Source organism: Myxocyprinus asiaticus, chromosome 25 (genome assembly GCF_019703515.2).
Source record: "Myxocyprinus asiaticus isolate MX2 ecotype Aquarium Trade chromosome 25, UBuf_Myxa_2, whole genome shotgun sequence".
In the NCBI taxonomy this organism is placed as follows: domain Eukaryota; kingdom Metazoa; phylum Chordata; class Actinopteri; order Cypriniformes; family Catostomidae; genus Myxocyprinus; species Myxocyprinus asiaticus.
In genome coordinates, this window is record NC_059368.1 from 32,302,767 (window position 1) to 32,367,759 (window position 64,993).

General features: G+C 37.2%; 3 protein-coding genes and 1 pseudogene across 8 annotated transcripts in view; 1 reads left to right on the forward strand and 3 right to left on the reverse strand.

The window, feature by feature from the left end:
• The window catches only part of LOC127416096 (ras-specific guanine nucleotide-releasing factor RalGPS2-like), a 194,290-nt gene extending 187,804 nt beyond the window's left edge, over positions 1-6,486 (reverse strand). For all 5 annotated transcript variants that reach the window (XM_051655238.1, XM_051655239.1, XM_051655234.1 and 2 more), the window contains exon 1: positions 6,307-6,486. The gene's annotated coding sequence lies outside the window, so the exon portion shown is untranslated. The remainder of the gene's footprint in view (positions 1-6,306) is intronic.
• Positions 6,487-9,795: 3,309 nt separating this feature from the next.
• On the reverse strand, positions 9,796-12,364 carry LOC127415999 (cytochrome c oxidase assembly factor 7-like; annotated as a pseudogene).
• Positions 12,365-15,304: 2,940 nt separating this feature from the next.
• On the forward strand, positions 15,305-38,648 carry LOC127416092 (protein zyg-11 homolog). 2 transcript variants are annotated; one of them, XM_051655229.1, is made up of 17 exons: positions 15,305-15,592; positions 20,192-20,357; positions 23,304-23,818; positions 24,029-24,274; positions 24,585-24,725; positions 24,826-25,002; positions 26,242-26,306; positions 29,538-29,637; positions 30,831-30,881; positions 31,278-31,439; positions 32,457-32,504; positions 33,637-33,669; positions 33,940-34,137; positions 34,235-34,287; positions 35,208-35,305; positions 35,401-35,580; positions 36,957-38,648. In XM_051655229.1, exons 1-17 carry the CDS (start codon positions 15,569-15,571, stop codon positions 36,971-36,973), a joined length of 2,274 nt encoding a protein of 757 aa, XP_051511189.1. In that variant the 5' UTR covers positions 15,305-15,568; the 3' UTR covers positions 36,974-38,648. The 2 variants fall into 2 exon arrangements, with proteins under 2 accessions (XP_051511189.1, XP_051511190.1); XM_051655230.1 differs by lacking the exon at positions 33,637-33,669.
• A 2,211-nt stretch (positions 38,649-40,859) lies between these two features.
• On the reverse strand, positions 40,860-60,599 carry LOC127416106 (enoyl-CoA hydratase domain-containing protein 2, mitochondrial-like). The gene is made up of 9 exons (XM_051655255.1): positions 60,001-60,599; positions 56,013-56,080; positions 53,411-53,498; positions 52,231-52,317; positions 50,541-50,633; positions 50,287-50,343; positions 47,477-47,664; positions 41,442-41,540; positions 40,860-41,253 (listed from the first exon to the last, which is right to left on the reverse strand). Exons 1-9 carry the CDS (start codon positions 60,188-60,190, stop codon positions 41,176-41,178), a joined length of 948 nt encoding a protein of 315 aa, XP_051511215.1. The 5' UTR covers positions 60,191-60,599; the 3' UTR covers positions 40,860-41,175.
• Between the last annotated feature and the right edge of the window lie 4,394 nt (positions 60,600-64,993).

Genomic DNA, 64,993 nt, shown 5'->3' on the forward strand with positions numbered 1-64,993 from the left:
ATACCAACTACTACCAGCATGTTCAGAATAAACACATTCCCTGAGTTTCCTTCCTTCCTACCTAGACCATTTGGGAAACACCTATAATGTCCAAAAATGCAGTCTAGGTAAACAGCTTTCTAGAATTTGAACTCACACATGGCACAAATTACTTATCAATGCAGTCGAAAGGTTAAAGTAACCACTGATCTGATTAAAGGAATAGTTCACCCAAAAAAGAAATTTCTCTCATTCACTCACCCTCATGCCATCCCAGATGTGTAGGACTTTCTTTCTTCTGCTGAACACAAACAAAGATTTGTAGAAGAATATCTCAGCTCTGTTGGTCCATACAATGCAAGTGAATGGTGACCAAAACTTTTGAGCTCCAAAAAGCACATAAAGGCAGCATAAAAGTAATCAAAATGACTTGAGTGGTTTAATCCATATTCTGAAGCAATCCAATCGGTTTTGGGTGAGAACAGCACAAAATGTAACTCCTTTTGCCCTATAAATCTTGACATCAGCAGTCTACTTGGCAAACATGATTTCATGCTCGATTACACTTCCTAGTGCCATCTAGTGCTCTGCGAATGCATCAAGCACCAAGAAGTGTAATCGAGACTGAAAACATGATCGTGCCTAGAGACTGAAATGGCAAGATGTACAGTGAAAAATGAGTTGAGAACGGTTGAGTACGGGTAGCTAACCATGCTGAGAATTCTTGGCCGAGAACGGTTTATAATCTTACCATACCGAACCGTGCTCGTGTGGACATGCTACCGTAACCGTTCCGTACCGTGCTCGTGTGGACATGCTACCGTAACCGTTCCGTACCGTGCTCATGTTAACATGCTACTGTAACTGTTCCGTACCGTGCTCAGAACCGTTCGGCTTGATGGTGGAAAAGCAGCTCATAGCCAGATTAAACCACTGGAGTTGTAAGGATTACATTTAAGTTGCATTTATGTGCTTTTAGGATCTTCAAAGTAGTGCCTGATCGATATATCGGCCGATATTAGCCTTTCTAGGGATGAGCACGAGTACACGGGTACTCGGACATGGCAGCAATGATAGATCATGAAAACGATGATCAATAGAGATAACATATGATGTGACTTTTCTCTTAATCCAAAATCCAGTGACAATTACCTGACAACTAAACACACAATCAAAGAGGGAGCTTATTTTTAATTTTGAGATTGATTATGTTGTGGTTTTGAGGGGTACATTGATTGTCAGAAACGTCTCATAGCAACAAAACTGATACAACACTGCAATGCTATCGTTACGATAATCAAAAGAGAGTGTAATTAACCGTGTTTTGAACACCTGTCTCTGCAAAATGTTTGCTAAACACGTTTTATTATCATTTCATGTAAGAATTTTGACTCGTTAATGGATATTATTTAAAGTAAATGTTTGTCACTGACTGTAAACCTCCCTGCCCTGCGTGAAGTATCACACACCTGCATCTCGACGAAATGGGAGTTGAAGATTTATGCACGAGTTTTCAAGTTAGATGTCCAATATAAAAAGTGTCATTCCGTTGCACTTTCCCCAGTTGAAAGGTGGAAATTCAGACTCTCCGTGTTGAATGGAACGCTTCATGAATCACAGCAACAATATTACAGAGCATCGTGGCTTTGTTCACAAGAGTGAACATTTGGGGACACACACACAAGGCGCATGTGGCAGTGGATTCAACGCGCTGAAGCAACACATATACAGCAGGCGAGTGTTTCAAACAGCTAGACAGAGCGCAGCTAAATTGAACACAATGCAGCATCTTCAAACTGAACTTCAATTTAACACGCATATTAAAAACGCAATGGTTATGACGACTCCTGTTATTTGAAAATAGACGGTTCAGACTGTCACTAAAAAAACTGGTGCATGCTTACTAAGATTACTTCGGTAACCTGAAGGAAGAACAGACAGACGTGCGTTGGGCACATTCTTTCAGAGTTGGACAGTAAATCTTCACATAATTATAAAATATGATGCATTATATATTGAATCTTTTTGTACATTTTGTAACATATTACTTTATAACAGCCTATAATAATGAATAGATGATGCACTGGAACAACAAGACACAATGCAGCAGCCATAGATGTTTGTCATACAGTTATGAACATGTAATCGCCCCACGAGTACTCGACAAGTACTCGAGTAATTAGTCTGAGTACTCGAGTAGACAAAATGACCAAAATGCCCATCCCTAAGCCTTTCACCGATATACTGATCGGTATCAGCGTATATGTTTACCGATATGCGCAGATATGAAAACTTTTTTTTCAGAACATATAATGCAGAAAACAATGCTTTAGAATTGGTGTCATAACATAGATTATCCAGCAGAGCGCTCAGACTCCATTGTTTACAGAGCTGATGGTGGTTCTGCAGACAGGGCGGTGTTAAGCGGTGTGGAGTTAAGGGGTGCCTTCTCGGGAAGTTGCTAACTAGTTTGTGAAATACATACTGGAAAGTTAATAAACAATGACCCCATCATTTTCCCTTTTCAATATAACTAATATAACATTAACCATGTCCCTGACAACCATGTCACTCATGTCTGTTTGCTGTTAGCCAGCTATAGTTTGTCAGTGCAGTCAGTAATGTAACAGATTGAAAGGTAAACAACAGAGCATCTTTTTGCAGCTCAGCAGACAACGGTGCGGTGGTGGATTGTGTCTGTTGAGTGCTGATTTCACGCTATGTTATTACCTAGTTGGTGAGACGCAATGCTGGTCCGTCTTTTACTCTCAACGAGCTTATAGCTAACTAGTTAACCACGTAGCTACTTTCACTGCTTGTCAGCTGAGTGGAAGCTAATGTGTAAACATGTAGTCACCAAACTGTTTTGTTCAGGATTTGCAGTTTGGTACCCCCTTCAACGAACAATTCCAGTCGTTGAAATTATAAAATGTAATACTTAAAAGTCTGGTTTTTCACCGTTGAATGTTTCCTCTGAACTTGTATAGCAGAATACAGCGTAACACCGCTGTCGCTGTTTACCTCTTGTCTTGGCAGGTGTAAATGCTTCTTGTTTTACAACCTGCCAATAACTGACTTGCAGTATTAATAAAGTCACCATTTGACTGATACTAAACAGTACTACTGATGTTTATTTAGATATTTATTTTATTTTTATTTAAATGGTCAGCAACTGACTGATACTAAACATAGAGTACTGATGTTTATTTAGCTATTTATTTTATTTTTATTTATTCTTTATTTTAATAGTCAGCATTTGACTGATACTAAACAATACTGATGTTTATTTAGCTATTTATTTTATTTTTATTTATTCTTTATTTAAATGGTCAGCAATTGACTGATACTAAACAGTACTGATGTTTATTTAACTATTTATTTTATTTTTATTTATTCTTTATTTAAATGGTCAGCAATTGACTGATACTAAACAGTACTGATGTTTATTTAGCTATTTATTTTATTTTTATTTATTCTTTATTTAAATGGTCAGCAATTGACTGATACTAAACAGTACTGATGTTTATTTAGCTATTTATTTTATTTTTATTTATTCTTTATTTAAATGGTCAGCAATTGACTGATACTAAACAGTACTGATGTTTATTTAGCTATTTATTTTATTTTTATCTATTCTTTATTTAAATGGTCAGCATTTGACTGATACTAAACAGTACTGATGTTTATTTAGCTATTTATTTTATTTATTCTTTATTTAAATGGTCAGCAATTGACTGATACTAAACAGTACTGATGTTTATTTAACTATTTATTTTATTTTTATTTATTCTTTATTTAAATGGTCAGCAATTGACTGATACTAAACAGTACTGATGTTTATTTAGCTATTTATTTTATTTTTATTTATTCTTTATTTAAATGGTCAGCATTTGACTGATACTAAACAGTACTGATGTTTATTTAGCTATTTATTTTATTTATTCTTTATTTAAATGGTCAGCAATTGACTGATACTAAACAGTACTGATGTTTATTTAACTATTTATTTTATTTTTATTTATTCTTTATTTAAATGGTCAGCAATTGACTGATACTAAACAGTACTGATGTTTATTTAGCTATTTATTTTATTTTTATTTATTCTTTATTTAAATGGTCAGCATTTGACTGATACTAAACAGTACTGATGTTTATTTAGCTATTTATTTTATTTATTCTTTATTTAAATGGTCAGCAATTGACTGATACTAAACAGTACTGATGTTTATTTAGCTATTTATTTTATTTTTATTTATTCTTTATTTAAATGGTCAGCAATTGACTGATACTAAACAGTACTGATGTTTATTTAGCTATTTATTTTATTTTTATTTATTCTTTATTTAAATGGTCAGCAATTGACTGATACTAAACAGTACTGATGTTTATTTAACTATTTATTTTATTTTTATTTATTCTTTATTTAAATGGTCAGCAATTGACTGATACTAAACAGTACTGATGTTTATTTAGCTATTTATTTTATTTTTATTTATTCTTTATTTAAATGGTCAGCATTTGACTGATACCAAACAGTACTGATGTTTATTTAGCTATTTATTTTATTTATTCTTTATTTAAATGGTCAGCAATTGACTGATACGAAACAGTACTGATGTTTATTTAGCTATTTATTTTATTTTTATTTATTCTTTATTTTAATGGTCAGCATTTGACTGATACTAAACAGTACTAATGTTTATTTAACTATTTATTTTATTTTTATTTATTCTTTATTTAAATGGTCAGCATTTGACTGATACTAAACAGTACTGATGTTTATTTAGCTATTTATTTTATTTTTATTTATTCTTTATTTTAATGGTCAGCATTTGACTGATACTAAACAGTACTGATGTTTATTTAACTATTTATTTTATTTTTATTTATTCTTTATTTAAATGGTCAGCAATTGACTGATACTAAACAGTACTGATGTTTATTTAGCTATTTATTTTATTTTTATTTATTCTTTATTTAAATGGTCAGCATTTGACTGATACTAAACAGTACTGATGTTTATTTAGCTATTTATTTTATTTGTATTTATTCTTTATTTTAATGGTCAGCATTTGACTGATACTAAACAGTACTGATGTTTATTTAACTATTTATTTTATTTTGATTTATTATTTATTTTAATGGTCAGCATTTGACTGATACTAAACAGTACTGATGTTTATTTAACTATTTATTTTATTTTTATTTATTCTTTATTTTAATGGTCAGCATTTGACTGATATTAAACAACGTACTTTTGTTTATTTAGCTATAATTTAAATTTATTCTTTATTTAAATGGTCAGCAACTGACTGATATTGAACATACAGTACTGATGTTTATTTAGCTATTTATTGTATTTTTATTTATTCTTTAATTTCTCAGTGTTCGTTTCTAGAATTTGTTGACAATGTATAATAATAGTGTCAAATATTCTTTGTTAAAAATATGTTTAAGAAAACAGCCTTCTGAGTACCTTTGCATAGTCATATCGATGCAAAATCGGTGAACAATCCACATAGAAAAGGTCCGTTTTCATTCCAGCTCAAAAATTAAATATATCGGCCACTATAATTTTCCCTCTCTAAAATCGGTATCGGTCTCAAAAATCCCATATAGGTCAGGCTCTACTTCAAATTTTCAGTCACAATTCACTTGCATTGTGTGGACATACAGAGCTGAGATATTCTTCTAAAAATCTTAATTTGTGTTCAGCAGAAGAAGAAAAGTCATTCTCATCTGTGATGGCATGAGGGTGAGTAAATGATGAGAAAAGTTACCACACTTTCGCAGTAGTAAATGTAGCAAGAAACTATGGTATTATTGTAATAAATATGTTCACTTTGGTAAATTGTGTTAGAAATGTGTTTTTTCAGAAGCAAGAGAGTGAAATTAACCCTCAGTTTGGAGTGTGTGCGTGTTGTGTGTCACACCCCGATTCAGGGTGGGGTGGGGGGCATGTGAACCCCCCTCCTGACAAACAACCGTTATCCTGCAGTGATGCACCTCCATCAACCGTTACTGAGAATAAACTTAATCCTGCAGATTACAGACACACAGACACACACACATGTACACAAACCGGTCGCAACAGTTCTGATTGCCTATTATCAGCAGAACCGAGCACTGATCATGCAAAAGTCCTCCAACTACACCGCCTGTGCTAAACACACACACATGCACGTCGATTCCCTCCGACACACTCCGCCGGTGAGAGCGGCTCTGGTCGCTGTTAATTTGTTCATATATGCGTACTGCTCTAGCCTGTTAGCTAACATGCCGCTCATAACAGCAGATCTGCGCATCACAAACACCGTTAAAACTCACCGGTTCACGGCCAGCGCTGAGCTCCTGTGTAGAGATGCGGTGAGTGCTACTCCGTTCTGCACGCGACGGTCCAGTAAACCGATATAAAATAAAATAAAATAAAACAAAACAATAACAACAGCCGCGCGCATTTAATGGATCGTTCCAGCAGAAGCGATGAGTGTGTCCGTTGAACCGAGAGAGGGCGGGGCTACGGGCACAGTCTGCTGCTGCTGCTGCAGTGTTATTGGAGGAGAGCTGAGAGTAGGCGGGGCAAGGGACTCAATCAGCTGCTGCAGCAGTGTTATTGGAGGTGTGGACATCCTGAGCATCGTGACCTCTTCACAGTAGGATCATGCAGGTCAGGCATTTGGTGTCATGGACATGTTTCTTCTTATAACAAACGAAAGCATCTAAAAAAATCTAATTTATGGAGTTTTATTGTGATAAAACTATGGAATAAGAATGGAGTAATAAAGACATGACCTGAGTAGACAGCACTGATCTATAATACAGAGTATAATATCTAATACAGCTATAACATTTTCAGATATTAGACTTATAAATTGAACACTATGATGTGCCATTGAAGGCAGTAATGTTTCATAAAGTCTATTGAAGGGAACGTTCTCCGAATGGTGGCCAAAACTTTGAAGCACCAAAAAGCACATAAAGGCAGCATAAAAGTCATCCATATTTTTTTATTTATTTATTTTTTATTTTTTTGGCTTTAATTTCATATGGCTCCAGTTGTTAAATCCATCTCTTCAGAAGCAATTTGATAGGTGTGGGTGAGAAACAGATCGATATTTAAGTCCTTTTTTTACTATAAATCTCCACTTTCACATTCTTCATCTTGTGTTTTTGGTGATTTGCATTCTTTGTGCATACCGCCACCTACTGGTCAGGGAGGAGAATTTATAGTAAAAAAGGACTTAAATTTGTATCTGTTTCTCACCCACACCTATCATATCGCTTCTGAAGATTAAACAACAGAAATTTTATGGATTACATTAATGCTGCCTTTATGTGCTTTTTGGAGCTTCAAAACTGTGGTCACCAATCGCTTGCATTGTATGAACCTAACGAACTTCTGAAAATCTTTGTGTTCAGCAGAAGAAAGAAAGTCATACACATCTGGCATGGCATGAAAGTGAGTAAATGATGAGACAGTTTTAATTTTGGGTTGAACTATCCCTTTGAAGATACTGAGTCACGAAGACCAGCAGTTCTTAACTTGTGATTAGCACTTGCAGGACCCACAGTTCTTTTCTGAAAGGGTCACAGACAGCATGGAAAAAACAATGCTAAATGCAAATAATAAAACACAAAAACCTAATTATTATGCATGGTACGGATATCAAAATAAGTAGGTTTATCAAGATTAAAAAGGGAGGAGAAAACACCTCTGACGGTTGTGCATAGGCAGATGGCAACATGGACAGATAATGTAGATTGCAGAGTAAAAGAAAATACAATTATGCTACTGTGTTGGGTCGGCAAGAAGCAGAATCGGTTCTCAATCACTAACATAGACAGCCTGTTGCAACAAACCCCCAAGTCCTGTCTACATGTTCTAATTTAGGTTTGATTATGCTTCCCTCTAGTGGCCATTATCATGTACTGCACATGGTGAATTCAATTCTAATAGATCTTATTCACGCTAGCGGCATCTTTGATTTTTAATGGGAATGACAACGAGTCTGTGAGGGATAGACTTACCGTCTCTTCAGTGGGCTGTACTGCAGTTTAAAATGTTTCTGGGTCGTCACGCGGACAAAACATTGATAAAATATCTGTCCAGGAATATTCAGTGTACAAAGACCTCCAGACAACATGAGTTGTGGAAAATCAGATGTGATCTAGGAGCTTTATACAACTTTATACCGTTCGTTCCATTGAAGAGATCATTAGTTCAGACCAAAATAGTATTGTAGAGTTATATCATTAATCTCCAGTAATAACTCTCACACTCTAGTTTATCTGCCACTCCCCTGGAGGTAGTGGCAACAATATCCGTAGTATTTAAGCTTATGTCAGTTGCCACCTTATTGAAAATCACCTTTTGTACACACACACACACACACACACACACACACACACACACACACACACACACACACAACATACACTGACGGCCAAAAGTTTGGAATAATATACAGATTTTGCTCTCTTGGAAAGAAATTGGTACTTTTATTCACCAAAGTGACATTCAAGTGATCACAATGTATAATCAGGACATTAATAACGTGAAAAATTACTTAAACTACTTCAAAGAGTTCTCATCAAACAATCCTCTACGTGCAGCAATGACAGCTTTGCAGATCCTTGTTATTCTAGCTGCCAGTTTGTCCAGATACTCGGGTGACATTTCACCCCACGCTTCCTGTAGCACTTGCCATAGATGTGGCTGTCTTGTTGGGCACTTCTCACGCACCTTACAGTCTAGCTGATCCCATGAAAGCTCAATGGGGTTAAGATCCATAACAATCTTTTCCAGTTATCTGTTGTCCAATGTCTGTGTTTATTTGCCCACTCTAACCTTTTCTTTTTGTTTTTCTGTTTCAAAAGTGGCTTTTTCTTTGCAATTCTTCCCATCAGGCCTGCACCCCTGAGTCTTCTCTTTGCTGTTGTACATGAAACTGGTGTTGAGCGGGTAGAATTCAATGAAGCTGTCAGCTGAGGACATGTGAGGTGTCTATTTCTCAAACTAGAGACTCTGATGTACTTATCCTCTTGTTTAGTTGTACATCTGGCCTTCCACATCTCTTTCTGTCCTTGTTAGAGCCAGTTGTCCTTTGTCTTTGAAGACGGTAGTGTACACCTTTGTATGAAATCTTCAGTTTTTTGGCAATTTCAAGCATTGTATAGCCTTCATTCCTCAAAACAATAATTGACTGAAGAGTTTCTAGAGAAAGCTGTTTCTTTTTTGCCATTTTTGACCTAATATTGACCTTAAGACATGCCAGTCTATTGTATAGTGTGACAACTCAAAAACAAACACAAAGACAATGTTAAGCTTCATTTAACAAACCAAATAGCTTTCAGCAGTGTTTGATATGATGGCAAGTGATTTTCTAGTATCAAATTAGCAATTTAGCATGATTACTCAAGGATAAGGTGTTGGAGTGATGGCTGCTGGAAATGGGGCCTGTCTAGATTTTATCAAAAATGACTTTTTTCAAATAGTGATGGTGCTGTTTTTTACATCAGTAATGTCCTGACTATACTTTGTGATCAGATGAATGCCACTTTGGTGAATTAAAGTAACAATTTACTTCCAAAACAGCTAAATCTGTACATTATTCCAAACTTTTGGTCGCCAGTGTAGGTCTGAACACTGTCAATTTATGTATTGTTTTGTTTCAGACAAGAATCACAGTTATAACAGAACAGTATCTAAGAAAACATTTATTAACATTAATGATTTTGCATGAAGCCATTGAGTGAGAGCAAGCCCATATAAATCAGTTTAAAAAACAAACTGTCCGTGTAATGGCACATATTCTCAGTCATCAGGCACCAGTACACTGGTCAAATGCATCAGCATCTACATTTACATTAGACAACATTACATATAGTTATCTCACTCCCCAAATTTCAGCTGCCTTTCCTTCTGCTGTCCATGGAGCTCCCGAGCCCTATTTTTCAGCTCTTCTGCTTTCTGATCATCCTTATCCGTCTCATCGCCCAGTTTGTACATTCGGCTGGCATTGGAGCAGGCTCATACGTGTCCCAGCTCACAGGCTTGCAAGGCATATTTTAGAACCAACGGCATGTTTTTGTCCACCCCTTGAGATCCCTGGATGAAAAGGGTGCTCAGGTGGAAACAGCTGGAGGAGAAGCCTCCCTCACATGCCTTCTCATAATAATGATGAGCCAATGATGGGTCTGTGCCCCCCTCTATGGCTCTCCCATCATGGGCGAGCAGAGCTACATTGTGGCAGGTGTCCACAGACTTCTTCCCTTTGGCATTACAAGCCTTCATAAAACATGAGTACGCTGTATTTAGACACTCTGTCACGCCACCTGATGTGAAAAGATGATGTCAGTTGTTAACAGATCAGCTTATCAATATCAAAGCAGTGCACGGTCACTTCATATTACTCTTTTCAAATTGCTACAAAACAGGCTTTTAAGGTAAATCTTATGTAACCTGACAAAAACATGTCTGGGTCATAGGTCAGTACTTATGAAAAAAAAAAAATAAGAAATTATGTTTAGCATAAAAAAATAAAAATAAAAATGTACTCTATGTTTAAATTCATTTCAATTAAGCAAATTCTCATTAATGCAATGCAATGCAAAAAAAATAAATAAAAAAAAAAAAAATAAATCTCATTCTCATTATTGTAATGTGACAAAAATAATTCGATATTATTAGATAGTATTAAGCATTTAAACATAACGGTATGATTGGCTGTACAGCCTCATTTGTGCTGATAAAAAATAAATTGATAGTTTAATTAGTTTTAACTTTTTGTTAAACTTTTAGCTAAAGGAAATATAATACTAAATAAAGCTTTTAACTAAATAAAACATAATTAAGGGGTATTTGTGTTTAATAGTCATGGGGAAAAAATTAATTATGCAAAATACTTCAAGGTCCAAAAAATATGTTAATTTTTAATAAAATTATGATTATACCACACAATTTAAAATTATAATATTGAATTAAAATACATACATACACACACACACAAATATATACATCGATCAGCCACAACATTAAAACCACCTGCCTAATATTGTGTAGGTACCCTCGTGCCGCCAAAACAGCACCAACACACATTTTCACCCACAACAGTCTCTAGAATTTACTCCGAATGGTGCCAAAAACAAAAAACATCAGTGAGAGACAGTTCTGTGGATGGAAATGCCTTGTTGATGTGAGAGGTCAACAGAGAATGACCAGACTGGTTTGAACTGACGAAGTCTACGGTAACTCAGATAACCGCTCTGTACAATTGAGGAGAGAAGAATATCATCTCAGAATGCTATTCTGAGATGTGGGTTGGTGCTGTTTTGGCGGCACGAGGGGACCTAAACAATATTAGGCAGGTGGTTTTAATGTTGTGGCTGATCGGTGTATATATGTATATATGTGTGTGTGTGTGTGTGTGAGTGTGTGTGTGACAGAAATATTTTACTATAGAATATAATATAACATAATATACTGTAATATAATATAATGTTAATATTATATACTGTAATATTATATATTAAATATAATAATATAATAGCTATACAGGTTGGCTGGGTTCCAAAAAAACTAAAGTGTAAATGTAAAAGGGACCAAGACTAACATTGACTAAAAAGAGAGACGCATTTTTAGTTTTTGTACATATTTTGCTGTATAAAGTGCAACATTTTACATTTAAGTTTTTTTTAAAGCCTTAAAGTAAATTATACATCCCTATTTTATTATATAATTATGAATAAATGACTTCTTAAGGTGTATGAAGCACATATACACCTTAAGAGATATGACAGTTTGTATGACAAATAATCATCATAATCGCAATTATTTGTTTGACAATTAATCGTCGGTCAAATTTCATAATGCTGTCTAAATATACGGTATGTTTTGTAATTGTGTGGTCTCTACTGTGACACTCATAACACTTTCAATAATCAATCATTTCGGTAATAATGACTAATTTCATTAAGTCAAGGACTGGCTTTACCTTTGCCAGTGACATGATAAGCCCCAAGCTTATAGCAGCTCTGTCCATGTCCATTCACCTCGCAGTTCTGCAGGAGCAGCTGAGCAGTGGACTCATAGTTCTTCTTCACACCATCCAAGTAATCTGCCAACCTCTGACACCCTAGTACATACATCAACCGGTTCATAAGGAAACAGGATAAGACACAAAAAGTCGCAATGAATGCAGTAGTGAGAATTTAAGTCAGAAAATAGATCCGAAATTTCAGTTCAGCACCTCCACGATGGGACAGCGCTCAAACAACCTACCTGCAGGATCTTTACCCGGTAACACTGATAACTGTATTCCACTCCTAAGTTATCCAAAAAGTGCTTGACCTCCTTTTCGTCCTCAAAGCTGATTAAGCCAGCCATTTGTTAAGACACTTACATACGCAGCGTTTGGGTCTCACGTCTAGCAACTTTGGACCTTGATCGGTGACTAGATGTGCAAGAACGTGTTGAAGAATTACCTTAAAAAAACGAAGAATCAACGCATCCGTTGGTTTCAGAAACGAATAAAGTCCAAAACATAGAGATCTGTTTAGTTCAAGTTAGACATGCGTTAATTTGAAACAACAAAAAGGACTGGTGTTCTACACGCGCAAATGCCGGACAAAGGGATAGTTCACCCAAACATTAAAATTATCACATCATTTACTCACCCTCATGCCATTCTAGATGTGAATTACTTTCTTTCTTTTGCAGAATACAAAAGAATATTTTTAGAAGAATATTTCTGCTCTGTAGGTCCATAAAATGCAACCGAATGGTGGCCAGAAATTTGAAGCTCCAAAAAGCACATAAAGGCAGCATAAAAGTAATCAATAAGGCTCCAGTGGTTAAATCTATCTCTTCAGAAGCGACATGATAGATGTGGGTGAGAAACAGATCAATATTCAAGTCCCTTTTTACACTAAATCTCCACTTTCACTTTCAGACATGAAAACGAAACTAAACAGGCATCAAATGTGACTTTCAGATGTGAAAGTGGAGATTTAGAGTATAAAAAGGACTTAAATATTGATCTGTTTCTCATGTTGTTGTTGTTGATACTAAGGGGGGCGCCACTTCAGATCTCCCCTAGGGCACCAAGTAAGCCAGAACCACCACTGGACAGATGTGCTAATAATTAGCCAAATATTGCATTCACAAAATAAGAATAGCATTAAAACATTATATGCTGTATTTTATAATACTGACCTAAAAACTTAAATAGAACCTCTTTCAAAATTACAAAAATGTAACCCTAAACAAAGCTCCTTAAGGAAATATTCTGGGTTCAAAACAAGTTAAGCTCAATCGACAGCATCTGTGGCATAATGTTGATTACCACAAAAATGTATTTCGACTCGTACGTCTTTTTCTATAGAAAAAAAAAGAAAAAAAAAGAAAAAAGAAGAAGAAGCAAAAATCTGGGTTACATTGAAGCACTTACATTGGAAGTCAATAGGGCCAATTTTTGGAGTGTTTAAACACAGAAATGTGAAGCTTATAATAATTTAAAAAATAACTAAATTAAATGGTCTGTTAAAACTTGTGTATTGTTTGAGCTATACAATTTTTAAATTGCTGTTTTTGTGGGATTACAGGGTTTACAGCGTTACGTCATCATGGCAATGAAGTTGTAATATTAAATATAATATAATATATTTATTAATTTATTATTTATGATTTATATAATATTATATAAATACACTATATTGCCAAAAGTATTCGCTCATCCATCCAAATAATTGAATTCAGGTGTTCCAATCACTTCCATGGCCACAGGCGTATAAAATGAAGCACCTAGGCATGCAGACTGCTTCTACAAACATTTGTGAAAGAATGGGCCGCTCTCAGGAGCTCAGTGAATTCCAGCGTGGTACTGTGATAGGATGCCACGATGTGCAACAAGTCCAGTCGTGAAATTTCCTCGCTACTAAATATTCCACAGTCAACTGTCAGTGGTATTATAACAAAGTGGAAGCGATTGGGAATGACAGCAACTCAGCCATGAAGTGGTAGGCCACGTAAAATGACAGAGCGGGGTCAGCGGATGCTGAGGCGCATAGTGTGCAGAGGTCGCCAACTTTCTGCAGAGTCAATCTCTACAGACCTCCAAAGTTCATGTGGCCTTCAGATTAGCTCAAGAACAGTGCGTAGAGAGCTTCATGGGATGGGTTTCCATGGCCAAGCAGCTGCATCCAAGCCATACATCACCAAGTGCAATGCAAAGCGTTGGATGCAGTGGTGTAAAGCACGCCGCCACTGGACTCTAGAGCAGTGGAGACGCGTTCTCTGGAGTGACGAATCACGCTTCTCCATCTGGCAATCTGATGGACGAGTCTGGGTTTGGTGGTTGCCAGGAGAACGGTACTTGTCTGACTGCATTGTGCCAACTGTGAAGTTTGGTGGAGGGGGGATTATGGTGTGGGGTTGTTTTTCAGGAGCTGGGCTTGGCCTCTTAGTTCCAGTGAAAGGAACTCTGAATGCTTCAGCATACCAAGAGATTTTGGACAATTCCATGCTCCCAACTTTGTGGGAACAGTTTGGGAATGGCCCCTTCCTGTTCCAACATGACTGCGCACCAGTGCACAAAGCAAGGTCCATAAAGACATGGATGAGCGAGTTTGGTGTGGAAGAACTTGACTGGCCTGCACAGAGTCCTGACCTCAACCCGATAGAGCACCTTTGGGATGAATTAGAGCGAAGACTGTGAGCCAGGCCTTCTCGTCCAACATCAGTGTCTGACCTCACAAATGCGCTACTGGAAGAATGGTCAAAAATTCCCATAAACACACTCCTAAACCTTGTGGAAAGCCTTCCCAGAAGAGTTGAAGCTGTTATAGCTGCAAAGGGTGGGCCAACGTCATATTAAACCCTATGGATTAAGAATGGGATGTCACTTAAGTTCATATGCGTCTAAAGGCAGATGAGCGAATACTTTTGGCAATATAGTGTATATTAAATATAACATCACACAGAAAAGGTTGGTAAGCGATCTAATCACACTAAAATCATGTTAACACGCATATTGTTTACGTCTTGTGGCTAAACTTTTGAAACAGTGGGCATTTGAGCATTTACGGATTGGCCCCCAGTGACTCACTGTAAATAAACTATTTCTGATTTGTATATTTTATGTAGAATTGTTATTTTTACATATATACTCAAATACATACTGCTGACTGTACATGTTATGATATTTTTGTACTAATGCAAATACAGGTAAAGTTGACTTCAAAAACCTATCTTCAATAGGCCACACCCCCAGCCCCGCCCCTTCTGATGGAAGATATCCGTTTCCTGTGTGACGACCTTGTTTACTTGTCAAATGCGCTTTGACAAGACGTAATGCGCGCGGACCGTGTCAGTCCCGCAGATCCGCCGAACGACAATGAGGAAAAGAACACAGTGGATTTCCTGCGTAATACCAACAAGTAGCATCTGCAAATATTTCAAGGCAGATTATTGCAGGCTAACAGGCTAATAAGAAGATAAGAGCATTTCAGTCGGATTGTGCGTTTGATCTACATGTCAACTCACCTGCGATCATCAACATAATACGAGTGTTTCTTGCATTTCCAGCCCTTTATGATCCACCTTATTGAGACTATGGTAAGATTTACACTTAGAGATAGCACTCTATGTAGAAAACATGAACCAGGTGATTCATTTGAATCAAATCTGATCTGTCTTGTGTTTGATCCTTCTTTGATGCTAAAGTTTTGTAGTAACTTGATCATTTTGGTGGGCAACTGCTCTCCACGTGTTGATTGATTGATTCATTGATTGATTCTGCAAATGGGGTGGTGGTTTGGTGGTTAAAGTTCTGGACTGAGAACCATAATGTTGTAGGTTCACATCCTGCATGGAGTGCTCCATGATCTTTTACCACTGTCCTTGATTAACACACTAATATACAGTATACATGTATAATAAAAGAATATCTAAATCACTAATCAGTTGATAAATGGATTGATTAGTTGATAGGAAAATAATTTTATAAGAATTGTCCGTGTTGGATGCAGACAGCGTGATCCTTGATGTTAAAGTAGATCACGCTGTTTGGTCTTCACTTATTGTCTTCAAGTAAGGATTGATTGTGTCAGAGATAGTTGTACAGTTGGGTTGTGTGGCTTAGTAGTCGAAGATCTGGGCTAGTCAAAAAGTTCTAGGTTGAGGTAGACGACATATCAGCTTAATTGGTACCGATAGTTGCTTTTTGGAACTATCGGTTATCTGAAAGAAAAATATATGCCGATAGATGTTGATTTTTTTTTATTCCTTATCAATAAACCTCAGTCTGGTGAAATATATACATGCAAAACCTTTCATCTGGTAAATCTATAGGCTATAAAAAGCTTACTCACATTGTAACAGAGCCAAATCGTCGTAATTTCAATTTTGGGGTTGTTTAAAGTAAAAAGTCCTGCGTTATGCACCAAATCTTCATTTATCTGCTTATTATTGGGATTTTGGTTGCACAATAAACTGCTTTTGGGATTTTATTCATTTTGCAGCCTCAATGTCTGTGCTCTTATAGTAAGGGAATAAAATATATATTTTGTGTTATATAGATTGATTTAAAAAAAAAAAACAACAACTATCAGCCAATTAATCGGTTATCGGCCTTTTCCACCACATTAGTTATCGGTATTGGCAAAGTCCACTATCGGTCGACCTCTAGTTTTAGGTACCAAAAGGTTGTACGTTCAAACCCTTCAAGGACTGATCCATGATCACATTGGGCCCTTGAGCAAGACGTAAGAAGTTTACTGTAATTTGCTTAAAGGTGCACAGTAATTTCTGTGTTTGTCATCTGGGACTTACACGGACACTTATGGTCGAGGAAGCAGCATCATTCAAATGCAATAGTTTTCAGTTGGCAATGCCATTGTAGAAATTCACTGTTCACAGTAGGGGTGGGAATCACAAGGTAACTGGCGATAAGATATTATAGCGACACATCTAGGTCATGATACGATGTTATTGTGATTACTTTTTGGTGTATTGCGATTCAAAACTGCAATATGTTGCGACATTTAACTCTCTGTTTCTTACTATTCTGCAAAGGACTTCGGAGAACTGTTACCAAATCACCAAATGCATTGTTAAATTAATATAAAAGTGCCTGAAATAATTTGTATGTAACCATTTATTTGTAAACATAAACAAACTGACCCTTGAAATAAGTCTTTTTACGAGTGACTTTGACCTTTTAAACAAAAAAGCAGCCTTCTGAAAAGTGAACATATAAAATATGAAGTCCTGCAGTCCTTGCAACGTTAAGAGCCTGATGAAGGGAAAACAATTTCTGTAATGGAGTGGGAAACAAATGATTTTTAAGTTATTAATTAAATCAGATAAGGTGCTAGTTTCGTTTGATTTCACGTAGCACCTTAAAGTTAAAATATCTGTCGAATTCAAAAGGTTCCATATACTTGGTTGATGAAAAATATATTCAATGTAAACATGAAATGCAGTTAATAATGTCAATTATATATGAATCAAATGCAATTATGCAATAAACCAACTTCGATCATGCCGATGGCCATATTCGTCAGCCGCCACTGAAGACCATTTTCGACCTAGGAAAAACCCTGTTGTGACTTTTATGTCCAAATATGTTCTAAAGATCCAGTTGCCAAAAATCCAGCACACTTTGTTTTATTTATTGTTACAGTATTCTTTATTGATGTACTTTCAGTTTTGATTTATTAAAGTTGATTTTGAGTTGCAAGGACTTGATATTACTATATACTGTAAGTTAAGTGAATTTGAAAAACACGGTTCACCTCTCAGAAGGCTGCTCTTTGTTTAAACCATCCCTTAATGATTCAAGTAATCTTTAGGAACATCTGAGGAAAATAAGGCCAGTTTGTTTTCTAATATATAATACCATTCTAAAAGAACATATTTGACACAGAAAGAAACTTTGTCCATAAAACCCTTTATGTTCTTGCCCTTTTATGTGCAGTACAAAGCCGTAAGCACTGGTAAGACCATGAATGGCTCCTTATTTCTGTGGTTAGGTCAACATAACAAGTCTTTCCAAAAAATCTAAGTCTAATAGATTCCACCTAATAGATTTGCCTTTTTAATGTGAAACTAACATTTTTTTTTTACAAATACCACAGTTACTATTACTGCTGTAAAATCGTGATAAATTTTAGTAAGGGTGATGATGTGTAATTTGAAAAACCTATAATTCAGCAGAGCAGGTCCATCATGCAAGTGGGTCTGTGATGGCTCGCCGTGCACATTTAGTGAACGTAAATTGCCGAACAGGAGATGAATATAACTTTTTAATGCAGGACAAATAGGGCTGTCACGATGAAATTTGGCTGACGATTAATTGGCGAACAAATAATCGCAGTTATGATGATTTATTGTCTTTTACAGCTTTCACGATTAACTGTCATATAAATTGTCATATTTCCTATTTAACTTCAAAGATATAAATCAAATAATAAAATAGGGATATATGATTTCCTTTTAAGGCTTTAAAAACGTATAAATGTCCAAATATTTCGAAATACTTAAAATATGTTTCTGTATCTGGTCAACTTTAATTTTGGTCAGGTTTGCATTAACACTGTTGATTTGGAACTCCTGTATTTTATATTATATATTTTTATAAAAAATAATATATATATATATATATATATATATATTATATTATAGTATGCAATAGTAAAATATTTCTGTCCTAATTTCTTTACTTTCACATTTTTTTTTTTTAGTTTTTTTTTTAATGCTTTTTATTAAATCCACGAGAACTCATTTCTCATGAAGCAAAATCTTTGAGATTTTGTTTCATAATTTCATCGCTCTACAGAAACAGAGTAAGTGTGTGTCTCCTCTGTGTCACTGCGTGTCATTAACACTGCATATATGAACTCACAATGACCAGAAACATTTGCGTTACACGATTGTTTAAAGTGAAGCCGGAGCACTTTGCATTCACAATCAAAGTTTATATTTGTTCATTTATATTATATTTTCGCAGGAGTTTGGCGCGAGTCTGCTAATGGCACACGCATCAGAGCGTGTGAGAGAAGCCGTTCATGCGCGCTTCCGGACAGGAGCTGCTGGTTGAGATCTGTGGTGCAGCTCAGTGACGCTCCGAGATCAACTGAATGACACACAAACGCACCGCTGATGACATTTAGCCTATATATTCTCTTTAAATTCCCTTATTTGGGCTTTAAAATGTGATTGGAATTTGAAGTGCACAATCATTGCAGTTGTCTCAAATAACCGCGGTTAGATCAAATAACCACAATCAGATGATTATTTAATAATCGCGACAGGCCTAAGTACAAACCAAATGCTGCCAAACTCTGGATTTGAAAGAGGAAGGTGGATTTTGAATAGTCTCCGACTATTGATGCGGTACAATATTTTGAACTGATCGATTTAACATATTGATTTTTTTTTCCATCTAATTCACAGTCAGCCATGATTAATTTAATCCATGAGTGAAAGTGTCCAATAATAGGGCGGTTACTGAGATTAAGCGAGTAGTATTCAGCTGGTCATGTGATCCTAACATGGCAGCCCCCATGAGAACACCCACTCCATGTAGAATAAAACAACTTTTATAAGGTTACTGACATGATTGGAGTCTTCATCTCGTGTACTCGTGATGTTATACGTATATGTTTTAAAATTACTATTCCTTTCTTTCAGAGGATTTTTTTTTAATGAGTTAAAAATGACTGAGTGCACCTTTAAGAGAAAAGCGTCTGTTGGAGCCATGGCCAAGTGTTCAGTGTGGTTGTTTTGTGGTGCTTGGGTTGGAGAATCTGGGTCATGTCTTGTTCCCTTCTCTTTCCCCTTGATTTCCTGTCTTTTCTCAACTATGCCTGTTAATAAAATGTGTCAAAAAGACCAAGATCAAAAAAAATAAAGCATCTGATAAATGGCAAATTAGTAAATACGTATGCAATAGGCTATGTAAAGAACTACTGCCCAGCTAGGAGATTGTGGTTCATTTTAATTGGTGGCATTTCCACTCTGATGCATTGAATGTTTTAAAACCACCTTTCCTTTACTGATTGTTCCTGATAAAACACCTAATCTGAGAAATCAAAGGTATTTTATAACCAATACAAACAAAAACCTATCCAACCAGTACCTCGGGAATAAAAATCTGTATCACTGGTGTGTGCCTGCTTTGATGGTGTGATCTGATTTGTTTTGCTGATGCAGGATGAGGCATCGCCGCCATCTCTGACCGATCTGTGCATGACTCTGGTGAGCTCCAGACTGGAGCTCTTCTGTGAGAAGCGTGATGATGGCTCTCTGTCCTTCCGAGAGCCTCTGGTATTCCCGCAGGAGCTGGCCGACCAACTGCTTTGCAAGATGGCAACTGAGGGTGAGGATGAGATTCACTGAGCTGCCCTCCATTTTCACAACAGTGGGATATTAAATAACATTCTTGCACATAGAACACAGAGAACAAAATGTGTAACTTGTGCTCAAAGTAGCAATAATTTTTTCATCAAGAGAATGACAAAACAATCAAAACAGCATTTAAATGTGTATTACTACTGAAAGATGCAACCTCCACAGTTGGTGTGAAAAGACATAGTTCACCCAAAAATGAAAATTCCTTATTCACACTCGTATATATACTTCGTTTTTAGGCAAATGCTTTGCTTTTGTGCACAGTCAAGCGCTAGCCTTTCAAAGTATACTTCATTTGACTGTGTACCATACTTTGGCGATTGCCGAATGTGTGCTACTACTGCTATGAGATATTGGACTATTTCTCTTCAAGAATTTAGACCCATAAACATGTCTTTATAGTCCTTTAGACTCGAGTTATAAACATGCAGGTATCTCCTCTTGGTGTGCACATACACTGTTGTTGTTTCTAATTTCGTCTTCTGTTATTTAGTGGTGATTACATCTTCTAGTACTGCTGTGTGAAAGCAACTGTTTAATCGTGAGTGTTGCCGCCTTGTGGACCCACTAATTAGTAGAGGTCGACGGATAGTGGATATTGCCGATACGAAAACTAAGGTGGCGGAAAAGGCAAATAGCTGATTAATCAGCCAATATTTTTATATATTTATATATTTATTTATTTTTTATTGATCTATAGAATAATACAAAAATATCTTAATATTTCCTTACTAAGAAGGGCATAGACATTGAGGCTGCAAAATTAATAAAATCCCAAAAGCAGTTTATTGTGCAACCAAAATCCCAATAATAACCAGAGAAATGAAGATTTGGTGCATAACGTGGGACTTTTTACTTTAAAAAAGCCCTTGAAACACTGGGGACACTTATTTTGAAATTACAGACATTTGTCTCGGTTATAATGCTCTGTGTGTAAGTACAATGCCTAGCCAAATAAAAAGTTGCCATTTGGATTTAAATAAGTAGATACTTAAGAGTCTATGATTGGATCATTGTTGCAGTGATTAATGTTTCAGCTGGCAACAATTCTTTTAACCTTAACTGATGCAGTGTGTAGCTTCTCATTTCTTAAACAACCATGTCGGAAGACGTATCCCCTGGTCATGGAAAAGATGTTACTGTGTTTCAGAAAGGACAAATTATTGGCCTGCATCAAGAAAAGAAAACAACTAAGGAGATTGCTGAAATCACTGGAATTGGGTTAAGAACTGTCCAACGCATTATTAAAACCTGGAAGGAAAGTGGTGAACTGTCAGCTTCGCGGAAGAAATGTGGTCGAGAAAACCTTGAATGAACATGATCAGAGATCACTAAAACAATTGAAGTCACATTGTAAAAAATCGACAGTAGAACTTGTTAAACTACGTTTAATAGCGAATGTAAGAGCATTTCCACATGCACAATGTGACGAGAACTTACAGGATTGGAACTAAACAGATGTGTGGCCACAAGAAAACCACTTGTTAGTGACACTAATCGGAAAAAGACTTAAATTTGCTAGGGAGCATAAAGATTGGACTGTGGAGCAATGGAAAAAGGTCATGAGTCCAAATTGACCCTATTCCAAAGCGATGGGTGCGTCAGGGTAAGAAGGTAAAAACATGAAGCGATGCACCCGTCATGCATAGTGCCCACTGTACAAGCCTCTGGAGGCAGTGTTATGATCTGGGGTTGCTTCAGTTGGTCAAGTCTAGGCTCAGCAACGTTATGCGGCAATAAAATGGAGTCAGCTGACTACCCGAATGTACTGAATGGCCAGGTTATCCCATCAGTGTTTTTTTTTTTCTTCCCTGATGGCACGGGCATATTCCAGGATGACAATGCCAATATTCATCGGGCTCAAATTGTGAAAGGGTGGTTCAGGGAGCATGAGGAATCATTTTCACACATGAATTGGCCACCACAGAGTCCTGAGCTTAACACCATTGAAAGTCTTTGGGATGTGCTGAAGAACACTTTACAGAGTGGTTTGACTCTCCCATCATCAATACAAGATCTCAGCCAAAAATAAATGCAACTCTGGATGGAAATAAATGTGACGTTGCATAAGATTGTCGAAACAATGCCACGATGAATGCGCGCCATAATCAAAGCTAAAGGGGAAATATTAGATGATGCAACTTTTTGTGCAGTGTATTTACCAAATTAAGTTTTTTGTAGCCTATAGATTCACCAGATGAAGAGTTTTATATGTATATATTTTACCAGATTATTGATAAGGATTCAAAAAAATTAGGGGAAAAAATGAAAACAAAATATCGGCAACTATTGGTATATATTGTTTTACGATAACCAATAGTTCCAAAAAGCAACTATTGGTACCAATTAATTGTAAAACCGATATATTGATCTACCTCTACTAATTAGTGCAAATAATTCCTGGCGCATGTGCGTTCTGCGTGTTCAGAGTACACGCAGTTAGAAAAATCGGGCTGCACGCGCTCGGTGCTCGAGCACTCTGCTGATGAAATTTGCTTCGTGCGTCCTGTACGCAGACGCCTAATGTTCGCATCTGACCGCAGTATACTTTGGGCTTTAAGTACGCCGTAATCGCTCTCGGTTCCTTTTAAGGTAGGACATGACAAAAGTTCAAAGAACAAGTTAAGAAACACTCTGACTGATTCAGTGAGTAAGTTGTTAGACAGATTTAAACAGATAATGCTTGTGTTCAAGACTGATTTATGAGTCTTTTTGACTCATAAATTATTCGAATGTGAATCAGAAAACATGCGTGCTCTGTATGTTTGTTGGACGGTGCAACTTTAAAGACGCAAGAATGTTAACATTCAGGAAATGATTACAGAACTAAAATCATAAATCGTTCCTTTTTCTTTTTTTAATGAAGCGAATGAAACATAGATTGTAAACAATAAACTTAATGACCTTCTCACAGGGCTACTTAACGACAGTACGGTGGGAATCTTCCGAAGCTACAAGCAGTTTCGGCTGCGTCATGCCTGCATCCGCACCGCCCGCATCTCCGCAGAGGCTTTCCATCGCGCCCTCTGCCCCCACCGCCTCGTGGAGCTGGACGCCTCACGGGTCAATGCCGACCTCACCATTGCCGACATCCTTCGGGGCCTCTCGTCCAGTAAAATCCTGCAGGACAGCCTGCAGCGGCTTGTCCTTAACGGCCTGACCATGTACTCTCTGGAGGAACCCAGCCGACGATGCTTCAGTGCCATGCAGGGGCTTCGGGCACTCTGCGTGTCCAACGTCGACTTCTACGACTCCAGCTTGGTGGACGTGTGCTCTCTGCCTCATCTGGAGAGTTTGGATATCTCCAACACCTCAGTGACGAATCTGACCCCGCTCCTGGGATTGAGGAACAGGCTACGCTACCTCACGATGCACCAGCTCAAGAGGCTGGAGATGACCACAGCTCAACTGCTAGCTGTGCTGAGCCAGGTAAGTCACAAAACCACGTCCAGCTGGACATGATGAAAGTAATGACTTGCGGTTCAGTGAATAACTTAAGAACTGCTCTGACCATTTCAGTGAGTGAGTCATTAGACCAATCCAAACTGATAACTCATGAGTTTGAGACTGATTCATTAAAAACTAGCTTGTAAGCCAATCATATCATTTCTACATATTTTCATTCTTGTGCTGATGCAGCTGGAGGGATTACAGCACCTTGATATCTCGGACGATAAGCAGTTCACATCTGACGTGGCACGGCAGCTGCTGGAGACTCCTGGTATTCTGCCCCAGCTGGTGTCTCTGGACGTATCGGGCCGCAAGCAGGTGACGGACGCGACTGTCAGGGCTTTCGTGGAGGCAAGACCGAGCATGACCTTTGTCGGTCTGCTGGCCACTGATGCCGGATTCTCTGAATTCTTGTCTGGAGAGGGCAGCTTAAAGGTAGGTAAACGGACACATTACAGGAATAGTTTATTATATATAACCTAAATATTGTTCTGTATACCTGAATTTAGCCCTGCATTCTTGATACCATTTCTATACTCTTAATCCATTCACTTTGTTTTTTTGCATACTGCTTTTTACTCCATAAATATCCATTTGTATTGTTAATGAGTTTGGATTTTGTAGTAAAGGGTAAAAGTTTTGGGGTTTATGCAGCCTGTTTGATTTTTATAGGTTTATTGATTGTGCTTGGGGATTGTTGGTGATGGTAAGGCATTTAAGTGTGTGTTTTCTGTTTTTTTTTTAGGTGACCGGGGAGGCCAATGAAGTGCAGATCTGCGAGGCATTGAGGAGGTACAGTGAGAGAGAGGGGTTTGTCAGAGAGGCACTATTCCACCTGTTCAGCCTCACTCACACCATAGAGAAACCACGACCTGACATCCTGAAGGTAAACACACACAAAGGACATATTGATGAAACTACAGTCTCCGCTCTTCTACATAAGAACACTCATGTGCCTTCTCTTTTATTTTTCACCTGGTCTGCAGTTGGTAGCATTGGGGATGAAGAATCATCCAGCCACTTTGAATGTTCAGCTGGCAGCAAGTGCTTGTTTGTTTAACCTCACCAAACAGGATCTGGCCTTTGGAATCCCTGTGCGACTTTTGGGGAAAGTCACGCAGCTCTTACTAGAAGCCATGAAGACCTTCCCCAACCACCAACAGGTATGGTAAAAACAACAATGAAATCAACTAACCCTTCTATTGACTTGAGGTCAGTTTTGACCCATTACCGGCAGAGTATAGCTGCTTTTCCACCATCGGGGCCGGAAAGTTCTCGTCGCAAAATCATGCTGTTCCATGCCAATCTGGGCCAGTTGCTGTGGTTACAGTTTCTTTGTCCACTGTGGTGCGGAGAAATCAGGAGAATGTACATAACAGATCCGTTTGTTGGCGACGGCGTGAGAGGTAAACATTGGAGCCAGTGTGCCATGGAGGATGATTGCATGTTCCAGTTTTTAGGACAGCTTTTTACTCTGCTAAAGCACAGGAAAGACATGGCCCATGTCGCAAAAAGGAAAGCAAAGAGAAAAAGGCGAGAGGTTTACTGTCATGTACTGAGGGCTTGTGTATGCCACCGGACATGAACACACAGGAAGGTTAAAGTTCCCAGACTAGTTAAAAAGGACATTTATTGACAAATTATTATATACTGTAAGTATTATATGAAAATCAAATATTAGAATATATTGATATATATTGCATTTTAATGAGCTAGTAATCTACTTCCCTGATGAAAAAGGAAAATAAATCGATACTACTTAAACCATCATCATAAAATAATGAAAGTATACTAAACATTCACTATTTAGTTTTTTTATTAAATTACCCAAATATTAGCGAACTTGGCAAGCTAGAAACAACTTAAAGCACTATAAGTTACCTTGGCATTGGTTAATTGACAATCGTGAGTCGCCATGTACTAAAGCCATTGCCATGTACCAGCCCCATTGTAGCCTAATTATGAATTTAGGCATTTTTAATGGTTTTCAATGCAGGCGAAAAAGTGCTCATAGATCATGGATGTGTAAAGTTTAATTTAGTAGTACATGGGGCCAATCAGGTGAAATGAGTGATACAGAAATCATAAGTTTATCATTGGTGCCCATGGATGATTTATGAATTCGGTGTAATGATATGATGAATGTATTCTATTCTTGTCAGTTTATTTTCACTTAGAAATTCTTTTGGGTTTTTCCACAGAAAGAATACTTCACACAAAGAGTGTTTGTTCATCCTGAGACTGTTTATTATTTTAATGGTGTACATTAACTTTTTGTTCCCTGTAGTAATACCATAGATCTTCCTGAGAATAAGGAAATGGCATGGTGGCAATTATGAGTGCTATATTTCCGCTTTAACAGCTGTTCTGTTTTTTGTTTTTTTGTTTTTTGCACTGTACAGTTGCAGAAGAACTGCCTGCTCTCTCTCTGTAGTGATCGAATCCTGCAGGAGGTTCCATTCAACAGGTGAACAATCTTGGATATACTTTCCCACATTTCAGAAACTCTTCATAACACACATGGATGTCATGCCATGATACGTTTTCTGCAGTATACGTAGTACCTAGTACTGACTCAGTTTGGTACCTGTGCGTTGTCTCACTGAAAAGCTTCTACTTTCAAACGCTCTAATCTACATAAGGCCTTGCAGTGTAAATGCAACTTAATTCAGGGGTTTCCAAACTTTTTCATGCCTAGGACCCCAAATATGATAATCATCTTGCTAGGGACCCCGGTTCCTAATATATATCAACAGGTCAACCAGCTCCTGTCCTGAAGAGTGCATGAAGCGCTCTGATGTGCACGCTGTCAGCAGAGGCTCGCGCCAAACTCCTGCAAAAATATAAACAAAAAGTATAAACTGTGATAGTGAACGCAAAGCGCTCCGGTTTCACTTTAAGCGATTGTGTAATGACAAATGTTCCTGGTTCACACACGCTGTGTTAATAACACTCAGTGACACAGAGGATGAGACGCACAATTACTCTATTTCTGTGTGATAAAATGATGAAAAGAAATCTCAAAGGTTTTGCTTCATGAAAAATAAGGGCTTGTGGATTTAATCAGAGCATTAAAATAACATTTACTATTGCATAATATAATAAAAATATAGTATAAATATAACAAAATATATATAGAAATTATAACAAAAATTTATTTAAAAAAATATAAAACAGATGATTTCAAAAAACACGTGTAAATGTAAAACTGACCAAAACTAAAGCTGACTGAAAAGAGTGACATATTTTATGTATTTAAAAATATTTTGATATTTAAACATTATTTTTCATGTCATTCTTTGACATAAGTTTTTAAAGCCTTAAAAGGAAATCATAGGTTATTCCTATTTTATTATTTGATTTATATCTTTGAAGTTATATATGTAAAAATGACTTCTTACGGTGTATGAAGTACACATGCAGAAAAAAAGCACACCTTAAAAAATGACAATTTATATGACAATTAATCATCACAGCCCTAAAACAGACAATTGATCGTTATAATCGTAATTATTTGTTTGACAATTAATCAACAGTCAAATTTCATAATCGTGACAGCCCTAACTATATCAAATTAAAGCAAATTATAGTTTTGGCAAGTTGTTTAGGACATCTACTTTGTGCATTTTTCCAGCAATTGTTTACTGACAGATTGTTTCACTTTTAATTGACTATATCACAATTCCAGTGGGTCAGAAGTTTACATACACTAAGTTAACTGTGCCTTTTAGCAGCTTGGAAAATTCCAGAAAATTATGTCAAGCCTTTAGACAATTAGCCAATTAGCTTCTGATTGGAGGTGTACTGAATTGGTGTACCTATGGATGTATTTTAAGGCCTACCTTCAAACTCAGTTCCACTTTGCTTGACATCATGGGAAAATCAAAAGAAATCAGCCAAGACCTCAGAAAAAAAATTGTGGACCTCCACAAGTCTGGTTCATCCTTGGGAGCAATTCGCAAATGCCTGAAGCTACCACATTCATCTGTACAAACAATAGATCGCAAGAATAAACGCCATGGGACCACACAGCCATCATACTGCTCAGGAAGGAGACACATTCTGCGAAAAGTGCAAATCAATCACAGAACAACAGCAAAGAACCATTTGAAGATACTGGAGGAAAGAGGTAGACAAGTATCTATATCCACAGGAAAATGAGTCCTATATCGACATAACCTGAAAGGCTTTAAGGAAGAAGCCACTTCTCCAAAACCGCCATAAAAAAAGCCAGCCTACAGTTTGCAGGTTCACATGGGGACAAAGATCTTTCTTTTTGGAAAAATATCCTCCTGATGAAATTTTTTTTAACTGTTTGGCCATAATATCGAGGTTTGCAAGTCGAAGAACACCATCCCAGCCGTGAAGCATGGGGGTGGCAGCATAATGTTGTGGGGGTGCTTTGCTGCAGGAGGGACTGGTGCACTTCACAAAATAGATGGCATCATGAGGAAGGAAAATTTTACCATCTATTTCCCAAACTAATTTCAAACATTTAAGCATACGCCTTCAGATCAAAAGATTTTTAAGATCATGAGAAACATTTCAGTCAGGTGTTTCAAAACTTTTGACCAGTAGTGTATATAAATGTTTGAAATTAGTTTTGTAGACAAAAATATATAATAAATAATTGTGCCACCATATTAATTTATTTCATTATAAAACTAAAATGTAATTTAAAAAAAAGTGCCCAACATAGATGGGAACTCCTTCAATACTGTTTAAAAAGCATCCCAGGGTGATACCTCAAGAAGTTGGTTGAGAAAATGTCAAGAGTACTTGTCTGCAAATTCTAGGCAAAGGGTGACTACTTTGAAGATGCTAAAATATAACACAGTTTTGATTTATTTTGGATTTTGTTTAGTCACAACATAATTCCCATAGTTCCATTTATGTTATTCCATAGTTTTGATGACTTTACTATTATTCTAAAATGTAAAAAAAACAACTAATTATTATAATAAAGAATGAGTAAGTGTTTCAGAACTTCTGACCGGTAGAGTGTGTGTGTGTGCTTGTGTGTGTATAATATATATACCTTTTTTAATTAAATTCAAATGTATTTGTACAGCGCTTTCACAATAAATTTGATTCCAAAGCAGCTTTACTGAGAATGTCCGTACAACCCCCAAATGAGCAAGCTAAAGGTGACAGCTAAATGTTCAAGAAATATTTGATCACAAACCTATATGCAAATTATTATTTTATTTTATTATTATTATTTCTTGCAGTTAAAAACTAGGGCTGTCAGTAGCATAAAATAATCATGATTAATCTCATTATTTCCAACCAGTCTTTAGGTATCAGAACAAAACATTAATAATGTCAAACATTTTTTATTTTATTTTAACACTTATTTTTTGAAAATAAGTTTTTATCAAAAATAGATTTTAAAAACCTTTATAGGTTTTTAATCACTATAGCAGTGGAAGCTGGCTAAATGTCTGACTAAATCATAAACAAACAACATTGTTTTTGAACTGTTACACTGAACCACAATGTGGTCAACAAACCTGGAACTACTTCATAGCTGTGTGATCATAGAAAACTATTCAACTCCTTTGGAATGTCTCCTTTGTGAAGGGATGAAGATTTTAACAATTCTGAAACACTATGTGTGATATATTGCATGTAGTAGACAGATTAAAACCTCAAACAGTGTATCTGGATTCATTTCGATGGTGTTTGTTGGTTTCAGGTTTGAAGCTGCCAAGCTGGTAATGCAGTGGCTGTGTAATCATGAAGACCAGAACATGCAGCGGATGGCCGTAGCTATTATATCCATCCTCGCTGCTAAGGTGAGCGGGCACAGACTGAGGGTGAGAACAGGTTTAACCATATAAAGGAAACTTGACTTGGGAGGTGCACAGTGAGAGTTCAGAACATTCCATCAGAGTGATAAATCATGAAATGCAGTATGACTGACAGATCTGTGTCAGTGTCAAGTCAGACTGCTGATGTCTACAGTGAGGTCATTAGAGTTTATTGCCGCACCTGCCAGAGTGCAGATGGTTTGAGTTCATTCTTACAGGCTTCATTTTCAATTAAGTTTAAAGGAATAGTTCACTCAAAAATGAATGACATTCACAATGCCAAGCTCTCTCCCCAGTCCAGCCTAACCCTTTATGGAAATTAAGCTGCAAAAAGGAGTTATTGAGAAAATGGTAATGGTGTCACAACCATGAGCACATTAACATATGATCGCCCACGTTTATGTATCAATGATTATTCAATTCACTATATTAACACTATTGTTGCTTATTAGCCAATTATAAGAGAGGTCATTTAGGTACAGTAGCAAAAATGTCTTGGAAATTGGTCATGGAAAAGTGAACTACATGAGGGCCTCAGATGAAAAAAAAAAATCAATTAGAGGTAGACCGATATATCGGTTTTATAGAAAATTGTATGCCGATAGTTGCGTTTTTTTAAAATTTATTTATTTATCTTTTTTTATCGTGTCTCCAACTGCATATCTTGTGAATAATATAATAATAATAATAAACCTTTTTTCTCATTAAAACTCTTCTGGTGAAATATATAGGCTATAAAAAGCTTAACTTTGTAAATGCATTAATATAGAGCATTGTAACAGAACCAAGTCTCCATTTCAAAATAAGAGTCCCTTGTGCGTTTCGGGCTTGTTAATAGTTAAAAGTTCCACATTATGCACCACATCTTTATTTTTTTCTTGTTATTACTGGGATTTTGGTTGCACAATAAACTTCAAATGGGACTTTATTCATTTTGTACTCTTGTAGCATCTATGTCCGTGCCCGCCACAGAAAGTAAAGACTAAGAAATGTTTTTTTCATTCTGTAAATACATTTTTAAAACTATAGGACGATTAATCAGTTGTCAGCCTTTTCCCACCACCTTAGTTATCGGTATCGGCAAAATCCACTATCGGTCAACCTCTAAATTAAATGCTACAAAAGTGTTGAATATGTCGCCTTTAACATTACTCTTTTTGCGTGTATTTCTTTAATAGTTGTCAACTGAGCAAACCGCACATTTGGGAGCAGAGCTCTTTATCGTAAAGGTATGATGTTGTTGTTTTTTTTTTATTTAATAGTTAAATTGTTAAGACTTTACAATGAGATTCTATACATTTTACATTTCCATGATGCATTAGGTATCATGAACAATCATTTATTAATCTTGGCTAATGTAAATGTATAAATATACTATTGTGCATTGTTAGTTTGTAATGCATTAACTTATATCAGCATATCATTTTTAATGTAGACATTATGCAAAAAATGTATTAGTGTAGCTATAAATTAACATTAACCAGATTAATAAATGGTCTAAACGTATTGTTCATGCTAACTATTGTTACGTTATTGTAAAGTGTTACAGTTAATGCTTATAACACGTAAATGGGAAAAAAAAAAGCTGTCTACTTATTTCTTTCCTCTCACTCTTCTTTCGGTAGCAACTTCTTCACATTGTGCGGCAGAAGACGTGTCAGGTGGTGATTGATGCCACGTTAAAGTTTACACTCAGTGCTCTGTGGAACCTCACGGATGAGTCTCCCACCACCTGCAGACACTTCATAGAGAATCAGGGACTGGAGCTCTTCATCAAAGTACTGGAGGTAAATACATGCATCTAATCTCTGTTGTTACATACTGAGCAGATCAGTCATCGCAGATGCTGTCCGATAATAATATCATGACTCGAATCTCACGAATTGAGAACTATGTGAGAGATACAACAATATAGGTCTCCTAAAGAAATAACCAGCTGGCTAATATAGCACAAAAGCGAAGATCATGGGTTACTTTTTATTTTTATTTTCAGATAATACCTTAAAATGTATAGGTCTTTATACCTTAAGGGCGAAACCTACTCTACGCAAGTACATGAACGCAGGCGCATCTTGCAACGCAAGTTGGATTTCATGCGTCGTTCCTTTCTGAAATGTGTCAAGCTATTCATAACACAAATCAACTATGCATTGCATTCTTAACACTGCCGCAAGGGGCACTATAGTGAGATTAGTGTGAACTGTCCGTTTCTACTGTGTTTTCTCTTTCAACTCAACTACTGTCATGGTGGAGCTACAGTTTGAAGAGAATATTGCTGAGCAAGTAAGATAGATATTATAGCAACTTAACTGAAAAACAACACATCCAGTTTAATGGCACAGACATTTGAAGGTAACTCTAATGCTTCCTTGAGTACTGAGGTTTGCTTCAGACAAGGTAACGCAAGAACACGGCAACATTAAGCATGTTCAACCAGATCTCACGTTGGCAGTGCGGGTGGCCAAGTGCTCTAATCTGTGTCAAGTACTTGCGCAGAGTATTTTTCGGCCTTAAGACTCACGAAACATAAACAGAGGCATTGATTTAATTGCAGTACTTGTTCACTCAAGCAAACAGCCAGAACGCCATAGAGAACACCCTAAATAAGCTAACAAGCACAGAGCAACAACCACCCAGAACAACCTGTTTCGCACAGGCAGGCACCACTCACACTTTCTTTGGAAAATGTAAAAATCCAGTATTTGAGGGTTATTTGGCTAATTCATGGAGGAACGTAACTGTAATCTTTAAATAGATAAACTCGACTCAGAGGTGCTAATTTTTAAATGTCTCTGTTTTTCCAGTCCTTTCCATCAGATTCCTCCATTCAACAGAAGGTCCTGGGTTTACTGGTGAGAATCATTCACAAACTTGTGTGTACTGTATATATGTAGGCCGTAATAATGCAGTGTTTGATATGCACTGGAGAGGCAAATGCATTGATATTACAGTGTTGTACTGTGATGAAACTGAATTGAGGCAAGTTATTGTGAAGCTGTGGGCAGCACTGATAATATGCCTTACTGTGTCAGAGGAAGCATTGCTGAGGGATTATGCTAATAGTTTCCCTTAGTTAGAAAGTATAATGAGGCCTCAGACTTTTTTTTACTTCGCATTCAGTTGACTTTCATACAGCAAAACAGTAAGGTTCTGGAAGTAAATATTCATTCATTTTATCCATGGAGAAATAGATTTTTAATGATAGCATATAAACCTTTCTAGACAAGCCTACCATGAGCTCCAAGGTTAAGCGATATGCTTCTATAAAAGCCACAAGTCAGTGTGATTTCAGCTTCATTTAAAAAAAAATGGTTTACCAGTCAAATTCCCAGTGAAGAACTACACTACCCATAATCCTCAAGAGAAATCCACCAACCAGAGAAGTTGCATTTACCATGGAAGAGGAGTTTGTGGCAGAAGAGCTCAGTAGTGACCGCTCATGCCCATTAAAGGAATATTCCGGGTTCAATACAAGTTAAGCTCAATCGACAACATTTGTGGCACAGTGTTGATTACCACAAAAATACATTTCGACTCGTCCCTCATTTTCTTTAAAAAAAGCAAAAATCGAGTTACAGTGAGGCACTTACAGTGGAAGTGAATGGGGGCCAATTTTTGGAGGGTTTAAAGGCAAAAATGTTAAGCTTATAATTTTATAAAAGCACTTACATTAATTCTTCTGTTAAAACTCATGTATTATTTGAGCTGTAAAGTTGTTTAAATTGTCATTTTTACAGTCGTTTTAGGGTTCGTTGACATTACATCGTCATTGTAACAAAGTTGTAAAATTGGCTATAACTTTACACAGAAAAGGTTAGTGAGTGATTTTATCGCACTAAAATCATGTTAACATGCATATAGTTTGTCTTGTGGCTATACTTTTGAAACAGTGAGTATTTAAATGTTAAAAATTTGGTCCCCATTGACTTCCATTTTAAGTGCCTCACTGTAACCTTAATTTTTGCTTCTTTTCTTTTTTTTCAGAAAAGGAGGAACGAGTCGAAATACATTTTTGTGGTAATCAACATTATGCCACAAATGCTGTCGATTGAGCTTAACTTATATTGAACCCGGAGCATCCCTTTAATCTTGGAACTGGTTGTTTTGTTTAATGGTTTAGAACTCTTTATTGAAGATGAATTTTCTTAATTCCTATGGTGAAAATGAATGGGGAAAAATACTTCCAAGGCAACTGAAAAAGATCTCTATAGTAGCATTCCCCTGTCTGTGCTTTTGTACTTTGTTTTGTCTAGTTCTGATTGTTTTGTTTCTGTTTTGTCTATGTAGAATAATATCGCTGAGGTGAGGGAGCTGCATGGGGAGCTGATGGTGCAAAGTTTTCTGGATCATATCCGCTCTCTGCTGAACAGTTCGGAGGTGGAGGTCAGTTATTTCGCCGGAGGCATCCTGGCCCACCTCACCTCACGAGGAGAAAAAGTGTGGACCCTTGATCTGACCCTCAGAACCACTTTACTGGAGCAACTGGTGTGTGCTTGTGCAAATGGAAGTAAAATTTATTTGTGTATTTTGTCAGCTAGACCTGGCTAAAATAGTTTGTTCTTTTTTTATCGGCCTCTTGCAGCATTCAGTGATTCTGAAGTGGCCAACGCCGGAATGTGAGATGGTAGCGTACAGGTGAGAAATTATATCATCAAAAACATGCTTTACTAAATGTGATGGCATACTAGAGTATTACAAGTATTAAAAGTACTAGAGGTCTGTTACACAACCTGTCCCAAGCCCAACAAACCAGTGTTTTCTGCACTGTTATTCAGTGGTGGAATTAACTGTGCCACAGCAAAAGAAATGATATTTTTCTCAATTTGTGAGTTTGAATCTGAAATGAATGTGATGAGAGAAGACATTGCAGCATGTCTTTCTGTTGCATTGTCTTCACTGACTATCCCCAAAAACAAGCATACAGTACAACTTGTAGTCCGATTCATGGTCAAATGACTTTTAAAACTGAGTTATTTAAAATTAATAGACTCAGGGACCTGGGTAGCTCAGCAAGTAAAGACGCTGACTACCACACCTGGAGTCACAAGTTCCAATCCAGGGCGTGCTGAGTGACTCCAGTCAAGCTTCCTAAGCAACCAATTGGCCTGGTTGCTAGGGTGGGAAGAGTCACATGTGGTAACCTCCTCGTGGTCGCTATAATGTGGTCCACATGCGCTATGTCTATGCGGTAACGTGCTCAAGCCACGTGATAAGATGCGCGGATTAACGGTCTCAGACACGGAGGCAACTGAGATTCGTCCTCCGACGCCCGGATTGAGGCGAGTCACTACGCCACCACGAGGACCTAGAGCGCATTAGGAATTGGGCATGTCAAATTGGGGAGAAAAATAAAATAAAAAATGTATAGCCATTACTTACTGAATTAACATCTGATTCACTTACAGAACCGTGATAATGCTTTACACTATAGTATTATAAAGAGTAAACATACAGTGTCTTTATACAAATGATAATTTATTTGTCTTTGTGATATGTTTATTAAATCAGTGCTCTTTGAAAGACAAATGTTAAGTGCCTGTGCATGTGTTTTTCAGGTCATTCAACCCTTTTTTCCCATTACTGAAGTGCTTTCAGACCCCAGGAGTTCAGTTATGGGCTGCATGGGCCATGCAGCATGTCTGCAGTAAAAATGGTGAGATCAGCACTATAAACGGAATACTTCTAAGTCGAGAGACATTTTATGTCTTCAACTAATTATATTTTTCCATTGTATCTTTGTGAATCTAGCCAGGCGGTACTGCAGCATGCTACTGGAGGAGGGAGGACTGCAGCAGCTAGAGGCCGTGAGGTCTCATCCTGAAACACACGGCGACGTACGCCGATTGGCTGACAGCATCCTAGACAGTTTACATCATCATAGGACACGCACAGGGTATACAGGGCCGCCCAAAATGCACACACATAGAGGTATGTGTCTTACATACATAAACGGAAGCACTAGTAAAGCTTTATTAACATGAAATGCTGAAATGTTGCTGTCGGAAATAAAAAGCTTTTAAGTCAATGTGAAATGTAGTTCGCAACCCATTTTCTTGCATAAAGTTTTTGAGTAAAACCAGATATTCAGCGAGGAAAAAATTTTAGAGCAGGACTTGATTTAATCTATCAGGAATTGATTTGATCGTGAAAAGTGGCCGTTACACAACGGAATTAAGCGTGGTTGTGGCAAAATGCTCAAGGAGACCCTCCCCTCTCCATCTGCTCCAACACAACGGTCTCTAGTGTGTTTGTGTGTGTGAGCGTGTCTTTGGAGTTCGGGGTTTTGGAACAAGGGGGGCGTGGCTAATTCAAAGGCTAGTCTGGTGGAAGTTCCAGAACTGCTAAAATCGCTCACAGCACCTTTTAAATATGGCTAATTTTAATTTCATTCTGACTTAAATTTCAAGATTTAAAGACTTTGCATGTTTAGAAGTTCTACATTTTGCAATTGAAATCTTCAGTGACAGTTTTGATTTATTGATTTAATGTTGACTTTTTATATTTTTATTCATAAATGCTTAATTACATTTTGAAATTAAAATGCTTTAATTGAAATCTTCAGTAATTTCATGTTGACTTGAGTTTTTTAATTTTGAAATATAATTTTTTATTTTTTTATTTAAATGCTTCAAATTGAATTTTGGAATTTAATTTACATTTAGCAATTTAAAACATCAGTGACAGTTTTGATTGATTTAATGTTGACTAAAAATTTTACATTTTTAAATGCTTCATATTTTAAGTTTTTTAAATTAAATGCTTAAAAATAAATACATTTGGGGCCTGGGTAGCTCAGTGGTAAAATACGCTGGCTACCACGCCTGGAGTTCGCTAGTTTGAATCCCAGGGCGTGCTGAGTGACTCCAGACAGGTCTCCTAAGCAACCAAATTGGCCCGGTTACTAGGGAGGGTAGAGTCACATGGGGTAACCTCCTCGTGATCCCTATAATGTGGTTCGTTCTCGGTGGGGCGCGTGGTGAGTTGAGCGTGGATGCCGCGGTGGGTGGCGTGAAGCCTCCACATGCGCTATGTCTCCGTGGCAATGCGCTCAACAAGCCATGTGATAAGATGCGCAAGTTGACGATCTCAGACTCGGAGGCAACTGGGATTCGTCCTCCGCCACCCGGACTGAGGCGAATCACTACGTGACCACGAGGACTTAAAAGCACATTGGGAATTGGCCATTCCATTTTTTTTTTTTTTAAATTAAAATACATTTTGCCATTTAAATCTTCAGTGAGAGTTTTAAGTGTGAAGTTTTTGATCTTGCTTTATGGATTATTCCACATTTCTCTCTTTTCTAGAGAAAAACGTTCCATGACACAACTCACTCTCTTCTGGTCTCTGAAAAGGATGCAACAAATAAAACTGGAAGCTTTTTGTATGTGTATTTGTTCACTCATGCCCTTCCTGTACCGAGGATTATGCGAATGTGTCACTTTGCATCTGTTTGCACATGCTGGAATCCGTTATTTATTTGACATAAGAATAAGAAATATGTCTGTCTCTGTGACCTGAGAAAATGTTTATTTAGATGGGCAGCAGCTAAGACTGTGTGTTTGTGTTAAAATATGAGACTCGGAGTATGTGTGTTTAAATGTGTGTGCATGTCTGCATGTGTGCTAAGAGCATGTGCATCAGAATGCTTTGTAAGCCTATTTACAGTAGATTTGTTTGGATGCAACCCCATTGGAATTAAGTTTATATGACAGATTTCTGTCCCACTGGACATAAAAGGCAATACATGTACTGAACATAGCGAAATACTTGAGCATATATTAAGGTCTGTCTTAGTGACGTTCAATGTGGAATATGTTAAAAGTGTGTGTGTGAGAGAGAGCGCGAGAGAAACGGATACAAATTATGTGATCTGGGTGTGTGCACGAGAGATAACAACTTATCATTTTTGTATACTACTTGTCAATGCATTGGACAGCATGGTCTGAGCTTTTGGGATGATGTATATTTTTATATACTGTACTGTGTATATCGACTGCGGGAGATGATAGTGTTATAATGGTCCATGCGTTGTGTTGCACGCAAACAATTACAATTTAAGTTTGTTTCAAAAACGGTACAAAATAGACTCAACTCAAAAGTTTGGATGGATTATTTGAAGATTCCTCAACAACCCTGAGCTTTTCAAAAGCTGAAATGATCCATGAAATGGTCTGAGATTAATAAAATCAAAGCTTTCGCCTTCAGACTTTCTTTATTGCTCAGCACCGTTGAGGCAAAGCAGGAACTTGTCTATAAATGGATTGTTGCCTCGAGTCGTAAATCACTTGGAGAAATCAAGCGGCAAACTGTGACTGAAGGCGTAAAACAATGCAGACAAACAACACCTTGGAAAAAAGTAAAGAAGAATTGGTGTGCTGGTGATTTGCCCTGTTCAAGTCACGGGAATTGCCTTCTAGCTAAAATATATACAATAAACTTCAAAAAAATTATTTAATTTAACACCAATCAACTGTAAACGGACAAGTTCAACTTGTTTCAGCTTGATTGAAAAAGTTGCAATTTAAAAATGAAACTTTGTTCCATTTGTATGCCAGTGAACTATTGAAGCTGTTTTATATTTAAATATTATTTTATTTCTGTGAATGTGTATGCTTTTCTGGGGTACTGGGTCTTGTATTACGATGAGATACCTGCAACATGTGTGCTTTGTTCCAGAAGGACTTATCTGAGTCTAGACGTTTAAATTTGGAAAGAAATCCTCATTTTCTTGCCAATGCACTAGGAGAGTTTAACATCAAATTAAATGTCAATTATTGATCTGCCACTTGTTTAAACAGACCAAATGACTCCAGGTTCACCAAACTCTCATGTAAATGGCCGTCTGTAAAGATGTATTTTTGTTCTGTGCAGTACTAGTTATCTTTCTCACTCAGATTGTGGAATGAGCAGCAAAACCAGATTAAGTTACAGTGTCATACTGCTGCTCATATTCCAATTTATGCAAAATCATCTTTTGGGGAATAAAGAATGTAAAACCCTGCTGTTCAGTCTGGTGTCCATCTTTATTAACACATGCATGTTAATGGTGAAGTGTATCACTTTTGCGACGTACTTTCCCTTTTATTCGCTTAATACGCAGTGACAACATTAAGTAAACCATTCGTAGGATGATTTCCCAAAAACTTCTGTTTGTATGAGCATAACGAGAGACATAGTCAGACGTTGCAACATTGGTGCAATCAGTGCAGTGAGTTTAGTGGAGGGGCTTTCTGTTTCTTCGACCAACGGAAGGAGGAGAGTGTTAAGGAAATCTGTTTGACGGTAGTGTGTCAGCAATTGCACGCTTCACCTTTAAAGGAATATTCTGGGTTCATTACAAGACTCAGTTGACTGCATGTTTGACATTATGTTGATTACCACAAAAGACTTGTTACACTGGGTTCCAGTGAGTCACTTACAATAAAAGTGAATGGGGCCATTCTTTAAACATTAAAATACTCACAAGATGTAAACATTAAGTGTGTTGACATGATTTCAGTGTGATAAAATCACATACTAACCTTTCTGTTTAAAGTTATATCCAATTTAACTACTCCGTTGCCATGACGACATAACGCCATAAACGCTAAGATGTCTGTAAAAATGACAATTTAAACTTAAAATGTACAGCTCATATAATACTTGAGTTTTAACAGAAGGACTAATGTATGTGCTTTTATAAAATTATAAGCTTTATATTTTTCTGCCTTTAAACCTTCCAAAAATTGGCCCCCATTAAATTCCATTGTAAGTAGTGGTCGACCGATATGCGTTTTTTTAATGGCCGATGCCGATGTCCAGAGAGCAGGGTGGCCAATAGAATGCTGATATATCACACAATTTAATATAGTAAATAACAAACATAAAATTGCTAAAAAAATGAAACTCTTTCGCACTATATTTACTCAATTTCACACAAAACTTTAACTTTGTAAAAAATAATCTGAAAAAATAATATTGTATTTTAAATGGTAGATCGCAGTTTCTTCAGATTTCTGTTTAGTCATCAAATTTTAGTAATTTATTTGCACATGAAGAAATTGTTAATATATTAGTAAGAAGGAAATAACAGTACACACAGTAGTCCAGCAACCATAGATGGCATGTCCACATTAGCAATTGCATTTACTAAAACATACTGAATCAATCCAATTGTACATACAGTGCATAGTGAATAAGACATTTACTTACAGCACACGTGATGCGCTTTTACCTTGGGCTGCATCCGAAAATGTAGGCAGCTGACTCGCTAACTTGCTGCCTAATCAGTGAATGGCTTAACTGACATCTGTTGTGAATGAATGGAACGCTTAAGGAAACTGGTCTCTGAACAGTTTGAAAAGCACCTTATTTTCATTGTACCGGGAAGAAACGCTGGATTTTTGTGAGGTTCGTGAATTACATCTGTTTAAACGAGATATCTGCATATTTGTAGACGGTATATAATATAAGTATTATTGATATTTGCCTTTTATCATTAGAAAAGAAAGTTAAAAGTGACAGGGAACTGCTGAGGAGAGACTGTTAAAATACATGCTTTAGAGGTAAATAAATGAGCGCTCCACAGGGTGCTGGATCTGCTGAAGTTGTGTGAGGTTGGTTTATTACATCTGTTTAAATGAGATGTGCGCATATTTGCAGACGGTATATGATATTACTTTTATTGATATTTGCCTTTTTATCAAAAGGAGAGGGAGAATGAAACAGGCAAGCACTTTAACATTATGAGCTCAAACTCGTCTGCCGATGCTGTGATATGCGGACCGTTTAAATGACACTGTGTTGCACACTGGTCTATTATTGTAGTAGCACGATGGCACGTAACAACTAAATGAACCGTGACTGGTTGTTTACACGTCTCAGATGCTTCACATGCAAGCAGGTGATTCTCAGCACCCTCAAGAAACAAATCAGCCAAACAGGAAAATTTATCAGCCAATGCCGATTATTAAAAAAATTCTGAATATCGGCCGATTTATCGATCACTAATTGTAAGTGCCTCACTGTAACCTCGATTTTATTTTTATTTTTTTAATAGAAAAGGACGAGTCAAAATTAATTTTTCTGGCAATCAATGTTATACCACAAATGCTGTCGATTGAGCTGAACTTGTATTGAACCCAGAATATATATACACATATACATATACATATATATATATACACATACGCACACACACACACAATATTTTTATATATTAAAAAATATTGAAATTATTGAAAATATTTTATTTGATTCATTTTCTCAGTTTGAAGAAAATTTTCTTAGGAATTCATTAAATTGTGATTTCTCATTCAGAAACGCAAGACAAAAAACGTTCTTGTAACATGAAATGTGAAGAAAACCAATTTACTTTTGTTTATTTTAGGCAGTTGCTTTTATGAAGCCACTACAACTAAAGCTCCAAATTCAGAGGAAACAGATACCCAATATTTTGTTGATGTCGCAGTACAGAATGTGCTGGCTTGAAACATGTCAAACAGGTTAAAATATTTCAGAGATGCAAGTACTGTATTAGTGCATTCACTCGCCGATGTATCTTGGAGACCTCTTCTCTATAAACGCAGCCATGCCCTCTTGTCTGTCCCTTGTTGGAATGAGCTGAAATACATAAAGCACATTGAAAATCAAACCAAGCAAGCATATAAGATCAAAACACTGAAATTGTACAGATACTGATGAATTTCTGCACACAACAGCTTAGATTTATCAGGCTACTGTCTGTGTCTGCCCTGTTTAAAAACAACAATATGAGACATACTATATCACGTATAGAACTACAAGCTCACCCTGGCATAACACATTCCCTCAATAGCCATTCCCGAAGAGATGTCCACCTCAGCGCCTCGATTCACGGCTACTTTAGCCATCCGTACGGCAATCGGGGCCTGGAGGAGGGAGGAAAATAAACAAATTAATCTTCAGATCATAGTAATCATTTTGAAATCATAAATGTAATTGATGTAAAAAAAAAATAATGGCACAGCTCTGGAGGTATCATTCATGTCTGTAGCACAAACGGTGCAGGACAAGTTATGCCCCAAAGTTTATTACTTACTGTTAAAGGTTTGTTCAAATCCCTTACCCAAATATGAGCAATAGAGAGAGTTTTGTTTGCCTTAGCAAGCACCAGCAATGAATCAGAACATTTTAATTGAGCTTCAGTTTGACCATAGTACAGGCCTCTGTTTACTATTGTTATCCATCACTGCAACTGTAAAATTACCACTTTATTTGTCTAAGACACATAGTCATGACAGTTAAGTCAGGTGGTCAGAAGTGCTGACAGAAGTTATTATGGCTTGTCACACGTCAGTGTTGTGCTCACACTGACCTAAATAATCGTACTTCATTTAAATCTAATTTTATAACTTGTCAATCACTGTGAAAACCGGAAAAGCAGGATGCTCTTGGGCTCACGAGTGAGTTTAGTACAGCTGCCAGTGACGGATGATTCAGGTTCCAGAAACTTACAGTACATGCGGAGTCATAATGACGATGATTTGCTAGATATTTTCGCATTCACTACTACATTCTTTTAAACCAACCAGTTAAAATGTCACGTGCTCAATTACGCACTTTGACGTTATTTGTTTATTGAGTTAATTGTGCACTCTGGACACTGGAGGGCCTGAGGAAAGATTGTGAATGCACATTAAGCCAGGTCTGTCTGGAGGCCATACATATTCATGGCCAGCCTGACATCTTGAGTCATGATGGGAAAGGCTCTCTGTGACAGCACAGTGTCAGATGATGCAAATGGGTTTCAGTACAAGTACACACAGTGGTATGGGATATATATATATATATGTATGTATATATTAGGGGTGTAACGGTACATGTATTCGTCCCGAACCGTCACGGTACTGACGTCACGGTTCGGTGCATGCAGTCAGACGCATCCGAGTCAGTCACAGGCGATCCACACTCCAATCCAGAAGGGGGCGCGCGTGATAATGCAACGCTGTTTGCTAACCACCACAACAGGAAAAAGAGCAGAAGAAGAGACCATCTACGCACTAATCCAAAACAAGAATGGCTTCTCCTAATGCACAAGTTTTATTTTTCATTATTCTATTTATTTTGTACTTTTATAATACAAGAGATGATTTTCAGTTTTGTAGCTGATTGTGACCAAATACCTTTTGTTGTTTATCAACCCTACAAAAAAATATGGCCTATGCAAGAGTGCATTCTGTTTACTGCCTAGTGCTTATTACACTAAAGGAGGCTGTCATTGTATACCTTGGCACAGCATTTGGACATTGCCATATAAATGTTATTTCTAATAAATTAAAAGGAATAATTTACAAAATTATTCATAGATGTTATCCTAAAACAAAAAGCTTATAAAAACAAAAATGTTAAAGCTTTTCAAATACATGTAACTGCCATAAAATTATATAGCACTTTTTTTATCCCAGTATTATTATTTTTATTATTATTACTATTATTATTATTATTTTTTTTTTTACATATATGTTCAATTTATGTTTTAGTTGTTGTTGTTATTCTCGGTTTCACATACTCTGAACTGTACCACAATGCCTTATATTTACATTGTACTTGTCTGTAATTTAACTAAATAAAAAAATAAAGGAGGCTGTACTGTACCAACTACCTCAGGGGGTACTAAATGCCACTAGGTGGAACAAACTGTAATTTGCCCAAAATAAATGAAAAGAAACCTAGCATTTGGGATTTGTTGCTTTTTCCTGTTGTACTTACTCGTATCAAACCGTGACCCCAAAACCGAGGTACGTACCAAACCGTGACTTCTGTGTACCATTACACGCCTAATATATATATATATATATATATATATATATATATATATATATATATATACACACAGATGTGCTCAAAAGTTTGCATAAACTAGCAGAAATTGTGAAATGCTGGCATTGATTTTGAAAATATGACTGATCATGCAAAAAAAAAAAAAACTGTCTTTTATTTAAGGATAGTGATCATATGAAGCCATTTATTATCACATAGTTGTTTGGCTCCTTTTTAAATCATAATGATAACAGAAATCACCCAAACGGCCCAGATCAAAAGTTTACATACCCTTGAATGTTTGGCCTTGATACAGACACACAAGGTGACACACACAGGTTTAAATGGCAATTAAAGGTTAATTTCCCACACCTGTGGCTTTTTAAATTGCAATTAGTGTCTGTGTATAAATAGTCAATGAGTTTGTTAGCTCTCACGTGGATGCACTGAGCAGGCTAGATACTGAGCCATGGGGAGCAGAAAAGAACTGTCAAAAGACCTGCGTAACAAGGTAATGGAACTTTATAAAGATGGAAAAGGATATAAGAAGACATCCAAAGCCTTGAAAATGCCAGTCAGTACTGTACAATCACTTATTAAGAAGTGGAAAATTCGGGGATCTCTTGATACCAAGCCAAGGTCAGGTAGACCAAGAAAGATTTCAGCCACAACTGCCAGAAGAATTGTTCAGGATACAAAGAAAAACCCACAGGTAACCTCAGGAGAAATATAGGCTGCTCTGGAAAAAGACAGTGTGGTTGTTTCAAGGAGCACAATACGACAATACTTGAACAAAAATGAGCTGCATTGTCGAGTTGCCAGAAAGAAGCCTTTACTGCGCCAATGCCACAAAAAAGCCCGGTTGCAATATGCCCGACAACACCTTGACATGCCTCACAGCTTCTGGCACACTGTAATTTGGAGTGACGAGACCAAAATAGAGCTTTATGGTCACAACCATAAGTGCTATGTTTGGAGAGGGGTCAACAAGGCCTATAGTGAAAAGAATACCATACCCACTGTGAAGCATGGTGGTGGCTCACTGATGTTTTGGGGGTGTTTGAGCTCTAAAGCACGGGGAATCTTGTGAAAATTGATGGCAAGATGAATGCAGCATGTTATCAGAAAATACTGGCAGACAATTAACATTCTTCTGCATGAAAGCTGCGCATGGGACGCTCTTGGACTTTCCAGCACGACAATGACCCTAAGCACAAGGCCAAGTTGACCCTTCAGTGGTTACAGCAGAAAAAGGTGAAGGTTTTGGAGTGGCCATCACAGTCTCCTGACCTTAATATCATCGAGCCACACTGGGGAGATCTCAAACGTGCGGTTCATGCAAGACGGCCAAAGACTTTGCATGACCTGGAGGCATTTTGCAAAGACGAATGGGCAGCTATACCACCTGCAAAAATTTGGGGCCTCATAGACAACTATTACAAAAGACTGCACGCTGTCATTGATGCTAAAGGGGGCAATACACAGTATTAAGAACTAAGGGTATTCAGACTTTTGAACAGGGGTCATTTCATTTTTTTCTTTGTTGCCATGTTTTGTTTTATGATTGTGCCATTCTGTTATAACCTACAGTTGAATGTGAATCCCATAAGAAATAAAAGAAATGTGTTTTGCCTGCTCACTCATATTTTCTTTAAAAATGGTACATACAGGTGCATCTCAATAAATTAGAATGTTGTGGAAAAGTTCATTTATTTCAGTAATTCAACTCAAATTGTGAAACTCGTGTATTAAATAAATTCAGTGCACACAGACTGAAGTAGTTTAAGTCTTTGGTTCTTTTAATTGTGATGATTTTGGCTCACATTTAACAAAAACCCACCAATTCACTATCTCAAAAAATTAGAATACATCATAAGACCAATAAAAAAAAACATTTTTAGTGAATTGTTGGCCTTCTGGAAAGTGTTAATTTACTGTATATGTACTCAATACTTGGTAGGGGCTCCTTTTGCTTTAATTACTGCCTCAATTTGGCGTGGCATGGAGGTGATAAGTTTGTGGCACTGCCGAGGTGGTATGGAGGCCCAGGTTTCTTTGACAGTGGCCTTCAGCTCATCTGCATTTTTTGGTCTCTTGTTTCTCATTTTCCTCTTGACAATACTCCATAGATTCTCTATGGGGTTCAGGTCTGGTGAGTTTGCTGGCCAGTCAAGCACACCAACACCATGGTCATTTAACCAACTTTTGGTGCTTTTGGCAGTGTGGGCAGGTGCCAAATCCTGCTGGAAAATGAAATCGGCATCTTTAAAAAGCTGGTCAGCAGAAGGAAGCATGAAGTGCTCCAAAATTTCTTGGTAAACGGGTGCAGTGACTTTGGTTTTCAAAAAACACAATGGACCAACACCAGCAGATGACATTGCACCCCAAATCATCACAGACTGTGGAAACTTAACACTGGACTTCAAGCAACTTGGGCTATGAGCTTCTCCACCCTTCCTCCAGACTCTAGGACCTTGGTTTCCAAATGAAAAACAAAACTTGCTCTCATCTGAAAAGAGGACTTTGGACCACTGGGCAACAGTCCAGTTCTTCTTCTCCTTAGCCCAGGTAAGACGCCTCTGACATTGTCTGTGGTTCAGGAGTGGCTTAACAAGAGGAATACGACAACTGTAGCCAAATTCCTTGACACGTCTGTGTGTGGTGGCTCTTGATGCCTTGACCCCAGCCTCAGTCCATTCCTTGTGAAGTTCACCCAAATTCTTGAATTGATTTTGCTTGACAATCCTCATAAGGCTGCGGTTCTCTCGGTTGGTTGTGCATCTTTTTCTTCCACACTTTTTCCTTCCACTCAACTTTCTGTTAACATGCTTGGATACAGCACTCTGTGAACAGCCAGCTTCTTTGGCAATGAATGTTTGTGGCTTACCCTCCTTGTGAAGGGTGTCAATTATTGTCTTCTGGACAACTGTCAGATCAGCAGTCTTCCCCATGATTGTGTAGCCTAGTGAACCAAACTGAGAGACCATTTTGAAGGCTCAGGAAACCTTTGCAGGTGTTTTGAGTTGATTAGCTGATTGGCATGTCACCATATTCTAATTTTTTGAGATAGTGAATTGGTGGGTTTTTGTTAAATGTGAGCCAAAATCATCACAATTAAAAGAACCAAAGACTTAAACTACTTCAGTCTGTGTGCATTGAATTTATTTAATACATGAGTTTCACAATTTGAGTTGAATTACTGAAATAAATTAACTTTTCCACGACATTCTAATTTATTGAGATGCACCTGTATATTACCAATTCTCCAAGGGTATGCAAACTTGTAAAAGATAATTCAAAAATGAAAATGGACAAAAACTAGTGCTAAAATTAAGTGCAAGGGACATTATTTGATTTATTTAGTGATTTAATTATTAATTTAATTATTTTTTTATTTAATTAAAACCAAAGTGTGTAATTCCTGTGGAAGAAGCGGCACAAAACCTATTAATGACAGGTTTCATGAACACTCCATTGGTCAGCCAAACAGATAGTCCCGCCCTAAACTCGGGATGCTCAAATAAACTAAACGAAAGTGTCACAGACCCAGTGTTTACATTTTTCAGGGAAATCAACCTCGAATGACTTTTAACTGACTGCATATTATCAAGCTGGCATAGGAGAAAGTATTTTAACACAGAAAAATTACACAATTCAGATTTAAATGACAAAAATGCAAAATAGAATCATTTTCACTAATGGTGACTTTTGGACACAAGTGTACATGTCAAAATGACATTTATACTCAAACAAACATTGTCACTGCGCACTCCTAGCAAGATCAGGTCCCAAGGTCGAAGAACTATCACAAAAATAAGAGAACGCCTGCACTCTGAAAATGTCTCTTTAATATTTAACAATAAAAGAATCTTGATTTTCAGAGAGCAGAACTTCTTGCCCTGTAAAAATTTAATTTGCATTCGCTTTCACATAAACTCTTGGAGGGTGCTCAACATGGCAGAAGTGAGTATAATTCAATGAGACTAACAGAGACATCTGAGACATAGAGGAAGGATATGTGGATGGAGATGTCCTTCAGACACACCTGAGGCAGGATCTCTCGTGCTAGAATAAGAGCCTCTTTATGAGCCGCGTCTCCCGTCTGGTTCTGTGGCACGGAGCGGTTGACCAGTCCCAGCTCCAGAGCCTGCTCTCCCCCCACACGCCGGCCTGTAAAAATCAGCTCCTTTGCCATAGCAAAGCCGACAGTCCTGGGCAACCTCTGACTGCCTCCTGATACACACAGAGAGACAGAACAATGATATTACACTTATAGTAGCTTGCTAAATTTAAGAGATGCTAAATTTTCTTTTTACTTAGCATATACAACAGTAAAATTTAGTTTGCTGTGATATTTTTATTTGAAAGCACTGAAGCTCAAATCTACATTATGGTAGAAAATATGCCTACCAAATATTAAAAAACGTATGTGTTTTTAGGCATTGTTAGAGTTGCTCCACACATATCACTTTAAAGGTGTACTGGGTAGTGTTTTAGCTAATTGTGAAACTTTTAAACAGAAAAAAATAGTAATAGAAGAATTGTATTTTTTAACATGTTTAAAATGATGTTGACCCAACATGAGATAAAGACTCAAATTATCAGTCTGGAGAAAAACCTGCTGTATTCTACATATGGTCTTGGGCGTGCATTCATTTGCGCTGCCATGTTGAGATTACATGACCAGACAAATATTACTGCTACCAGGTGTCAAAGAACATCAAGTGTGTAGCCAGGAAATCACTTTTGGATGGACCTCAATAAAAATGGATGGGCCAAGTTTTTGCTAAACATCTGCTTAACAGAGAAGCAGCAGATTCCAACAGTTCTTTCACACATTCAGAAATGAAATGAACATTTGAAACTATTTTATAAATATAGTTGAAGTCAAAGAATGAACTCTAATGTTCTGGGTGGGTCTGGGTCTTATTTGGGTGGGCCCATGCCCAGCTAGGTCCACCCTTGGCTACGCCACTGGCGAACATAAACAGGAGTTTTACTGAGTGCACCTGTAAATATGGTGTGTAAAAAAAAAAAACCTTGGCCTCATCTAATTGCTAAATATTTTTCCAGCTCATGATAATACTTTTAGGCAAACTCCAAACATGCTTTCACATGGTTCTTTGGTGTCACCCTTTCAAACAGGTCAGTGTTATGTCGTGGAGATTTCATGAAAACCTTCATAAAAGAGTTCTAAGCCATGAACCCAAACCAACAAGCACTGAGGTGAATCACAACATTACAAATTTTAATTTGAGGCAAAAAGATAAAGGTACAAGACTGTGTACTTCACGTCTTTCATGAAGGAATGAACTGCAATCCCAGTAAGCACTATGAATGACATAATTAAAAACGATGGGTGTGAAATACTAAATTATTGATTTAAAGTTGTTGATTAAATGTAAAGAAACAAGAGCTTTCTTTTTTTTTTTTTCCCCAATTTGGAATGCCCAATTCCCAATGCACTCTAAGTCCTCGTGGTGGCGTAGTGACTCGCCTCAATCCGGGTGGCGGAGGACGAATCACAGTTGCCTCCATGTCTGAGACAGTCAAACCACGCATCTTATCACGTGGCTTGTTCAGCGTGTTACTGTGGAGACCTAGCATGTGTGGAGGTTCACGCTATTCTCCGCACAACTCACTACGCGCCCCACCTAAAGTGAGAACCACATTATGGCGACCACGAGGAGGTTACCCCATGTGAATCTACCCTCCCTAGCAACTGGGCCAAATGGTTGCTTAGGAAGCATGACTGGAGTCACTCAGCACGCCCTGGATTTGAACTTGTGACTCCAGGTGTGGTAATCAGCGTCTTTACTTGCTGAGCTACCCAGGCCCCCAAGAAACAAGAGGTTTTAATTGTATTGCAAAATATTCATATATATACAAAATTGCAAATAAATAAGTAGTTTGAGAGTGTAGGGATGATTGTGTAATTCGCTGTGTGTCATGCGAGTGGGCGGTCACTGCAGAGCTCTTTTGGTGTTCTTTCATGTAGTAGGGACATTATTTGCATGATATTCCAAAAAAGTTACAACACATTGGTGCTTAAATGGATTTTTCACCCAAAAATGAAAATTTTCTCATCATTTACTCAACCTCATGCCATCCCAGATGTGTATGACTTTCTGTCTTCTGCAGAACACAAATTAAAATTTTAGAAGCATATCTCAGCTCTGTAGGTCCATACAATTCAAGTGAATGGTGATCACACCTTTTTAGCTCAAAAAGTCACATAAAGGAAACATAGAAGTAATCCATAAGACTCCAGTAGTTAATTATATATCTTCAGAAGTGATAAAATAGGTGTGGTTGAGAAACAGATTAAAATTTAAGTCCTTTTTTACTCTAAATCACATGTCACATGTGGTGCCTGTTTGTTTCACTTTCACATCTGAAAGTGAAAGTGGAGATTTAGAGTAAAAAAGGACTTGAATTTTGATCTGTTTCACACCCACAACTATGGATTACTTTTATGTTTCCTTTATGTGATGTTTGGAGCTACAAGTGTATGGACCTGCAGAGCTGAGATATTCTTCTAAAAATCTTCTTTTGTGTTCAGCAGAAGAAAGTAAGTCATACACATCTGGGATTGCATGAGGGTGAGTAAATGATGAGAGAATTTTCATTTTTGGGTGAACTATCCCTTTAAAACTAAAAATGTCAAGGACGATTCAGTACAGGAACTGGAATTTATCAAAAATTTTTGCAAGGCACTTTATTTAGCTTCTCTCATCCAATTAAGTCTATCTGTCTTTCTGTTAACCTGTCTGTTTATGTCTAACTCTTCTGTCACCAAACTTCCATCTACCTGTCTGTCTCAGTCACTCTATCTTCACATTTTATTTTCCTCACCAGCGCCTGGGAGTAATCCTCGTGTAGTTTCAATCAGGCCCATCTGCGCAGAGTGAGCTGCAAAACACACACACACACACAAACACACACACACACACACACACACAGAGAAAGATGCTATGAGACACGCTATGAGATTCCTCACTCTATGATGTCCTGGCAGAATGACTACAAATCACATAAACCCACAGCCATGACATGCCCGGAATTTACCTGTTGTGATCCATCCCCACAAGGTCAGAACACACACTCACCCGCTGTGCGAAGGTCACATGCTAGTGCCAACTCTAAACCGCCCCCCAGAGCAAAACCATCCACCGCTGCAATGGTGGGCATGGGCAGCGCAGCTGGCATAGAAAGGGATCAGACAGGTCATAGATCACATTAACAAAGGAGAAGGCTTTAAACAGCTGGAACTCTCCTGAAACACTCAACTGAAAGCTTTCAGTGCTAACACACAGAATATTTTTAGGACATATAGACACTCATTTTCTGTGCTTTTGATTAAATGAACTGTGCTTGTCAAGAAAATGCACACAGGTTCTTTCTTGATTATAAAAACAGGATTATTTTCTTAAAATGTTTAATTGCATGTTATTTGCGCAATTTTGCATAAATTAGAGCATTCAGAGAAAATGGGTGTAAAGTATTGAGAAACTGTACTTTAAGCTTAAAGTGTGTAATTTATGCGCCAGGGTCATGTGATTCTAAAATGGCAGCCCCCATGAGGGTGCCCCTGCCTCATGTAGAATAAAACTTTTATACGGTTACTGATATGACTAGGGTCCTCATCTCATGCTCATGATTGTATACATGTTACAAAATTACAATTCATTTCTTTAGAAGTAAAACTTTTTTAATGGGGAATAAATTACTGAGTGCACCTTTAAGTAACTTGCAATCATCCATGCGATTATCTAATCAGCCAATTGTGTGGCAGCAGTGCAGTGCATAAAATCATGCAGATACAGGTCAGGAGCTTCAGTTAATGATCACATCAACCATCAGAATGGGAAAAAAAATTTATCTCAGAGATTTGGACCGTGTCATGATTGTTGGTGCCAGACGGGCTGGTTTGAGTATTTCTGTAACTGCTGATCTCCTACGATTTTCACACACAACAGTCTCTAGAATTTACTCAGAATGGTGCCAGAAACAAAAAACATCCAGTGAGGGACAGTTCTGCGGATGGAAATGCCTTGTTGATGAGAGAGGTCAACAGAGAATGGCCAGACTGGTTCGAACTGACAAAATCTACAGTAACTCAGATAACCCCTCTGTACAATTGTGGTGAGAAGAATATCATCTCAGAATGCTATTCTGAGATGCGGGTTGGTGCTGTTTTGGCGGCACAAGGGGACCTAAACAATATTAGGCAGGTGGTTTTAATGTTGTGGCTGATCGGTGTGTGTCATGATGACAATTGAAATGTGTAATTTGTACTTTGAAGGTCTCTATGAAAATGAAAGGAGTAAAAAGTAAGACTTGTCTTTAGTAATGTAGTTCTAATTGAGTAAAAGCACAAGTATTCAGTTTCATCAGTACTTGAGTAAAGTACAAATTCCCCCAAATAATAATCAAGTACAACTAGTTAAGTACTTTACACCCCCAGGAGAAAATTCACACTGAGTCAGTTTATGCATATTCATTCATCCTTCCTTCCAGTCAAAATCAGATTTACAGCTAGGAAGCAATCACCTTTTCAATATGAAAATGTCAGAACTTATTTCCTAAAATTCTTTATGACGAAGGCCCTGAGGGAGGAAGAAACGTCAAGCAAGTCTTAATCAAATAAAGTTAAAGCACAAATTTTGCTTATAGGGTCAGTGTTGCTCCTTTTTAAAGTATGTCTAAAATTCTTTATCAAAATAGTAGCATTAACTTTATTTGGAAGATCACAGTCATTACGCAATATTCATGACTATCATCATCCTCTTGTCTCACCGATGTCATTCATTAATGATCGTAGGCCATGCACAAAAAGCTCTGCTTCCGGGTTACTCATCTGCGCTCTCTCCTTAAGATCGGCCCCTGTTGACACACAAAGCTTTACAGTCTTTGCAAAAACACATTATGTTATATGTAAATATCTGAATGTTTGAGCACTCCTTTATTGGGGGCAACACACTGATATTTCCTGAACAGTAGAACATGCAGTCTTATTCATTTAAAGGTGAAACGTGTGATTTCTGTGCCACTACAGCATCACCAAACCAAACTGGAGGGGAAAGTTAATGAATAGCTTTGTTCAGGTATTGCAGACCTAGTTTTAATAGCACAACAGAGCCACAGTTTACACTTTTGAGGAAAATCAACCTATGAATGGCTTACTTATTGATCTCTTTGCACATTAAACTGGGATAGGATTTGGAGAAACTATTTTAAACATTGAAAAGTTACACATGCCAGCTTTAAAGGAGTAGTTCACCTGAAAATGAAAATTCATATCATTTACTCACCCACTCAGGCCATTCCTGATGTGTGTGACTTTTTTTCTTCTGCAAAACACAAAGGAAGATTTTTAGAAGAATATTTCAGCTCCGTAGGTCCATACAATGCAAATGAATTGTGACCAGAATTTTGCAGCTCCAAAAATCACATAAAGGCAGCATAAAAGTAATCCATATGACTCCAGTGGTTTAATTCATGTCTTCAGAAGAGATATGATAGGTGTGGGTTAGAAACAGATAAATATAAGTATTGTTTACTATAAATCTCCACTTTCACTTTTACTTTCACATTCTTCTTTTGCTTTTTGCTGATTCGCAATCTTCGTGCATATTACCACTACTGGTTGGGGCTGGTCAAAGGAGGAGGTTTATAGTAAAAAGGACTTTCTTTAAAGGTTTACCCACACCTATCATATTTCTTCTGAAGACATGGATTAAATCACTGGAGTCTTATTAGTTACTTTTATGCTGCCTTTTCTGGTCACCATTCACTTGCATTGTGAGGACCTACAGAGCTGAGATATTCTTCTAAAAATCTTCATTTGTGTTCTGCAGAAGAAATGAAGTCATACTCATCTGATAGCATGAGGCTGAGTACATTTTGGGTGAGCTATTCCTTTAAGTTAGGTAGGCAAAACTGTCTTAGGTTTTGTGCGACAGATTCTCACACTGACCTGCACAGAACACTCTGGGGACCAAACTTCTAAAGACCACCACACGAACTGCTGCGTCACGATGTAACGATGAAACCAACTCTCTCATCTGTACAGAGAGAGACAAATATAGATGCATAGAGAGAGAATGGAATATTGATTGGAGAGAGAAAGAAAAAGAAATACCAGATTTATTTTTGCCTTTGTACTCTACAGTATCTATTAAAGGCCTGACACACATTTCACCAGACATTATTTTGATAAAGCCATCAAATACAAACTTTAAAATACATTCTTCTCACTTTGTGGAAACAGAAAAAAAGGAGACTGAGAGAATATGCCAAAATGGAACATTCATAACTGAAGTATATTAAGTTAATAATATATAAAAACTATTCAGCGATTGGTTGCAGAAATAGGTTCACCCAAAAATGAAAATTCACTTGTCATTTACTCACCTTTATGTCATTCCAAACCCATATGACATTCTATTTTTTTGTAGAACACAAGAGGAGATATTTTGAAGAATGTTGACGCTGCTCTTTTTACAAACAATGAAAATTAATGGTGACTGAGGCAAACATTCCATGGAAGAAAGTCAGTCATATGGGTTTGGAAAAAATGGTGGTGAGCAAATGATGACAGAATTTCAATCTTTGGGTGAACTATCCCTTTAAGACAAATGAGAATTTGAAAAATCGGGGAGATATCAAATAGATCAAATTAAAATAAAAAGGTTACCCAGAGAAAATATTATCCATTCTGTTTATGGAATATTTTGCCAAAAACCGCGTCCTTCACAGCAATCTTCCATTCATTCCAATGGGGACTTCTGCAGAGCTTGTCAGAGCGAGCGACCGTAACTAAGGGTCTTACTTAACAAAGGGTCAATACAAGTTAAGCTCAATCGACAGCTGTTGTGGCATAATGTTGATTACCACAAAAATTAAATTTTGGCTCGTCCCTCCTTTTCTTTAAAAAAAGCAAAAATCTGGGTTACAGTGAGGCACTTACAGTGGAAGTGAATGGGGCCAATTTTTGGAGGGTTTAAAGGCAGAAATGTGAAGCTTATAATTTTATAAAAGCACATATTAATTCTTCTGTTAAAACTCATGTATTATTTGAGCTGTAAAGTTGTTTAAATTGTCATTTTCAACAGTTATTTTAGGGTTTTTACAACAAAGTTGTAAAATTGTCTATAACTTGTCAAAAAAGGTTACCGAGTGATTTTATCACACTAAAATCATGTTTACGCACATATTGTTTATGTCTTGTGGCTATACGTTTGAAACGGCGAGTATTTTAACGTTCAAAAATGTGCCCCTATTTACTTCCATTGTAAGCGCCTCACTGTAACCCAGATTATTGTTGGTAATCAACATTATGCCACAAATGCTGTCGATTGAGCTTAAATTATATTGAACCCATAAAATTCCTTAAATTTGATTTCTAGAGCCCGGAATATAGGATTAATCGTGTTATAGCAATCATTTTAATGCGTTTACATTACAGGTAGACTGATATATCGGTTTTACAGATTAATCAGTGCTGACAGTTGCTTTTTAGAACTATCGGTTATCTGCGAAAAAATCTATGCCGATAGTGTGAGGCTTCTATACAGGTTCAACAGTATAACAGCGGCCTCTAGAGGTGAAATAAAAACAATCACTGACAGCTCTTGGGAATTCGCTGTATCTAAATCTTTCATCATTTTGTATAATCACTTCAGTGCATATTTTGTTATTTTGAACAGATAATCAAGAGTTTTAAATTGAATCGAGGGCATGCAAAGAAAAATTTGACTATATGGAAATGTGCCCCGTCAGCAAGGGCGTAGCTTTGGCTTGAATACTGGGGGGGTTGGGGGGTTACAGTGTGAAGAATTTCCATGTTTCCATTGATCATGGTATAAATATTGGGGGGGGGGGTACTTGCTTCTTTTGATTATTGGGGGGGTTACCTAACCCCCCATCCCCCATGGAATCTACGCCCCTTCCCCATTAGCACATACACTGTGTCTTGCGATTAATAATAAACCACATTCCTCATTAAACCGCATCTGGTGAAATATATACAGTATATTTATACAAAACCCTTCATCTGGTGAATCTATAGGCTATTAAAAACGTAATTTGGAGGAGGAGGGCGTGGCCCACTGGCTGACAGAACTGCCGTAAGAGTTAGTCAGACCGGTGGCCTGAATCGGGCGGGGGAGGAGTGTGACAAGGAGGAGGGTGTGGCCAAGCCGTGATGGAGCACGGCCGGCGCTGATCAGCTGATTCAGCGCCGGCCATGCTCCATCACGGCCCGGCCACGCCCTCCTCCTCGTCACAACAGCCTTTTCGACCACCTTAGTTATCGGTAAAATCCACTATCAGTCGACCTCATGTTTACATGACACATACCAGATCCAAATATGACAAAAATTAATTTTCATGTGCATGTAAACATGGTCAATGTTGAGGTAATGGCAAAAAAAAAAAAGGGAGCAGAGAGGAAGAGAAAGTGAAGGGAACAGAGAGCGGAAGCGAAGTTCATTGACTAGATCTTCTGCTTCTTGCACATTTGAGGTTGATCCTTCAGGACAGGTGGTTTCCACAGGCATGCATGATGGGCGACTCACCTGACCCACAAACACACGGCCCAGAGAGTTCCGCGCCCTATCACGACACATCATCACCTCCACTATACCTAAACAGAGAAAATAGAAAGAAAGAGTGCATGACAAGGACAGAGAGAAAGAGAAAAGAGGACAGAAGAAGAGGCAGATAAAACATTTACAAAAAGGGAAGGGGAGAACAGGGGTTCAACATAGGTTTTACACACAGAGCAACTTGAGGTGCAGTAGCAGCAAACAGGCTGTTTACCTTTTTATTTATTACTTAACAATAGCTCTTTGTTAGTCTCAAACTGAAACTGTACCTGTGGTCAAGTCACCTTTTACAGTCATTCAGAAAAGGGTACGATTATCATTTTTGAATGCTAATACAAGGGCTTGTCACTGTTAACCCTTCCCTTGTCTTAGGGTCATTTTTGACCTGGAACAGGATAAGAATATGTCAAAATCCCTCATAGTTTTTGGTAGCGGAATCAAACATTGTGACTCTGTCAAGTCCATCAAAACAAACAAAATAAAAAAGAAAAATTATTTTTGTATATAATTATTTAAGACAAATTGTTCTTTCCATTGTCTTAAAGGGATAGTTCACCCAAAAATGTTGTCATGATTTATTCACCCTCATGCCATCCCAGATGTGTGATTTTCTTTTTTAGCAGAACACAAATTAAGATATTTAGAAGAATATTTCAGCTCTGTAGGTCCATGCAATGCAAGTGAATGGGTGCCAACATTTTGAAACTCCAAAAATCACATAAAGGGAGCATAAAAGTAATCCATATGACTCCAGTGGTTAAATCCATGTGTTCACACATGATATGATAGGTGTGGGTGAGAAACAGATCAATATTTAAGTCACTTTTTTGTCATAAATTCTCCTCCCTGCCCATTAGGGGGTAATATGCAAGAAGGATGTGAATCACCAAAAACAGAAGAAGGAGAATGAGTAAGTAAAAAAAAAAGGACTTAAATATTGATCGGTTTCTCACCCACACCTATCAAATTGCTTCAGAAGATTTTCATTTAACCGCTGGAGTCGTCTGGAGTACTTTTATTTTGCCCTTATGTGGATTTTGGAGCTTCAAAAACTTTGACACCCATTCACTTGCATTGTATGGACCTAAAGAGCTGAGAAATACTTCTAAAAATCTTTGATTGTGTTCAGAAGAAATAAAGTCATACACATCTGGGATGGCATGAGGGTGAGTAAATGATGAGAGAATTTTAATTTTTGGGTGACCTATCCCTTTAACAGGTCAATTTTGACAGTTCGGTAAGAACCAGTTGCGACCTTTCACCTTCTGACTATCTGAAAGTTATACAGCCTTAAATATTTTTTTGTACATCTTTGAGTCAAATTTAACCTAAAAATATTTCAAATGTTCTCAAATGCAGCCCCTAGCCCCATACTGTTCTTTAGCTCCTCCACCTGCTTCACTGGCTATTGCATTTTTCTCACAAATTGCATAATTTCCTCTCAAACAGGGTTTGTGCACACATGCATATCTCCAAAAATGCACAGAGAGAGTATTTTTTTGACCATTTTGAACAGGTAATATGTTAGTAAATAAGTTTACTAATATGATTTTATATTTTAGGGTACAATGAGGTTACAGGCCCCCCATGGTAAAAGACCTATTGCATATATTTTTTCTCCTAAAACATTAGATGGCAGAAATATCTATTACGGAACCTTCCTAAACTCCTGGGTGTGCAAAGCGAGCCCATTTTGACTGCTGGAAAATGCAATAGAGATTAATTTGTGAAATAAGCATGTCCTAAAATTGTAACTCTAAAATGTACACTGTTGATTTTCTACATGCAGAATAAATCAGAAATTGTTGTAATATAGTTAAAATATTATAAAATGCCAAACATAAGTTAATATAAATAAGACTTCTTTGGCCAATGTATGCCAAGTAAAAAAAAAAATCTAACAATTATTTAAAAGTTATGCTACTACATTAATATTCAGAATATATCATTTTTCTTCCCTATCATTATACACTTTGGGACTACAATAGAACAGATTTTCATTAAGAGGGGGTCTTTAATGCCACTGAACACAAAACAAGAATTTATGCATTTTTAATGGTTTTTAATACAAAGGACAAAAGGAGGGTGCATTTTTTTAAGACAATAGGAGGGTTAGTAAGAATTTTAACTCAAAAGTTCAAAGCTGATCTGAAGGCCATACTGTTTTGTATCCTTGTGTGAGCAACATGGGTCCTTATCATACATATGGAATGAGTAAATGATGGAAGAAGACATTCATCTGAGCGATATGAATGTATTGTGTTCCTTTCTACCAAAATGATATATCATAGCCACTATCGTGTCATAAAAGAGATATGATTTCTCCTTGGTCTCTCCTGTGTCTTGACCATAGTTATAATTACACTACCAGTATTATCTATGGCAGTTGTTTGATAGTTTCTAGATGTGTTTTCGGCTACTATTATTAATAATATATATCATAATTTGTTTAAAAAAACTATATTACTGTCAATAAATAATAAAGATGTCCAAGATTATGAAAAGAAAAATCTTTTAAAATCTCATTTTAAATTGGCCTTCATGTGTCATGTTCTTAGAAATGTAATTTTAGTTTTCACGTTGGTTTCATATAGTTTTGAAAAGAAAGAAAATGGTACAATTTTGGTATTTTCACCAAAAGTTGATTTAAAGGGATAGTTCACCCAAAAATACAAATTCTCATCATTTACTCACCATCATGCCATCCCAGATGTGTAGGACTTTCTTTCTTCTGCAGAACACAAATTAAGATTTGCAGAAGAATATTTCAGCTCTGTTGGTCCATACAATGCAAGTGAATGGTGACCAAAGGTTTGAAGCTCCAAAAAGCACATAAATGCAGCATAAAAGTAATCCATATGACTTCAGTGGTTTAATCCATGTCTTCAGAAGTACTATGATGGGTATAGTGATATTCCTTTTTTTTTTTTTACTATAAATCTCCACTTTCACTTCATTTATAGTTAAAAAGGACTTAAATATTGATATTTTTTTCACCCACTCCTATCGTATCACTTCTGAAGACATGGATTAAACCACTGGAGTCTTGCGAATTACTTTTATGCTGCCTTTATGTGCTTTTTGAGCTTCAAAATGTAAGTCACCATTCACTTGGACCAACAGAGCTGAGATAATCTTCTAAAAATCTTGTGTGTGTTCAGCAGAAGAAAGAAAGTCCTACACGTCTGGGATGGCATGAAAGTGAGTAAATGATAAGAAAACTTTCATTTTTGGGTGAACTATCCCTTTAAACTCTAAAAATATAAAGTGGTACAACCACCAATTAGAAAGCAATAACATATTTCCCTTACACATTGAAAAGCTACAGTACATGTCATGGTACGCATCTGAATTATTATTAAATAAATTAATAAATATATATTTTCAAAAAATACTTTTCCTTATTCAGTTTTGTTTTTACAAATATTTTTTTTTAATCATGAATATCATAAATGTTTCTTGGGGTTATACAATTTGACAACCTAAACTAACCTTGCCACGTCATTTAAAAAAAACTTAATTCAGAAACATTTAAAAAATAAAAAATAAATAAAATAGAAGAAAGAGGTGAGTAGTTGTATAACAAGTGTATACAATGTACAGAATGCACTTTCAATTTAATAAATAGTTCACAAAAACTGAGCATCACATCACTGACAGTGAAATGATCTAAATGGCATTACTGTAGTAATACTGTAGTAACCAAGGACTGTGGTTTTACTACAAATGCCACAGATATACAGTAAACAGTACTAGGACTGCTCTGCAAGAACTATGTTAGGTTTTCATAAGAGTTTGGTCACAACTGCTGAAGTCCCCTAATAAAAACAGTGACATGAGGCCACTTCTTTCTCAGACTGGCGTTTGTCTTGGTTCAGACTCCAGTACTTGTGTCACACCTGCAGAGCAACAAGTGACTTGTGATAATAGTCGCGTTACGGTTGTGACAAGCACCTACCGTTGTCTTCACCATCGAGTGGATTCAGACGAACTTCAGGCCGATCATCACCTCCGGGCCCATCCGTTGAGCACGAGCGGGTTTGATTCAAACTAAGCCGGGGCAACAGTCTCTTGATCGGCAGAGCAAACGCGCAACGCGTTCCCATCATCTCCACACCGGCTTTGATAAGAAATCCCTTGCTACTCATGACAACTCTTCGCAGTACACTCACGATAAATATTACGACTCTTTCACAAGCAATATGTATTTACAGTAATGTTGTTAGTTCAGAAACAAAGCGAAACCGTATAACCTGGAATTAAAACCGAGCTGTTGCTGTTAATAATAAACCAAATGGGAGATTATGTTGAAGTTTGCTCGTCTCTCGTTGCAGTGTAGTTCTTCACCTCACTTCCTCAAACTGTCAACGCTTGCAGAAATCCTCACTTTACTCCTGTTATGCAAAGTGACATTTCCCTTACCTACAATAATGGCTTGTTTGTGTGTATTATAATAGACACTTCAAGATATAGAGCAGTTGTATTAGTTTTAGTTTTAGATCCAGTTGTTAAACCGCATCTACTAGTGACGCGACAAACTAGAACACTCTTCTTTTACGCTGGCTGCGTTCGCTATCGCTCACTTGTTCACTCATTCACTACATAGGGGATATCTGTGAGTGCCCTATATCAGGCAAGGAGTGAGTGAATTGGGACGCTGGAGAGAGCGCTGGAGACGAAGCAGACTTCGTTACATATGAACTCTTATCTTACATGTAGGATAATAATAATCATAATAACAACAATACAATTACAATACTTGTTATTCTTACAAAATGGCATATACAATACATCTTCATTCTGTTTGTCATGTTTAACTCAGTATATATTTTCATAATGATTAAAATATTAATACTAAAAACTGGCAACAGTAATAAAAAAACATTTGTACAAGCGTACTTTATTGGATTATTATTATTATTATTATTATTATTTTATATCATCTTGACACTCTCCCATCCAGCATTTGTGAATGCCGAGAAGAGGTGACGTGCGCATAGCGCTCTCATGCTACTGTAATACAGTACTAAATTTATCTACCAATGTGATAAATTAATATTTGAATAATTTCTGTGCGCAGTCTTCTCACTTAATAATATCACCATAGTGAATTAGTGAAGAAAGAATCACTTTGCAGTTATTGGCAAATAAATAAATAACCATATCAAATATTTTGTCTATATTAATTATCGTTAATTGTCCAATTTAACTGTATGATTTTGGATCGCTATATTTGACTATCATTTTTAATCACGTTTTGATATGTCAAAAAGTGGAACACTGCAGCCAGCGTGAAATAAAATACTGGAAATTAAGTGAAGCTGTTAACTGGCGTCTCTCTCTCTCTCTCTCTCCCTGCACGTCAGTTCTCCCCACTTAGGATTATGGGCAAGATAGTGTCGGCGAGTGTACATTCGAAATCACGATGCATTGTGGGTAAGAATGAGTGAACAAATATAGGGAATGAGATGTAGGGAACGAATTCGGACACTACTACAAAATGGCAGACACCCAAAATAGTGCACTATATAGTGGATAGGGGGCTAGCTGTTGGCACCGGCCCTGTCCCAATACCCCCATTTGCGGTTGTGGTCTTGTCTACTTACCCACTTGTCTCAAGGGCGTAGATTCGAGGGGTTACAGTGTGAAGAATTTACATGTTTCCATTGATCATGATATAAATATTGGTGTTTTTATTACCTCCCCCCATCGCCCCTGGAATCTATGCCCCTGTGTCTTATGTATTTCCGGTGTTTGGCCACTAGTGTGCAAGTAGACATGAAGACTACAAGTGTATTGGTGACTTTTGAATGCACTGGGCCACTCGTAGACTTAACGACGTTGTTGCCGGTTGCTGGTAGCGGTGACTGTTATAGCTTACTTAAAATAATAAATAACTGAAAATCTTACCCATCTTTTCATTTATGTTTTTATTGTGTGAAAATAATTGTAGAAGTTAATTATTTTTACTCATTTTGATTTTCAATACTTTGTACATTAAAAAAAAATGTTTAACTGTAAAATTGCGTTGTCAATAACTGCTGTAAAATATGAAATATAAGCAATTTCGTTCTACTTTGTTTCTCAATACGCTGCATAAAACTTAATAAAATAAATAAATAGTGTGGATTTAGTGTGGGTTAAGTGCACTGAGATTTGGCATGTTTTAAACATGGGTCAGGCTTGAACACTTACTTCCTGTCGCGTGCACGCGCACTCAAGTGGCCAAGACCGCAAGTGTGGGTATTGGGACAGGGCCACCCTGTCGACTAATATAGCTTTGTTTAGGTGTGCAACAGGATGCCTCTCTTGCAGGTGAAGAAGATTATCAGCAGAGGGCAATGGTTAACAGTTAAAGGGATATTCCAGGTTCAATACATGTTATGCTCAATCGACAGCATTTGTGGTATATTGTTGATTACCACCAGGGCTGGATTGGTAATCTGGCATATCGGGCATTTTCCCGTTGGGCTGACGCACTTTGGGGCCGATCAGGGGCGGACTGGCCATCGGGAGAACCGGGCGGGCCGGTGGGCCACGATAAGCTGAAATGAGCCGCCGCATTATGCAGAACGGGCCACAAAACGGCGCCGCGATATGCCGAAGGGGGCAGCGATATGCAGAAAAGGACAGCGCCACCCCTGATTACCACAAAAGTTAATTTTGACTCGTCCCTCCTTTTCTTTAAAAAAAAATTAAAAAAAAGCAATACAATTCTGACTGGGTTCCAGTGAGACGCTTACAATGGAAGCGAATGGGTGCCAATTTTTAATCATTAAAATACTCACTGTTTCAAAAGTATAGCCACAAGACATAAACAATATGCATGTTAACATGATAAAATCACTTACATTTTCTGTGTGATGTTATATACAATTTTACAATTTCAACAACAATTTTACAGCTCAAATAATACATGAGTTTTAACAGGATAATTCATGTAAGTGCTTTTTTAAAATAAGCTTCACATTTCTGCCTTTTAAACCCTCCAAAAATTGGCCCCATTCACTTCCATTGTAGCGCTGCACTGTAACCTCGATTTATTCTTTTTTTTAAAGAGAAGGAGGAACGAAGGAGGATCATTTTTTTGTGGTATCGACATTATGCCACAAATGCTGTCGACTGAGCTAATCTGGCTAATGAAGTGTTGATCAGACAGCGGATGTGTACGTGTGTGTTTTAAAAACCTCATTAAATCAAAATGGGAGTTTTGTGGCTTTTAGTCCATCTGTTGGCTATGATGCCATCTCTGTGCTAATGTCCCCTTAAAAGTTGACAAAATAAGCTTTCAGTAGATATACTGCACACATTTAAAACATAATTTCTCTGATGGGAAATGGATCAAAAATATCTTGTTTGCAGAGGTGTATGCTAATTTTTGTTCATTAAAATGCTCTCTAGAATGATAATGTCTTCCTCCTATTACCACATGCCATTTGTGACAAAGTATTGGCTATTTAAAAAAAAAAAAAAATTAACAAGCCCTTTGATATGTCCTGCCCTAGCTTACTGTTTGACCTGTTTCATGTGATGTCACTCTTTGACCGTGCTGCCATGCTCGTGACCAAAATTCCTTATACCTTCAGTGTGCTGCGCTGTGGGATGTGACAAAAGCCGGCAAACTTTTAGTTTCTATTCATAGATCTTGAAAAAGTGATACTGCTGTTTACTTAGCAGAGCTAAATTTGTACTTTTATTTCAATAAAGTTATATCTTTCAAGAATCAGAATTAGCTTTAATGCTAAGTGTGCTCACATACACAAATAATTTTTTTTGGTGACAGGAGAAACAAGCAAGTGCACACAGAACATTACAGTTAAACACAGAATATAAAACAAGGTAAGAGTATAAATAGACATACAAAAAAATAATAAAAAAATAGGACATATAAGAATAGAATGGCGTACATGTGCAAGTGGTAATATATGTGCAAGGTTGGGGTATGTACAGTTATTGAATTAAATATGAGTGAATTTACAGATGTACATGACATATTTATATATTATTGCACTATGGGAGTCCTGAAGGCAGATTAATTGTTCATGTGGTAAATGGCCTGAGGGTAAAAACTGTTCTTGTGCCTGGTTGTCCTGGCACTGAGTGCTCTGTAGCGCCAGCCAGAGTGCAACAGTTTAAAAAGGGAGTGGGCAGGGTGTGTGAGGTCCAGAGTGATTCTACCTGCACGTTTCCTCACTCTGGAGACGTACAGGTCTTGGAGGGTGGGCAGGCGGGCACCAATAATCCTCTCAGCAGTCCTGACTATCCATTGTTGTTTTCTTCTGTCTGATTTGGTGGCTGAACCAAACCAGACAGTTATAGATGTACACAGTTTCAAGTGACACGGCTTCATTTCACCAAAGTCAAACAGCGACGAAGTGGGAGATCAGGGATAAAATGCTTGTTGACTTTTGCTAATTTATTCAGACGTGTCAGTTATAGGGCTGGATATTGATTCAGATTTCAATTCGATTCCGATTCACAAGCTCTCGATTTGATTCCGATTCGATTCAGTATCGATTAATTTGGGTTTATTTTAGTTATAATGTCCCTTTTGCTTACATGTAAAAGAAATTCTCTCCCAGCTAATGTTATTAATTATACAGGGGTCCTTTGAACTAGGTACATTTGGAAAATTATTTTTACTAATTACATTTTATTACTTTCTCATCATTTTGGTCACATTTTTTTTTTCAAATGAACAAATAAATGTATTCAATCAATAAATAAGATATTATATTTCATATATAATTTCTGTTACATATTTATTGTTAAATTGCATAATTTGTAATATTTACAAGTATTTACACTGATTTGTTGAATACGTGCTAAAATCGGTCCTTGTTAGCATAGATTAGCGTAACGCGGCCATTCCATAGACATTCTATGGAGGTATACTGGCGAGGAGATAGGAGGCCTTTCTTTTTGAATGGATGTCTATGGAGGAGATGCTT

What these genes read in the sequence shown, in the direction of transcription:
- LOC127416092 (XM_051655229.1), top strand. Translation starts at nt 15,569, where the DNA reads ATGATCCACCTTATTGAGACTATG. An exon ending in TATCCATCCTCGCTGCTAAG is followed by an intron (nt 29,638 to 30,830) that starts GTGAGCGGGCAC and finishes TTTCTTTAATAG; the next exon opens with TTGTCAACTGAGCAAACCGC. An exon ending in AGTCGAAATACATTTTTGTG is followed by an intron (nt 33,670 to 33,939) that starts GTAATCAACATT and finishes TTGTCTATGTAG; the next exon opens with AATAATATCGCTGAGGTGAG.
- LOC127416106 (XM_051655255.1), bottom strand. Translation starts at nt 60,190, where the DNA reads ATGAGTAGCAAGGGATTTCTTATCAAAGCCGGTGTGGAGATGATGGGA. An exon ending in ATCATTAATGAATGACATCG is followed by an intron (nt 50,634 to 52,230) that starts GTGAGACAAGAG and finishes TTTCTATGCCAG; the next exon opens with CTGCGCTGCCCATGCCCACC. An exon ending in AGGATTACTCCCAGGCGCTG is followed by an intron (nt 47,665 to 50,286) that starts GTGAGGAAAATA and finishes TGTGTGTATCAG; the next exon opens with GAGGCAGTCAGAGGTTGCCC.